Source organism: Salvia splendens, chromosome 4 (genome assembly GCF_004379255.2).
Source record: "Salvia splendens isolate huo1 chromosome 4, SspV2, whole genome shotgun sequence".
NCBI lineage: Eukaryota > Viridiplantae > Streptophyta > Magnoliopsida > Lamiales > Lamiaceae > Salvia > Salvia splendens.
Window position 1 is genome coordinate 16288512 of NC_056035.1, and position 71749 is coordinate 16360260.

The 71749-nt window shown below is 38.1% G+C and overlaps 5 protein-coding genes across 9 annotated transcripts; 4 read left to right on the forward strand and 1 right to left on the reverse strand.

Moving 5' to 3' along the window:
• The first annotated feature begins 4563 nt into the window (after positions 1-4563).
• On the forward strand, positions 4564-6553 carry LOC121798224 (GRF1-interacting factor 1-like). The gene is made up of 4 exons (XM_042197127.1): positions 4564-4942; positions 5709-5785; positions 5887-5971; positions 6036-6553. Exons 1-4 carry the CDS (start codon positions 4862-4864, stop codon positions 6393-6395), a joined length of 603 nt encoding a protein of 200 aa, XP_042053061.1. The 5' UTR covers positions 4564-4861; the 3' UTR covers positions 6396-6553.
• Positions 6554-9063: 2510 nt separating this feature from the next.
• Positions 9064-27578, forward strand: LOC121798861 (myosin-11-like). The gene is made up of 38 exons (XM_042198092.1): positions 9064-9164; positions 10483-10611; positions 11363-11506; positions 11591-11736; positions 11826-11982; positions 12128-12186; positions 12313-12472; positions 12575-12724; positions 12821-12957; positions 13035-13181; positions 13286-13387; positions 13488-13545; positions 13619-13720; positions 14167-14204; positions 14420-14546; positions 14627-14797; positions 14969-15100; positions 15212-15321; positions 15524-15584; positions 16441-16618; positions 16799-17004; positions 17078-17197; positions 17503-17601; positions 17758-17979; positions 18508-18647; positions 23321-23432; positions 23517-23561; positions 23654-23920; positions 24534-24698; positions 24963-25157; positions 25265-25408; positions 25628-25698; positions 25787-25886; positions 25963-26019; positions 26104-26160; positions 26248-26328; positions 26445-26527; positions 27128-27578. Exons 1-38 carry the CDS (start codon positions 9162-9164, stop codon positions 27252-27254), a joined length of 4602 nt encoding a protein of 1533 aa, XP_042054026.1. The 5' UTR covers positions 9064-9161; the 3' UTR covers positions 27255-27578.
• A 2357-nt stretch (positions 27579-29935) lies between these two features.
• Positions 29936-32043, forward strand: LOC121800726 (serine/threonine-protein phosphatase 7 long form homolog). The gene is made up of 5 exons (XM_042200235.1): positions 29936-30564; positions 30632-30719; positions 30798-31244; positions 31326-31633; positions 31737-32043. Exons 1-5 carry the CDS (start codon positions 29936-29938, stop codon positions 32041-32043), a joined length of 1779 nt encoding a protein of 592 aa, XP_042056169.1.
• Positions 32044-35630: 3587 nt separating this feature from the next.
• Positions 35631-38714, forward strand: LOC121798863 (probable lipid-A-disaccharide synthase, mitochondrial). The gene is made up of 8 exons (XM_042198093.1): positions 35631-35897; positions 35973-36072; positions 36144-36249; positions 36341-36561; positions 36783-36861; positions 37148-37386; positions 37787-38013; positions 38348-38714. Exons 1-8 carry the CDS (start codon positions 35665-35667, stop codon positions 38529-38531), a joined length of 1389 nt encoding a protein of 462 aa, XP_042054027.1. The 5' UTR covers positions 35631-35664; the 3' UTR covers positions 38532-38714.
• A 457-nt stretch (positions 38715-39171) lies between these two features.
• On the reverse strand, positions 39172-59194 carry LOC121798864 (ubiquitin C-terminal hydrolase 12-like). 5 transcript variants are annotated; one of them, XM_042198095.1, is made up of 32 exons: positions 59022-59194; positions 58603-58669; positions 58205-58355; positions 57958-58115; positions 52607-52872; positions 52314-52532; positions 52085-52193; positions 51894-52009; positions 51451-51549; positions 50289-50398; positions 49796-49870; positions 49395-49473; positions 49115-49261; positions 48971-49051; positions 48764-48883; positions 47468-47590; positions 46471-46548; positions 46286-46374; positions 45980-46088; positions 45634-45702; positions 45423-45533; positions 42978-43033; positions 42701-42878; positions 42490-42591; positions 42311-42382; positions 42044-42109; positions 41376-41441; positions 41094-41177; positions 40859-40975; positions 40668-40742; positions 40464-40550; positions 39172-39665 (listed from the first exon to the last, which is right to left on the reverse strand). In XM_042198095.1, the coding sequence occupies exons 1-32, from the start codon at positions 59049-59051 to the stop codon at positions 39624-39626; spliced, it is 3351 nt and encodes a 1116-aa protein (XP_042054029.1). In that variant the 5' UTR covers positions 59052-59194; the 3' UTR covers positions 39172-39623. The 5 variants fall into 5 exon arrangements, 4 of the variants coding, with proteins under 4 accessions (XP_042054029.1, XP_042054030.1, XP_042054028.1 ...); XM_042198096.1 differs by having other exon boundaries at positions 40859-40972; positions 58603-58672; XM_042198094.1 differs by having other exon boundaries at positions 58603-58672.
• Between the last annotated feature and the right edge of the window lie 12555 nt (positions 59195-71749).

The window sequence follows — 71749 nt, forward strand, 5'->3', positions numbered from 1 at the left end:
CTACTTTTGTCCCATATGAGATGTTACACTTTCCTTTTTAATATATTTCATAAAAGATGTTATATTTTCATTTTTGGAAAAAGTTTTCTTTCATATTAATATAAATATATTATTTTATCTCTCTACATTAACACATAAAACAAGATCTTATAAAACCCGGTGTCATTTTCCAAATGTGATATCACTTACTAAAAATGATAAAAACTGAAATATAATTTTTTTGTGCAACATGCGAAAATAAAAAAAATGGGATAAACTTTAACCGACGAGTGAGAATTGTTTAGAGCATCCACAATGGATGCTAGCGGATAGGCTAGTCGACCGGCTAGCCGATCATTGCGACAATTTAGACTAGCCGATCGGCGAGCTCTAGCCGATCCGCTAGTCGCCATTGCGACAATTTAGACTAGCCGATCGGTGAGCTCTAGCCGATCCGCGGGCGCTAGGCGATCCGCTAGCCGCCATTGCGGGCTTGGAATCGGCTAGCCGATTTTTTTTTAATTATGTAATTTTTTTTTATAATTTACTTTTTTTAATTTAAATAAAATTATTGCATTTTTCCATATTTGTGTCGTAAATTTAATTCCGTATTTGCGTGATTGTAATTTTTAATTATGTAATTCCGTAATTCGTGTGTGGAAGAGGAGTTTTTTTTAAATTAATGTAATTTTTTTTAATTAATGTACTTTTTTTTTAATTTTAATATTATTATTGAATTTTTCCGTATTTGTGTCGTAAATTTAATTTCGTATTTTGCGTGATTGTAATTTTTAATTATGTAATTCCATAATTCGTGTGTGGAAGAGGATTTTTTCTAAAATTAATGTGCTTTTTTAAATTTAAATAATATTATTGAATTTGTGCGTATCTGTGTCGTAAATTTAATTCCGTATTTTGTGTGATTGTCAATTATTTGTTTTATATAATTAAGAGTGATGTGGCTAGGCTATTGCTAGACTATTTGCTTGTCCTGATGATGTGGCATGAGGATTTTTAATGTTGATGATGTGGCAGGAGGAGTTTGTGGCTGAGCTATTGCTAGGCGAAAGCCACTGTGGATGCCCTTAGAGCATGAATAACCCGTCCCCAGTTCCAGCCCTATGTCCCCTCCACGTCATCATTCCTTTACAGTTGCGGCCCAGGCCCCAACTGCTCTAACCCTGCAGGCCGCAACTAATAAATGACACTATTCACAACTTCAATATATGTAACTCGTAAACGCAATTCGTTGAAAAATTGAAACCGGGAAAATGCATTGTTCATTAGAAATTAACATTACATTACTAGACGAAGCAAATTTAAAAAAATAGAAACCCTGGCCACGACTACTACTTCTTCATTTGGGCGCGAAGGTAGGAGATCATCTCACGGTGCAACTCGAGATCGAACTCCGACATCGTCGAAGTATCCCTCGATGTCAACTCCGTCAGCTGGCTCATCCTCCATGTAACACTCATCTCCTACAAAGATTCGGACATCTTATTCAGAGACGGATTGATCGGCGGTGGCACCATAGCGGAGTTGCTCGCAGTTGCCTTTCCCTTTGCTTTCCTCTTGGCCGCCTTTGTTCCCATCGGGTGGCTCTGAATGCTAGGAGAGGAGCCGAAGACGTCGTCGTCCGTCACGTTGAGGTCGATCGTCGGACCTCCTTCGCTCGAAGAGTAGTTTCCGGAGGCGGAAACTTTAGTTCTCTTCGCTGCCCGAGTTGCCGTCGGCTCGGCACCGCTGGTGTACTTCGGGCTCTTCTCGACGAGCTTCCAAACCTCGAAGTACTTGAAGGCCTTCTTCCCGTCAGTGAAGAACGCACCCTTCGCCTTCTCGATGAGGTCCGCCTCGCTGTGCCCGCTCGGTCACATCCGGACTACGTTGGCCCACTTTCCATTCCACTTGCTCATATCCGCCTAGACCCGGCCCCAATGCTTGCGCAACTTCACGTAGCTACGCTCGATCGACCCTTTAGGACGGCCAGCGTTATACTTCATGGCAATTCGCTCCCAGAAAGCCTTGTCGGTCTGCTGGTTGCCGATGATAGGATCCTCGGCGGCATCGACGTAGTTCCTCGCAAGCCACATTATCTCTTCCGGACTGTACTTCTTCGGCCCATCCTCCTCGCCAACCTTGCCCTTGCCCCGCTCTTGGGTGGCCTCCATCTCACTGAGCTCGAACTCTTCGATGTTGACCCGCGATGTTACGTCGACGTTGCTACCGACTCCCGGACTAGGCATCGGCTGCGATGGTGGCGAACCCGGTATGTACCAATTCTGCGAGTTAACGAACTCGTTCATCTGACGTTCATCGCTGTTGAACCAATCCATTGACGCCGAAACAAATGGTATAATAGAGGATTGAAATGGAATGCACGTAAGAGTGATGCACAAAAGGCTCGTATTTATAGACACAAAATTTCAAATTAAAAAAAGGTTGCGGCCCGGCCCGAACACAAATAACCCTGGGCCGGGCCGCAACGCGTCACATCCCGCGCCGTGTAACGCGGGCCCAGGCCGGGCCATGGGACGGTCACCAGGCCGGGAACTCGGCCCAGGCCGTGCCGCTTCTCCGTGTAATGCGTGGGACGGGCCGGGACTCACGATTTACGGACAGGCCGTCCCGCGCGTTGGAGGAGGAGGCGGCACGGCCTGGGCCGGTCCCCGTGCCGCGATCCCGGCCTGGTGCTCGTCCCGCGGCCCGGCCTGGGACGGCGTTATTCTGGGGACGGGCCGCATCCGCGAGTCTCGGCCCAGCGTTACACGCTTCTCGGGCCGGGCCGCAAGTCTAATTTTTTTTGATTTTGTGTCTATAAATACGAGCATTCCATTTGTGCATCAATCTTACGTGTATTCCATTTCAATCTCTACTATACCCATTATTTCGGCGTCAATGGATTGGTTCAACAGCGATGAACGTGAGATGGAGGACTTCGTTAACTCGAACAATTGGTACATACCGGGGTCGCAACCATCGCAGCTACAGCCTAGTCCGGGAGTCGGTAGCAACGTCGACGTAACATCGTCGGTCAACACCGAAGAGTTCGAGCTCAGTGAGATGGAGCCCGCTCAAGAGCGGGGCAAGGAGAAGGTCGGCGAGGAGGATGTGCCGAAGAAGTACGGTCCACAAGAGACAATGTGGCTTGCGAGGAACTACATCGACGTCGCCGAGGATCCTATCATCGGTAACCAGCAGACCGGTAAGGCTTTCTGAGAGCGGATTGCTCAGAAGTATAACGCTGGCCGTCCTAAAGGGTCGATCGAGCGTAGCTACGTGAAGCTGCGCAAGCATTGGGGCCGGGTCCAGGCGGATATGAGCAAGTGGAACGGAAAGTGGGCCAACGTAGTCCGGATGTGGCAGAGCAGGCACAGCGAGGCGGACCTCGTCGAGAAGGCGAAGGATGCATTCTTCACTGACGGGAAGAAAACCTTCAAGTACTTCGAGGTTTAAAAGCTCGTCGAGAAGAGCCCGAAGTACACCAGCGGTGCCGAGCCGGCGGCAACTGGGGCGGTGAAGAGAACCAAAGTTTCCGCCTCCGGAAACTACTCTTCGAGCGAAGGAGGTCCGACGATCGACCTCAACGTGACGGACGACGACGTCTTCGGCTCCTCTCCTAGCATTCAGAGCCGTTCGACGGGAACAAAGGCGGCCAAGAGGAAAGCAAAGGGGAAGACAACTGCGAGCAACTCCGCTATGGTGCCACCGCCGACCAATCCGTCTCTGGATAAGATGTCCGACACTTTGTCGGAGATGAGTATTACATAGCGGATGAGCCAGCTGACGGAGTTGACATCGAGGGATACATCAAAGATGTCGGACGACGAGCTCGAGTTGCACCGTGAGATGATCGCCTACCTTCGCGCCCAAATGAAGAAGTAGTAGTTGTGGCCTGGGTTTTTAGTGTTTTAAATTTGCTTCGTCTAGTAATGTAATGTTAATTTTTAATGAACAATGCATTTTCCCGGTTTCAATTGTTCAACGAATTGCGTTTACGAGTTAAATATGTTGAAGTTGTGAATATTGTCATTTATTAGTTGCGGCCTGCAGGTTAGAACAGTTGGGGCCTCGGCCGCAACTATAGAGAAATGATGACGTGGAGGGGACTTGGGGCCGGAAATGGGTACGGGGTTATTCATGCCCTAAGGAATGAAGGTGGGACGTGATGTTCTCTTTCCTTGTGTTTCTCTCTCCTGTGCGAACGAGTCTCTATCAGCATCCATCACGTGACCAACTTTTTGATCGACAGAGCAACGGCAGCAGACCAAACCCCAAAGTGAAAACTCCTCTTATTTTTTCAATTCACTCAATAATGCTGCTGCTGCTGCTGCCGCCTGCCTGCCTGCCTCGGTCCCTCCCTCTGTCCTTTGCCAGATTCTTTTCTCTCTCCTACACCTCACACACTGACAGCGACACACCACATAAACAATCCTTTATTTTTCTATTATATTTACAATTACAATCCATCTTTATTTTTAGTCACGTAGTACAAGCAAATATCCTCCGCCACTAGTACCTATGCCACTGTTCCTATTATAATATACACGTTACCCACTGTATATATAAATATATCTTACTCTTGTTAATCGTGTTTATGAGAGAGTTGGGGTTGAGTTCTTGAACTCCAAGTTACAAATATAAAAGCGGGGTTGTGAAGAGATAGAGTGATAGACCCAAAACAGGAGGGGCCATATTTCTCCTTGCAGCTCCAGTCTACCTTGTTAACACAGTCAAACTTACAGAGGGATAGAAAGAGATAGTAGGAATCTTGATATTTTTATAGAGAGAGAGAGAGAGAGAGAGAGAGAGGTCAGTCTGTTGCTGTGTGTTTCCTGTGTGTGTGTTTTTGTGTGGTAGGGTGGATATAAAAGAGAGAGGCATGCAGCAGCACCTGATGCAGATGCAGCCCATGATGGCAGCCTACTATCCCAGCAACGTCACTACTGATCATATTCAACAGGTTTCCCCCCTTCTCCTCTCTTCTCTTCTCTTCTCTTCTTCCCCACCTCCTTCTCTTTCTCTATCTCTGCTCTTATCCTGCTCTTTCTCTTTCACTTTTGTCTGCCTCAATACCTGCTTTGCTCTTGCATCTCTGCCAACTTTTCTGCTCACAAATCTTCAGATCATTGAGTTTTGCACATTATATACATATACATGTTTCTCTCCTTTTTTCGGTTGCCGATTTCTTTAATGTTTTTGATTTTATAAATACTGCGTGTGTTAAATGCCCACCCTTATCCCATTTGTTTGGTGATTTGTTGTTGGTTGTGTACATGATGACTTTCTGCTCTTCCCTTTTCACACTGATATGGATGTTTCTTTCTCATAAACTTTACAAACACCCCTTTTTATTATGCCCCTCATTTTTGAGATTCCTTCGCTTTTTATCTATTTGTTTAAAATTGCAATCTTTGTGGAGGGGTTAATTGCTTATTAATTTCTCTCCGTCTTGTTGAATATGTGCGCCTCCTTGGGGGTTGGAGATTTTTTATTTTGCTTATTTAGGGTTTCTCACTTTTGATCAGATGAATACCCTTTTTTGTCGCCGCCCTTTCTTCATGTTGATAGTGTTATTTTACTTGTTGATCCTGAAAGATGAGTAGTATTTTGTTTCTTGCACAAAGTCCATGGACTCATAAGTTTCTCACTTTTTTGTTGTGTACTTCCATCTCTATCAAGAATCCAGAATCTCAAATTGTGCTTTGATTATTTTGTACTGTGTGTAGTATCTGGATGAGAACAAATCGCTGATTCTGAAGATTGTGGAGAGCCAAAACTCGGGAAAGCTTAGTGAGTGTGCCGAGTAAGCATCTTATCTATGAAAACTCTCTTCAATAGCATGTTTTGCTTAGTAGTTGATGATTTAGGTTTTTATTAAATGGAGAGTTGATTTGGTGTTGCTAGGAACCAAGCGAGGCTTCAAAGAAACTTGATGTATCTCGCCGCCATTGCTGATTCACAGCCCCATCCACCAACCATGCATTCTCAGGTATAGTACTAGTATTAACTTTACTTGCCTTGGCTTTGTTGTATACTGACAAGAATAGGTGCAGTATGCTGCCGGGGGCGGCGGGATGATGCAGGCGGGCGGCGCGCACTACCTGCAGCAGGCACAGCAGCAGTCCCTGATGGCGGCGCGCTCCTCTATGCTGTACGGATCCCAGCCGTACCCGTCGCTGCAGCAGCAGGCCCTGCACAACCAGCTCGGCATGAGCTCTGGGGGGCTCATGCTGCAGGGCGAGCCGCACAGCGCCGCTGCCAGCTCGGGCCTTGGATTCCCGGACTTTGTGCGCGGGGGCAGCAGCGATGGGGGGATGCAGTCGAGGGGCATGGGCAAGCAGGATATGGGGAGCGAGGGCCGCGGCGACGGAGGCGAGACGCTCTACTTAAAAAGCTCCGAAGATGGGAATTGAGGTCAAAGGTAAGCGTGTTTGGGTGCAAGGAAGAGTTGCTACTTGTCAACTTGTAATCTAATTAGCGGAACAAACTTTTATTTGGTATCGGAATCACCAGGATCTTATCTAGACTACTTATGCTACTTATCATATAATGTATATTTCTAGTTTTAATCTTTTTTTTTTTTTCTTTAGTATGTGCTCTTTTATGTTTTGGTTTTCATTTTGTTGTGCTTGCAAAAATCGTCCCTATTCTTAGTTAGGCTCCTGTGTTCGTATATTTTTTTAATGTTGTGAATTTGCTCTATTTCTTGTTAGTTGAAATTCTAGATATGTTCATGAATACTCATGCCTATAATTGACTATTTAGATTCTTGCTTAGGACCAATACGGATTTGAAACTTTAGTTGTAGTCTTAATTAGTTCAATTTTTGTGTGAACAGTGAAGTGACTTTTACCAATGCTGGATGATCTCTGAGTTATTCATTAAGTTGATGCTCAAGATATCAAACAATTACTATGTGTCGCATTACATTGAAATGTTACCTGTATATGCTTTGAGTTGAATGAGATTAGGTTTTCATTTGAGAGTTTGACTGCCTAATTTTGTCACACTCATTAGTCATTATTGTCATTTGAATTGTTATTTGCAATAAAAAATTAAAATTAAATTTAAAATCTAAAATGATTTAATCTCGCATTCTACCTACTCATTTCCTCGAATTTTATTACTCTGTTCCTTTATAGTTGAGACAAAATTTTTTGGCACGGAATTTAAGAAAATGATATTGATTGTGTTAAATAAATAGATTAAAAAAAGTAAGAGAGAAAAAAATAAAGTAAAAAAAATGTTACTACTATATATGGAAGTATTCACCTATGAGAGAATTTTTAAAAATAGAAAAATGACTCAACTCACTATATAGGGAATAGAAGGAATACAATTAAATTTTGTAACCTTTTATTCTTTATTTTTCTTAAGACTTGTGTCTATAACATGCGTGATTCTTATTGTGGGACGGAGAAAGTATATTTTTATGGTAGTACTCCGTTAGAGCACCCGCAACGCGTGCAGTTGCGGTGCCTTATTTCGTTCCGGAGGAACGGAACCGCGGCGGCACGCGTTGCAGCCGCCCGTGTCGTCGCCATTCCGTGCCGGTGCCGTGTCGGGTGCCGTTCCCGCGAGACGCGGCACGACACGTTCCGCCACACTCCGAGACGACGTGGCGGCCTCCCATTCGACGCGTGACGCCCACTCGCTGCCCCGCGAGTGGGCGTCGTCACGGTGACGCAATAATTCGATTTTTTTTTTAAAATTCGAATTTAATAAAAAAAAAAAATTGCAACGGTATTGTTACAGTTTTTTTTTTGCCATTTTTTATTTATTTATTTTTTTTTAAAATTTATTTACTCTATAAATACTCCTATTTCATACTCATTTCACTCACAAACACACATCTATTCCTCTCAAATCCTCTCTATTTCCACCCCAATTTTCATCTCAAATCAACTCTGTTTTTCTTCTCCCAATTCCCCGGAAGCTCAACCGCAAGTAGTCCGCCTCGAAGTGGAGCGCATCCGTCTATACAAGAACGGTTATCTATTCGTGCAAGGACACGCGACTCTAGCGCACACACCCAACTCCAACAGGATCTAATTGAGCACATTTGGGCAAACTTTGGCGGATGAAATTATTAAAATTGTGTACTTTTATTTTTTTAGGATTTTAATTGTGTGCTTTTTATTTTTTTAAGTTTAAGTTGTAACTTTGTTTTAATGTTGTGTGTTTTTTAATAAAGTGTGTTTGTTTTAATTGAAGTGTGTTTGTTTTAATTGAATTGAGTTGGAAATAAAAATGAAATTGAATGAATAGTAATTTAAGGAACGGTTAAGGAACAAAGGGTTGCAGGTTCCGTTCTTTAGTTAAGGAAATGAGTAAAAATGTACAGTGAGGCCCGCAAATAGTAGTTTAAGGAACAGTATAGGAACAGCGTTGTGGATGACCTTAATCAATAAGAGATATAGACTAACTGCATAACGGACATCGATGTGCATGTCATGATTTATTTTTTAAATTGCAATTCGACATTCAACATTTATAACAGGTTTAAAGATTAAAGTACACATGTACATCTTGTAATCGTGTCTTGGATGATTTACAAATGCTCAACAACTCCCAAAACTTAAAAAATTGACAAGTAGGTACTACTCGTCTACTCCATCCAACATGGGAGTATTGTGATTCTACAATAAGAGTATATTTTATTTTTATAATAAATGTTAAACTTATATTTTATTATAAAACTATTAGTAAGTGAAATTCATATTTTATAAACTTATTTTAATTTATTATTATTATTTACATTATGTGACGGATAGAGTAATAATAGGAGTACTTGTTTTTTTTCCGTTTAGCAACAAAATTGCGACTTGGAAAAAAGAAAAGAAACATTGTGAAAAATTACGATAGTCGAGAAAGGAAATGGAGTAGTAGAAAGTAGAAATAGAAATGGGAAAGGGTGCGTTTTTTTGTAAGCCACTAATTTCCAAGGAAGAGCATAAGATCCGAAGTTGCAGGAGCAATGCCATGCAAAAACTATGGGGACAGAGGGAAACCCCTCCTCACTTACAGAATACTCGCATTTGCATGCTGCCTTTTCCTATTCGAAGAAACCGGCAATCTCACGGCGTATTCTTCAGCCGAATACATGCAGACGTTACTAGCGTCTCCGGGCAGTGACATCAGATGATGACAAGGCCACTGATCCGAACGAGGAATTATAAATGGTACGCCATTATGTTTTGTGAAGATTTGCGTTGAATTTCTGAGAATAGATTGCTGTAGTAGATCGTATTGATCTATTTTAATCGAGATGAGAATTAAGGAACCCCTATAGATTGATCGACTCTTCATGAATTGATTCTTGAATACGTCTTTAATTTATAGAGGTCTTTCCGTATGTGATGACTGATTTGTGGTAAGATTGATAGCACCTACCGAGAGTCATGTCAATGCACGATTTAGGCTTTAATATTATGATTTGCTTTTTCGAAATGTCAGCTTCTTGCAATTTCAACACTTGGTTGCAAGTAATCCTGCTCTTATCATGTTATCTAGGTTCTGCTACTTATTATGTCCTATTCGATCGATATAACTTCACTATTCTAAGTGACGAGGATGCTCTTTGAGAAGGTTCGGGTTGAAAAAAGTATTATTTTGGTAAACTGTTCTTTTAGAAGAAACTTGATTGAATTTTGGTCCATATTTACGAGCTTGAGCTTTAACTTGAACTTGAAACTTAACTAAACTAAAGCTCGCTGCTACCCTTGCTCATGAACCTCAAATAACATGGATTCTTGAATAGTTCCATTAGAAAGAAAGCTTCCTTGTTAGGATAGCATGATTACATTTCCTTTTCTACCATGAATAATTTTTTAGTTCCATTTTATTTTTTAATTAAAGTCATAAAAGGGCTGGCATGCTCAAGCCACTTAGCAGATGTTATAATGGGATGTAGTAACATATTATTGGTTGCTGGCTTCTCGAATTCAAAAGGTCTAATAAACTATGGATTTTGTCTGAAACATTGTAACTTTATCGCATTACATGCATCTAAATCTCTAACAAAACTGGTTATCCTCCGAGTGACGAGGCTTATTTGAAGTTTTCTCTTCTTTTTCACTTAATGTCAAATGATTTTCTCCATCTGTGACAAACTTGATCTCTTAAAAAATCCACCAACGAATTGCAATTAGGGGTTGTCCAGTAATGGTGAAGGATCAATAGTCATATGAGCGCTGATATGACTAACTTATGTAAGTTGCAATGTTAGAATATTCAGCTACAAACATTTTTATAAGATCTCTGTTATCTAGTTCAAGCAGTCTCATCTACTCAGATAACCAAACTGATGATGCCAAAATAAGGCAACTCAGTATTGATAGTAATTCTCTTCTCTAGAAGAATGTACATGTTATTTTTAGAATATAGGCTTGGTTAATCTTGTCATATACTCGGATCTATTTTTTTATGTATTAGATATTACAAGATCTTATCATTATTTAAGAATGTAACTTATCACCAGCAACGTTGAACTCCTAACAGGGTACTCCAGTGAACATAATTGTTGGATCCCATGTCTGGGCTGAAGACCCTGCAGTGGCTTGGATTGATGGGCAGGTTACCAAAATCAATGGCCAAGAAGCTGTGATCCAAAAGAGTGATGGGAAGGAGGTATATTTTCGATACCTGGTCTATTTTAAATATGCTTATGCATCCTTCTATGAGTAGTTAATGGTGCAGTATATAGAAGAAATCATATACCGCCACAAGTCATTGCAGGACGTGCAAATTTAATATCCCATTATGACATTATTCTTCATACAATAATCCTATGCAGTGCTTTTATCACATTTTTGTTCTAGACTTGTTATTCTATAACAATTCCTCATCGATCTTGCTATTAGATATGCATCTTGCCTTCAGCCTTGTCACATTAGCTTGTTTTTTATAACATGTGAACTCTTAGTTAAACTGTTGGCATTACTTGTAACTTTCAGTATGCTACTGTAATCCCTGCCACCTCATGTGGTGCATGCTTTATTCTTGAATAAGGCAAGTGTAACATTTAGAGTCCTTTGTTGAATTTGTAGTTATGAATTTAGTGCATTTCTATATATGGATAGAACATTAACTTTGCTTGCTTGCGGTGCTTGTTACAGAAAACAATTTAGGAAGTAACAATTGAATAGACATTTGATAGTTGGACTTAAATGTTGCAGTTGTATATTTAGTCTTGTTCTATCTATTCACGTAAGATTCACAACCCTGCACCTCATGCACATGTACTTTGTTGCTGGATTACAATAGAAATGTTTATTTAGCTTATTTTTCATATCCACGAAGTACGGTGATATGAACTTTAATATATAGTCCAGTTTCAATAACAGACTCATTGATAAGGACTTTCCTTGTTTTTTTACAGGTTGTTGCCAAGTTATCGAAACTTTATCCTAAAGATACGGAAGCTCCTCCTGCAGGTGTCGATGACATGACAAAGCTATCTTACCTGCATGAGCCTGGAGTGCTGGCCAATCTGAGAACTAGATATGAACTCAATGAAATTTATGTATGCTTCCTCAGTTAACCGAGCTATTGAGAACTATATAACTTTTCCCTAGTTTGGTCAAATCATTGGTAATTGTATGTGCAGACCTACACTGGAAATATTCTGATTGCTATAAATCCTTTCCAAAAATTGACTCATTTGTATAATTCACACATGATGCAACAATACAAGGGAGCTCCTTTAGGAGATCTCAGCCCTCATGTCTTTGCAATTGCTGATGTTGCATACAGGTTAAATTTATCAAACTTTGTCAACAGATGAAGCACAATTATGAAAATGTGTTGAATAAAGTACGTAATGATATTTTTACTGGAAACAGGGACATGATAAATGAAGGGAAGAGCAACTCTATTCTGGTTAGTGGTGAAAGTGGAGCGGGTAAAACCGAGACCACAAAAATGCTTATGAGGTATCTAGCCTATTTAGGAGGCCGCGCAGTTACAGAAGGACGCACTGTTGAACAACAAGTCCTTGAAGTATGATACGATACATCTATTTAGTAGTAGTAATTAAAATAGGTGTTAGACTGGTGTCAAAGTCACTTTTGGCTTGCTATATTTTGTCACTGGAGCAAACAAATGCAGCATAATTAACGCTAGGCTTACTATCATGTGAATGCAGTCGAACCCTGTTCTTGAAGCATTTGGCAATGCTAAAACTGTTAGAAATAACAATTCCAGGTGAAACCCTTTTATACTTTTGCACTTGTGGTTTTCTTATTCATCTCCTAATGAAAGTACTGAAATTTTACATAATCAATAATGAAGTCAAGTTCCCTTATGTCATATGTTGTTTACACACTGTAGCCGATTTGGGAAATTTGTGGAGATTCAGTTTGACAAGCATGGGAGAATATCTGGAGCAGCTATCAGAACCTATCTTCTAGAAAGATCTAGAGTTTGCCAAGTTTCTGATCCTGAGCGCAACTATCACTGCTTTTACCTCTTATGTGCTGCACCAAAAGAGGTATTCTAGTTCTTTGTTACTGCTTAATGCTTTTGGTAATGCTTTCCTTCACCATAATTGAAAAGAAGTTCTTATACTTACTGTAAATGCACTCCCTTCCAGGAAATTGACAAGTACAAGTTAGATCATCCTAAATCATATCACTATCTTAACCAATCAAAATGCTATGAGCTGGTTGGTGTAAGTGATGCCAGTGAGTACCTTGAGACTAGACGAGCAATGGATATTGTTGGAATAAGTAAATCGGACCAGGTATGTTGTATGTTGTTTATGTCCATAACCTCCAGCGAAATACTATAAGTATCTATCATCTCACTCACGCACTCATTCCCCTTCTCCCGGTCTTAGGAAGCAATATTCAGGGTGGTTGCTGCTATTCTTCACATTGGTAATATTGAATTTGGAAAGGGAAAAGAAGTCGACTCATCAATCCCTAAAGATGACAAAGCCAAGTTTCACCTGAAAACAACTGCCGAACTTCTAATGTATGTTAGCCTCTAATTTTCATGTTAATCCTCCCATATAGCATTCTAGATGGTGAAATTTTACTACTCTGTCTTAGGTGTGACCCTCTTGCATTGGAAGATGCACTTTGTAAACGTGTGATGATCACTCCTGAAGAGGTTATCAAGAGAAGCCTTGATCTTCTTAGTGCTACATTTAGCAGGGATGGATTAGCTAAGACTTTATATTGTAGACTGTTTGACTGGTATTCAGCTTCTTTGCTTGTCAATTCTTTTCTAATAGTAGATTATGATCTAAAATGAAGTTAATGAAATGCTAAAAATATTTCTTATGGTGATTCATGTGTAGGCTGGTGAATAAGATCAATAACTCAATTGGGCAAGATAAAAACTCAAAATATCTGATTGGGGTCCTTGACATTTATGGTTTCGAGAGCTTCAAACACAACAGGTAGGAACTTTATCTGATCTAGCACTGGTTCCCCTTTGTTGACTACCATAATAACCCAGAACTGCACTGATTTCTTATAACAAAAGCATATCCTATGCAGTTTTGAACAGTTCTGCATCAACTTTACAAATGAGAAGCTGCAGCAACATTTTAATCAGGTAATATTGTTATCAGCTGGTTGTATAGCTATCTCTCCATTATATGCTTGCTAAGTCAGTTATCTACTTGCAGCATGTCTTTAAAATGGAACAAGAAGAATACACGAAGGAGGAAATTGATTGGAGCTACATTGAGTTTGTTGACAACCAAGATGTGTTAGATCTAATTGAAAAGGTACTTCCCAGTGTGATAGGTGTGCACAACATTGAAATATTAATCTGCTAAAGAGAATTTTGTTAGATTTTCCATGTTACTCAGTCCCACTCTAGGTGAACCATTTTCCTTTCCGGGATGTCCCACTCTAAATGACACATTTCTAAAAATAGAAACATCACTCTCTGTACTTTTTCCCTATCTCTTACTTTATATTCTCCACTTAACTCACAAAACAACACTACATAAAATCTCGTGCCGTAATAGAAATGCTCCACTTATAGTGGGACGGAGGGAGTAATATTTAATGTCATTGACAACTTGTTTTCCGAAGAAGACCTTTTCTTTTTTTATGCATATTGTCGCCAGTTCGCACACTGACTTTCTATAATATTAATTTTCTCTCGTTACCTACCCATCTTGATCTTAGCCTATGATCTCCAGAACTAAGAGTAATTGTTTTGCAGAAACCTGGTGGCATTATTGCTCTCCTCGATGAAGCTTGGTAATGCTTTTTAGTTATCCTGCAGTTCTTTTTTCTCCTTCATTATTTTGGCAAGATATTCCTCTCACATTATTTTCCTAGTAAGCACCACAAATCAACTAGACCTTAGATTAAGTTCTTTTTCAATTTGGTTTCATTTATTTCTTTGAACAACTTGTAGGCCTATGAATAATTTTACATTCCATTTTCTAATGTAATATCTTTAACTTTTGCAGTATGTTCCCTAAATCAACTCATGAGACATTCTGTAATAAGCTCTATCAGACTTTTAAAGTTCATAAGCGCTTCATCAAGCCAAAATTATCACGTACCGATTTTACTATTGGACATTATGCTGGGGAGGCATGTTATGTTACACTCACTCTTTACCTCTTTGTGCTTAAAAGCCAAGGCTTTCAATTCCGACATCATATAATTTTCAGGTTCAATACCAGTCTGACCATTTCTTGGACAAAAATAAGGACTACGTTGTACCTGAGCATCAAGATCTTTTAGGTGCTTCCAAATGTCCTTTTGTAGCAGGGCTTTTCCCTCCAATAGCTGAAGAGAGCTCAAAATCCTCGAAGTTTTCTTCTATTGGTTCCCGTTTTAAGGTTAAGGCGCTCATGATTAATTCTAGATGGAATTTTACTTTTATGTGTGTGCACCAACACATAAAAAAGATAGTAGTAAAATTTTGTTTAAGATATATCTCTCATTGTTATGCTCTGGGACAATGAGACATGCAAAAACTATTTTTTTGAATTCATTATCTCATTATGCAGTTGCAACTACAACAATTGATGGAGACTCTAAGTGCTACTGAACCTCACTACGTTAGATGTGTAAAGCCAAATAATCTTCTTAAACCAGCTGTATTTGAGAATCAGAACATTTTGCAGCAGCTACGTTGCGGTGTAAGTTATTTAGAATTTTATTCTATTCTGATCTTATCCTTCCCATTGGCTGCATTAGAACAATCTGGTTGTCGGGTTGTTTATATGTTTGATTACAAACTATTGATTCAGGGTGTTTTAGAGGCAATCAGGATCAGCTGTGCTGGATATCCGACACGCCGTCCTTTTTTTGAATTCTTGAACAGATTCGGGCTTCTTGCAACTGAAGCTTTGCAAGGCAGGTATAGCTTAATGAATCCGAGGCTCTAATCTGTACACAGTTACATACTTAAACAAACGGCTCATTTACTGTCGTTTTATTGCTGATATGAGAAAAGCTATACACCTTTGTTATCTATCCTGGTGCTGAATTGCTGTTATATATAATAGCTTTTTTTCTTGGAAGAATCATATTGTAAAAGCAAAGTTCTTTCTCATGCACAGTTATGACGAAAAATTGGCATGCAAGAAGATTTTGGAAAAGAAAGGGATTAAAGGTTTCCAGGTATAAGGATAATTTTTACAGAAAATATTCCTTGTACTAGTATCCACTGTTTGAGTGTAATGGCTCCTCTGTGTGTGTGTGTATCTATCTCTCACCCAATTAAAAGTAAACCACTAAATGTGTTGCCCTCACCTTACAAACATTTTAAAACAAGGTGTGCATTGATGTTTCTGTGGCATAGAGAGGTTTCTTTCGGATTTAAACTGTATTGCACTGCGAAGTCCAGAATATCCTTGAAAACCATCATCTCTTGAGCTCCCCTCCGCTTCATTACCTCTGCACTACTCTCCCATCTCCCTCTGTGGTCAACCTTCCTTCAATTTGCTCTTACCCCTCATTTCTCTGCTTCATTCAGTCAGACTACTCGTTGCAGTCTCTTTGCTCACCGCCGAATCCTATGTCATTACCACCGACCATTGTGCCTGCATTTCTCCTCCATCTTTGCCATGGTCTTGGAGTTTAAAATGGAAAAACTGATGGTTACACCAGGATAGAATGAATTGATTAATTAAGAAACAAAGAGAGCCACATTTTTTTATTAAGACCTGCTACTTGTGTTTCTAAAATATTATGTGCTTAAAACATGGTCAATAAATTTGAACAAGTTAATTTAGAAACACAGTATTGGTTGTTAGAATGTCCATAAAATTAAACTCAATACCCCCTCCCATTGTATTAAACACCATAAAACCATTTTTACCTTCACAGACATACTGGCTCTCTATATAGGCTAACTGGCACCCCTTGGTATATTACACACCCAATATCAGCTCTACTTCGTGGTAATTCCATGCATTGTGTACTTCTTTTAATGGTACAGGGCATTTTAACTCAATATCTTTGAATCACCATACAGGTAGGAAAAACAAAGGTCTTCCTAAGAGCAGGTCAAATGGCTGAACTGGATGCTCGTCGAACAGAAGTTCTTAGTTCTGCAGCAATAATTATACAACAGCGTAGACGAACACATATTGCTCGTAAAAGATTTATAGCCGTGAGAGAGGCTTCCATACGGCTGCAATCATTTTGCAGAGGTGACACCTAGAACTTTTGAGCTTTTGATAAGTATTATGCATGTAGTAAAAATCTCTTTAAATTACTTTGTATTTTAGAGATGTACATTTGGTGTTTTGCAACTGTATCGCCCCTCCCTTTTTTCTGCTCATTTACTAGTTTGTCTGCTTTGGAATTTTTATGCTGTTCTACTCTTTCAGGCAGATTAGCGTGCGATCGTTTTGTGGGCATGAAAACAGAAGCAGCTGCATTGAAAGTTCAACGGAACACACTCAAATTCCTAGCTAGAAAAGCTTATAACGCACTCCAAAGATCTGTTCTTGTTATACAAACAGGTTTACGTAGTATGGACGCACATAAAAAATTTAGATATCTGAAGCGAACTAAAGCCGCGACTATTATTCAGGTACCAACATATTTTTATGTCACAGAAAATTTTGGTGTGTCCTATGAAACTTCAGCTTACGGCCTTTTTTTAGACTCAATGCCGAAGTCATAGAGCTTCATCTTACTATAAAAAGCTAAAGAAGGGAGCCATAGTTGGACAATGTCAATGGAGAGGAAGAGTAGCCAAAAGAGAACTGCGGAAGCTTAAAATGGTAGGCGTGAAATAGTAATCCTCCTCTTACTTGTATATCTGAAGCATGATATATTGTTGAAACTGCCTTCATAGTCAATCGAAAGCTGATTTTTAATGTTTATAACAGCATTAGCACTAACCTTGGCTTTCATATTTATCGGAAGAACGTCTCATACACAGTCCTGCAATTTTGTCCTTGGGCATAAGAAAAATGCTTTTAATATATTATTCTGTAAGTTATGACTGGTATGGAAAATATGATTTTGATTATATGATATTTTGTTTCATTCCAGCTTATATAACACTTCTTGCAATCCTCTGCAGGCTGCAAGGGATACAGGTGCACTCAAAGAGGCTAAAGATAAACTAGAAAAACAGTTAGAGGACCTCACGTGGCGTTTACAGCTTGAAAAACGATTGAAGGTATGCTATTTTCTTGTGCAATGATTGCCTTCTGGATGTGTGTGTTTGTATAGCATCCATTGCATGACAACTGAAAGAAGCAAACAATGAATACAGCTTGAAAATTGATCGAGGGTATGCTATGTTTACTTTCATATCATTGCATTCATCATGCAGGTTGACTTGGAAGAGGCAAAAAATCACGAGATAGCGAAGTTGCATAGTTCTATGGAAGAATTGCAGAAGAAAGTTGATGAAGCGAATGCTCTGGTTATCAAGGAACGGGAAGCTGCCAAAAAGGCAATTGAAGAAGCACCTCCTGTTATCAAGGAAACCCCAGTTTATGTTGAAGATACTGAGAAAGTTGAATCTTTAAAGGGTGAACTTGACAACATAAAGGTGAGACACTGGTATATATAACTCATATTTACATGCAGATTGGTTGATTCCATATCCTTCCAAGTTTTTTGTTTTGGGATCTACCTGCCATAGCATGCATGTGATTTTTCCAGATCATAGCAATTTATTCTTGCCATTTGCTCAAGTCTCCATCCGAGACCTCTAATAATACATGTAACATCACTCTACTAGAAGCTCCATTTAATCTCACAAACATCTTGATCAGGCTTCACCAGTATGTGCTAAATAACGGAAAATATATTACTGAACCGCATATGTACACTTAGACTTCTAGTCAATACTAGTCTCTTGTAAATGAGTATCTGCTTGAAGTAGTTACCCGTGAATGATCTGCTTACACAGGGATTATGCCAATTTGAATGGATCAAGGAATTAATCTAATTCAAAGGTCGTACTGAATGCATCCTTTTCTAACCTGAGTTAGGATATGCTAGAAAAGCAGCTAAAGATTCAATAGTCTTCTCCCACGGGCTCAAAATATTTATGGTTAAACTATTCTCTTGGCAGGTTTCTTTGCAACATGAACAGGAAACTTCTGAAGAATTGCGAAAGAACTATGCTTTGGAACAGGAATCTAGTGAGGAGAGGCGTGCAAAATTAGAGGAGGCAGAAGAGAAAATTCAACAACTACAGGAGTCATTGAAAGGGTAATCAAATGACAAATAAGTGTTTCCCATTTGTGCTTACATTAGAAGAGCATATTTCATCTTTATTCGCTATTATAATCTATAATCACTCCCCACGGTTTAAAGCTAGAAATAGTCCATTAAACTGGTTATATGGCAAAACAGTGAATTATCTTCGAATAGTATTAGTCGGGGGGAGAGGAATGAGGCATTCACTATTGTATCATGGACATGTGAAGTTCAGCTTTATTTGGATATTCCATGTGCTTTATTCGCTTCCCACTAAATAATAAGGTAATTTACCAGATTTACAATGTGGAATAATCTATCCACCCGTACCATCATCCTCCACTTTTCTGCCATGCCCTTGGCTACCTTATCTTCTGTTGCTTTCTCCTAATTTATTTTCAACCCATTGCAATGGAATGAACCCTCTTCTGTTGTTTGCATCGTCTATCCATCTGTTAGGATTTACGCACACAAGGCTTTCACACACTCAAGAAGATCACACACACACACTCAGTGTTGTATGAGATCACACAATGCAGAAACACACACACTCACACTTTGAGTATTGAAGATGATAATCTTGGAGAGAAACTGGAAAACTCTTTATTGATTAAACTCTACTCTAAACTACATACACGGTGAGCTATTTAAAGCTCTATAATCAAGTAGCAACTGCTACTAACTAACTACAAGAAGAATCAAGAAAGCAAGAAGGATAACCGCTACATCTCAGCTAACTAACTGCTGCTCCAACGGCTAGGTTGCTTCTACCTTCTCGGCTCAAGACCGAACTCCCTTCTCGGCTCAATACCGAACTCCTTCTTCTCGGCTTACAACCGAACTCCTTCTCGGCTTACAACCGAACTCTTCCTTCTCGGCTCATTCCAGCTCAACGCCGAGCTTCCTTACCGAGCTTCCATACCGCTGAGCTTACCGACTTCTGCCTTCTTCTTCTCGGCTAGTTCCAGGCTAGTTCCAGCTCGGTAAGCCGAGCTTACCGAACTCCTTTCTAGCCGAGCTTCTTCCAACTGAAATGAGCACTCCATTATTACAATTCTCCACCTGAGGGCTCATCTCAGTTCTTGCACAAACATTGATCAATTTCTTGCAATGATCAAACTTGTCTCTACCTAGAGACTTTGTTAGCATGTCAGCCGGATTGTGCAAGGTGTTAATCTTAATCACCTTCACTCTCCCCTTTTCAATCTCATTCAGCTTGGATTTGTCCACCAAAATCCAAGTTTTGTTCTTGAGTAAAGACTCTATTTCCTCATTCATGGCTTCAATCCATCTTTCTCTATCTTTACTCTGCATAGCTTCTTTATATGTGAGTGGATCTGCACCATCAATACCTTCAGCTGCACACAGAGCATAATACACAACATCAGAGAACTTTGTTGGTGGCCTTGTTTCTCTTCTAACTCTGTCCCTTGCAAGCTGATAGTCTCTGATAGAGTCTGATATAGACTCACCAGCCTGGTTGCCCTGAGTTGGAGCCTCTTCTTTATCTGAATCAGACTCACTCCCTGAGTCAATAACTCCACCTGCTCCTAGGCCAACCCCCACAGGCTCCACCTTGAAGAAATCACCCTCATCTTCACTGGAGTCCAGCTTATCTTTCAGGTATGGCATCTGATCCTCCAAGAACACCACATCCCTACTCACCAAGACCTTCTGCTTACCGGGCTCAATACACCAGAGCCTATACCCCTTAACACCCCTCTGATACCCCAACATAATACATTTCAGAGCCCTAGCTTCAAGCTTGCTTTGCCTAGCATGAGCATAGGCCACACACCCAAACACCTTGTACTTTGAGTAGTCACTATGAGCTCCATTCCACATGTAATCAGGAGTTTCAGATTTCAGGGCAGTAGATGGGCATTTATTGATGAGATAGGCTGCTGTATACACAGCCTCACCCCAGAATCTGCTGCTCAAACCAGACCCAAGAAGTAGGCACCTCACCCTCTCTAGGATTGTCCTATTCATCCTTTCCACAACACCATTTTGCTGAGGATTACCAGGAACAGTCCTATGCCTCTTCATACCCTTCTCTTTACAAAACAGATCAAACTCCGCAGACAAGAACTCTAGGCCATTGTCTGTTCTTAAGCATTTAACACTTCTACCCTTCTCTAGCTCAACCTCCTTACACCATATCTTGAACTTTGTGAGTGTTTCAGATTTTTCTTTAAGAATATATACCCACAACTTCCTTGTATAGTCATCAATGATAGCTAGATAATACTTTCCTCCACCAATTGAACACACCGGTGAAGGCCCCCAAAGATCACTATGTATGTAGTCTAAAGGGGCTGTAGAAGAGTGAATACCTGTAGGATAGGGTGCCTTCTTAGCTTTTCCAAGTATACACTGCTCACAGGGGTTCATCTTGTTGAAATCTCCCGAGATCAGACCCTTCTTGATGAGTTCTTTCAAGCTTCCTTCAGCTGGGTGGCCCAATCTCTTGTGCCATAGCATTATGGAATCATCTGACACTGCATTGCTTTCTCCATCAACAGCCTTAGCCTTCAGATAATAGAGAATATGCTCTCTGTCAGCCTCCATCATCACTGCATCTCCAGATTTAACAAACAATTTTCCTTGACTCATCAATATGGTGAACCCTTTCTGCTCCAGCATTCCCAATGAGATGAGATTCCTCTTCACTTCTGGAATATACCTCACCCCAGTTAGGATCTTTATAGAGCCATCTTGTAGGCTTAGCTTTACCTTCCCTATTCCTCTGATCTGACAAATGTGATTATTACCCAGCACCACAGTGCCGGCTGCTTCTTGAAGGTCATGAAACCAGCTCCTATTTGGGCACATATGGAAGCTGCACCCTGAGTCCATAATCCACCTATGACTGACCCCACTGTCACTAATATTCATGAGTTGAGCCGGGGGATCAGCACTCTCCACACAATCAGATTGGTTGTGTCCCTCAGAGGCTATCTTTCTCTTCCATGCATGACAATCTTTCTTCAAATGTCCAGGTTTCTTGCACCAATAGCAAGCTCTGGTTTCCTTCTGAGCATCAGAACTTGAGGGTTTAGAGCCCTCAAACTTCTTCTTGAAGTTCTGCTTCTTGAACTTCTTCACATTCAAGGCCTCTGCAGCTTGAACATTGGAGCTTGCAGAGTCTCTGTTGGCTGTCTTCTGGAGTTCTTTGGCCATCAAGGCTGAATAGACTTCTGCATAAGTGATAGGTTTATCTCTTCCATAGATAATTGCATCATTTAGCTGGTCATACGAGCTAGGCAAGGCATTCAATGTGAGAATGACCTTATCCTCATCTGAAATCTTGACATCAACAGATCCCAGGTCATCAATGATCTTGTTGAACTCCTCTAGCTGCTCAATGATGGACCTATCTCCAGAAAAACTATAGGCATACAGCCTCTTCTTGAGATACAGCCGGTTAGCCAAGGATTTGGCCAAGTAAACTTCATCTAACTTGTCCAAGATCTCCACCGCAGTCTTGGCTTCTTGAACTTCCCTCAAGACCTTATCTCCAAGGCACAGAATCACTGCAGAATGTGCCTTGAGCTGCATCTCCTCCATCTTTGCCTGAGCTTTTTCATCAAGCACTGGAGCCTTTCCTTTCTCCTCTGGTTTTGCAAGAACTACCGCCAAGCCTTGTTGAATTAAAACCGCCTTCATCTTCATCTTCCACAGGCCATAATCATTCTTGCCTGTGAACTTTTCTGCATCAAGCCTTGCTGCCATCTCTGAAACCGTTTGATCCTCTGCAAATCAGCTTCAATATCCCTTCCCACAGACGGCGCCACTTGTTAGGATTTACGCACACAAGGCTTTCACACACTCAAGAAGATCACACACACACACTCAGTGTTGTATGAGATCACACAATGCAGAAACACACACACTCACACTTTGAGTATTGAAGATGATAATCTTGGAGAGAAACTGGAAAACTCTTTATTGATTAAACTCTACTCTAAACTACATACACGGTGAGCTATTTAAAGCTCTATAATCAAGTAGCAACTGCTACTAACTAACTACAAGAAGAATCAAGAAAGCAAGAAGAATAACCGCTACATCTCAGCTAACTAACTGCTGCTCCAACGGCTAGTTCGGCTAGGTTGCTTCTACCTTCTCGGCTCAAGACCGAACTCCCTTCTCGGCTCAATACCGAACTCCTTCTTCTCGGCTTACAACCGAACTCCTTCTCGGCTTACAACCGAACTCTTCCTTCTCGGCTCATTCCAGCTCAACGCCGAGCTTCCTTACCGAGCTTCCATACCGCTGAGCTTACCGACTTCTGCCTTCTTCTTATCGGCTAGTTCCAGGCTAGTTCCAGCTCGGTAAGCCGAGCTTACCGAACTCCTTTCTAGCCGAGCTTCTTCCAACTGAAATGAGCACTCCATTATTACACCATCTGTCTCTACATTTTCCTCGGAAGCTGTCTTTCGTTTTATGTAAACGTCACCATGAACGAATCAACAAGGACTAGTTATGATCACGACTTTCAGAATTTTTTATCACCTATTGAGCAGTTGGAATGACCTACAGCATTCTTCGAGGGCAGTGCAATCTAAATTGCTCTTTCTAGGAAGCAATAGGAGAGTAATGGCTACAGGCTTGGCAACCATTTATAGTATCAGTAGCAAATATGACAAATGCTGAAAGCTAAACAATCTTCTCTCTCGCAGGGTGGAAGAGAAGCTGACTAATGTGGAGTCAGAGAATAAAGTTCTTCGTCAACAGGCTGTGTCTATGGCGCCAAATAAGTTTATATCTGGACGCACTAGATCAATCATGCAGGTATTTGCACGACTCCCTTGCGGTTTGTTGGGGACCTTTTGACTATGCAGATATATGAAAGCTAATGGCATTTGCAAATCACAGAGGACTGATAGTAGCCATGGGTTTGGGGATGTTAAGCTGCATGTGGTAATCAATGTTCCTCCATTAAAATTTTTTTCCTTGAAAATGCTACCTTTTTAACTATGCCTTTAACTTTCATGTAATTAAAATTGTATTAGGAGGTACACAGCCCCCGTAGCCCAACATACCCCCGTAGCCCAACATTTTCTGAAGCTGATGACAGACCTCAGAAATCACTTAATGAGAAGCAACAGGAAAATCAGGAGCTGCTCATTCGCTGTATATCCCAGCCCTTGGGCTTTTCTGGAAACAGGCCGATAGCAGCTTGCATCATTTACAAGTGTCTTCTACAATGGAGGTCATTTGAAGTTGAACGGACAAGTGTGTTTGACCGTATCATCCAGACAATAGGTCGTGCTATTGAGGTTTAACCATTCTATCCTTGTTTATACTAACCATATGACTGATATTTCTTGGTTCATTCATTTCCAATTTTCCACTTATAATCTTCATACTGGCTGTTACCTAAGTGTTTTGAATGACTAGGGAATTGGTAGAGATCAATTCTTGAGTGTTTCCATGTGGAATGTGGAGATTTCTATCCCTACTTTTCGTTTTGATCCTTATCTTGTGTTTTCTATTAGAAATTGGCCACTCACCCCTTAGAAGGCCTCATAAGGGGGAGGGTTATCCACACTTATATAGAAGAGATAGGATCATCACCAAGTCGATGTGGGACAGAATTTAGAGAATTTAACATTTTCCTTAATTGAAAAATTTATGTGGAGCTACACTAAAAAGGGTTGGAGCTAAAAGATTTGTTCTTGTGGAAGAATTATATAATTGAATTAGTAGATATGCTGGAATTAAGATCCTGGGGACTCGTGTTTTTCTTCTTTCAGCATCATTTGCTTGGGATTCATGATTGGTTATTGTTACTTCTGTTATCAGTGATCAAGTGAGATTTTTTCTTTCTATTGCCTTTAATACCTTTCACTATATCAAAATTCTTAAACATGCTGCTTTCTCCAATTTCAGAAAATCCAGGACAACAATGATATGTTGTCCTATTGGTTATCAAATGCTTCTACCCTACTATTTCTCCTCCAGAGTACACTGAAAGCGAGTGGTGCAGCTGGAATGGCTCCTCTACGTCGTCGGTCATCCTCAGCTACTCTATTTGGCAGGATGTCAACGTCAAATGTATGGATTCCTTTCCCTTTTTGATTATATTGAAAGGGTGGACCAGGGGCGGATCTAACATGGTTGAAGGTGGGGCAAATGCCCCTCCTCACTCCTTCTTCACCTTTATACATTTATTGCAAATTTTTGAATATATATATAAAATTATACCAATTGCCCCTCTTCAAATATATAAAAATATCCTATATTATAATTTTGCCCCTCTTACAATGAAATCCTGGCTTCACCCTGGGGTGGACAACTTTTATCTGTCTCTTCTTTCAGAGCTTCCGAGGAACTCCGCCAGGAGTAAATCTTTCTGGCCTACCTGGTGGAGTAGATACCTTACGCCAGGTGGAAGCCAAATATCCTGCTTTGCTGTTCAAGCAGCAACTTACAGCATATGTTGAGAAAATCTACGGAATGATACGAGATAATCTAAAGAAGGAGATATCTCCATTGCTTGGTTTATGTATTCAGGTACTGAAATTGATCATCTACCTACTCCAAAGGTACCACTTGTCGAAAAGAAGTCAATGCAGTCCTTTTCTAATCACATTCTACACATTACACATGTCCATTAACAGGCACCAAGAACTTCTAGAGCGAGCATAGTTAAGGGTTCATCTCGTTCAGTTGCAAACACAGCAGCACAGCAAGCTTTGATTGCTCACTGGCAGGGAATAGTGAACAGCCTCGGGAACTTTTTGAACACTTTGAAAGAGAATCATGTCAGTAAAAACTTTTTCTCCTATAAACCATCTTTCTTGTTTAATCTGGATTATTCTTGGATTTTATTTTTATGGTCAAACTGAGCTGGTTTTGCAGGTGCCATTCTTTAAAATTTTCTATGATATTTACTTCATCTGAAAGCCACCTGTTTATTGTCAATATATTCCTTTTACCAGTTTTATTTATTCTCACTTGTCAAATCGTCTTCATCCTGTCAGGTGCCACCTATGTTAGTCCGCAAGGTGTTCACGCAGATATTTGCTTTTATCAATGTTCAACTATTCAACAGGTTTACTACATGTTTGCTTTTCCCTTTCAAGATCTTGAGTGTGCACATTTTATTTAAATGTCTTCCATTAAACTGTTCATGACTGCAGTCTTCTATTAAGACGAGAATGTTGCTCATTTAGCAATGGGGAATATGTTAAAGCTGGACTTGCTGAATTAGAGCAGTGGTGTAGCAAGGCAACTGAAAAGGTCCGTCCAAATATCTTCTAGTTTTTCTTTCAGTCTAGCAAATCCTAAGAGATTAATATCTTTAGACATAATGCAGTATGCAGGTGTAGCTTGGGATGAGCTCAAACATATTAGACAGGCCATTGGATTTCTGGTAATGTAATTAGTATTTTTCCAGATCTGATAAGCATTATTAACTTCCCCTCAGACACCATATAAAATCAATTTTGAACTCCAGGTTGTACACCTAAAACCGAAGAAAACATTGGATGAGATAAGTCATGAACTTTGCCCGGTGAGTAGGATGTTGCATGCTGAAACTCAATGAGAGTTTCATAGTACATTCATTACTTTTGAACATATTCTTCTTATGAATGAACAGGTTCTGAGCATTCAACAATTGTACCGGATCAGTACGATGTATTGGGATGATAAGTATGGCACACATAGTGTGTCTTCAGAAGTAAGTTTCTTTTGATACCAAATTAGGTTTAAATCCACCATGCCGAGAGAGGGACTATGTAAACGTGCATCTTGGTTGCATTAATTAAAAAACAATTTTTTTGGTACTTCAATTAGGTTATATCCAATATGAGAGTGTTGATGACGGAAGATTCAAATAATGCAGTAAGCAGTTCCTTTTTGTTGGATGACGATTCCAGGTTAGCACCAACCATCTGGTATTCTGCATATACTTCAATGAATACAATAAGATCGAAAACATATTTAACTGAACTGAGATGTAAAACTTCAAAGATGTCTTGAGGTTCTTGATTCAAAAGGTGGTATGAGTTTTAAGACTGGAGAGAAGAAGTTTTACGGAGACTGGTGGCATTTGTAATATACTTTAAAGGGAGAATGGAAAAGAATAAAGAACTATGGAGAGATTGAATAACCGTAGACATTGTAGCTTGAATAAATTGGAGCAAAGAACACTCTTCTTCTCTCTTCTATCAATAGAGTATTTAAGTCCAGACGTACCAGCCTTTTACTTGTATTTATGCTCTTTTACGTGGAATTTAAGAGCAAGAATGAGATACTTACAAAATTGAATATATATATAAGAATTCTAAAATCGGTGGTTCGACTCTCCAAATATGACTCGGGGCAAAGAAAACCCAGGTAGATAAACTGAAACTTAAAATCCTAATCTTTGACTCAGGGCAAGATGATATAAATGTATGCTCTATCTTGCTCTTTTGTGATTTCAGTATTATCTTATCTTCTTTCGTTCCATGGCAACTTTTGATGGTGAATTGCAGCATACCTTTCTCCGTGGATGAAATATCAAAGTCAATGGATCAGATAGACATCGCTGATATAGATCCTCCTCCTCAAATGGGTGACAACTCCGGCTTCAGCTTTCTGCTACCACGCATTCGTGAGTAGGATGCTAAACAACATAAATTCTTGGCCTTCTCACAGATGGCTGAATTCCAGTTATAATTGTAATTTAGTGTGTAGCACAACTTGTTTTAGGATCCCATTTTCGAGTAAGAACTAGGATAGTGAGATTTAGTCCAGGGAAAAGCTGTATAACTGCTGAGGTTATAGGTGATCATGTTATTTTTTGTTTTTTAGCACTATATTTTTGTAACACACCGTTCACAGATATTTATTACGGATTAATTCAATTTAATCCGTTATGGTGTCCAGTTTCAACAAATAGATCATCTCCATGCTGTTCACTGCCTAGGAGATTAGTTTGCCATATATTTTATCCATTTCTTTTCTTTTTTAATAAAATACGCATGCATATGCTGTTTTTAATACTTCCAGTTGAACTCTTACTTAGTTCATCTATACTTGAGATGTGCCAATCTTAATAATAATATTGATAATAACTAATAAGTAACAGAGAGGCAATGCCCGTCAGGATCTAGGATTGCAAAATGGAGTCACAAAAACATGCTCCAAATTAATACAAAAAATAATGTCATTTTTTTGATGTACTATATTTTCTTATTTGAGTATCATGCTTATCATAGAAAACAATATTGCTTCAATTATTAAATATCATTAGTGGATAGCGACATAGCGTTTGGTGTAAATATGACATGCTTGACAGATACACTTTCTCCTTATATCGATCAAACACATTTAGGGAAAGAGAGATGTATTAAAGTCGATTACAATTTTTAACCAAATATCTCTAAAATCTATTATTATATTTTTGTATATTGTTTTCCAAAATCATAACCTTTTTTATTAACTGAAGACTCTTAGCTGCATGCATGATAGTATTACTTAAATTTTACCACTATAGTTACAAATATTCATATTATAACTCAAAATTGATTTTAAATATAGTATAAATCTGATTTTAATATGGTAAATTATAATTTAGTTAGAAAAAATGAAGAGAATGTATCACATTTCCCATTTTCTAAACTAAGTTATATAAAATAATTAGAATTAAATAAAAATAAAATGGCATTTCCCACAACGCGACCCTATACTTGACGGTGTGTGATCAAATATGTCTTTGTGTTGATATTTAAATTTAAATATTGTATTGATATAATTATGTCTTTGTGTTGATCATTTTAATACACAAAATTGAAAGTTATTCATTATTACTGTAAATTAGTACTCTCTTCGTCCACAAAAAATAGAACACATTTGTCATTTTTTGTTGTCCAAGAAAAATAGAGTACATTTAAAAAATGAAAGTTTTCAACAACTTCTCTCTTACTTTTTTTCCTTCTTTCTTACTAATAATATGAACTTCACATTCCACTAACACTACTTCTCTCTTACTTTTTTTCCCTTCTCTCTTACTTTACCAATTTCACATTAAAACCCGTGTCATTCACAATGTGTCCTATTTTTTATGGACCGAGGGAGTATTACCCTAACGCGACCCTATACTTACGGTATAAAAATGTGGGATCTAAATGACATTTTGTAATTGAATGGAACATTAAGGCTAAAAATCTAGTTTACCCTTGACAATTCCTACTACATTTGCTGATACATAAATACTCCCTCCGTCCCAAGGTAGTTGAAACCTTTCTTTTGAATATTGAGATTTAAGAATTGATGTGTTAAAGATTAAAATAGAAATAATAAAATAAAAAATAAATAAAAAAGTAAAATAAAAAAAAAGATAAAACTTTGGCAAAAAAATAAAATGACTCAATGAAATAATCCAAAAATGATTAAGTATAAAATAGTCGCATGGATACTCTTTGGAATTCCGAGTGGACATTATTTCTGTCATTCTCTCTCTCTTCTCAAATTCTGGTTTCAACATTTATTTATTTTATTTATTTATTGCTATTTCTCTCTTTTTCGATAGTTATACATTATTATTAAAATTATTATCTATAATAATATCTATGTTGATATAATAATATAATATTGATATTAATAATTATTATTAAAATTTTAATAATATTGATATAATAATTTTAATAATAATATAAATTTTAATAATAATATAAATTATTTAATAATTATTATCAAAATTATTATTATATCAATATTATGAGTAGTATCTATAATTATTATTAAAATTATTTATGTTGATATTAATAACTGTAATAACAATAATAATGAGAGTAATACTTTAAAAATTACGTTAATAATAATAAAAGTGTATTTAGGTTAATAATTCAGTAAAAATTATTTTTATCACCAAATTTATGGAATTGTTTAAAAATATGTCAGCTTCATTCATGCCTATAATGCCAAGAAGGGGTTTTTTCTTCTTTTGTACTAGACAAGAGATCATTCCTCGTTTGTAGTGGAGTTTTTTTTTGTTCCGGGTTTAGGAGAGACGCATTACCCTTATGCGTCTCATTTTAATGAGACGCATGACGATTATGCGTCTTTTATAGAGACGCATGAGGGTCATGCGTCTCTCTTTTTTTTCCGTTTTATTTTAACGACGCATGAGGGTCATGCGTCTTAGAGAGAGACGCATCTCCCTCATGCGTCTTTTATATTTTTTAAATTTCACGGACGACGCATGAGCGTTATGCGTCTTAGGGAGAGACGCATGAGGCTCATGCGTCTCTAACTTGCTTAAATCAGTGCCCCAGGCAGTGATCGATTGTGGGAGGCCCATGAAGGTCGACAATGAGCTGATCACGGCGTTGATTGAGCGTTGGAGGCCGGAGACACACACTTTCCATCTACCAATCGGTGAGACGACGATCACCTTGGAAGATGTGCAAGCCATTTGGGGCTTGAGGGCGGATGGTCACGTTTTCACAGGGCGTGACTATCATGACAACTTTTCAGATTGGACCAGCAAGTGCCGCGATCTGTTGGGATGGATACCAGATACTTCCACAGAGACAAAGCAAGGCGGTTTGCTAATGACCGCGCTGATCAACAAGACAAGGATGCCTCTGGGTGATGACCTACCTACGTACGTATACATCCAAAGGGCCCATATCCATGCCCTAATTTTATTAGGAGGTCTCATTCTACTGGACACAACGGGGTGTAAGGTGCCATTTATGTGGTTGAATGGGCTTGGGGATCCGGAAGAGGTGAAGAATATTAGTTGGGGAAGTGCGGCATTGGCGTACCTTTATCATTATCTGTGCGAGGCTTCCATGGATAAGAGAAAAGAGTTGGGCGGACCTATGATCCCTCCGCAGATATGGGCGTGGGAAAGAATGCCCACATTGAGGCTTGCGTTCATAGGACCAGTTGTGCACGAGCCATATACACCATGTGGCGCCAGGTATATATCTAAATATTTATTTATTAATGCGTATTGGGTTATTTTCTTACATCAATTTTATGTATAGGTGGAAAGGAACAACGCAGATAGGAAATGCTCCTAGACACTCGGTTGAGCATTACCGTGACCAAATATATCTGATTAGACCTGGCCAGGTGAATATTATTTCGGTTTAGACTTCATTTATGAACTTATTATGAAATTAATTTGGCATTTGCATTGCTGTTTTATAGTTTATCTGGACGCCATATGCACCTTGCATACTGCCTGACTACTGCAATGATGTGACTGGATGCTCTTTGTGCGAAACCTACTTGGTATGTTGGGCCTATGTCGAGGCCCATGAGCCTGGAAGAGTGCGCCGACAGTTCAATCGGTATCAGGATATACCTCAGTATGTAGACAGGATGCTAAGGAACGCCGATCATTTGGGCAAAAATGATCGGCGTGGTAAGAAGGGCAACAACTGGGCAAACACGCATCAGTTCTACATTGGGGAGTGGGACATGAGGTACGAAAGGTTCCAAGCTGCCGAATACGCCGCACCGATGTCCATGAATATTCCCATGAACCCGGGGTATATGGCGTGGTATAACAGGATTACCGTGACGTACATGACTCAGCCTGGGACATGGGCCACTGCTGGGATGAACGAGTCGGCTGCTTCGATGAGACTATTTGTAAGTTTGTTATATTAAACTATATGGTTTCATGTGATATAGATTGTTTAGTATTGATATGTGTATCATTTTTTTGTCTAGGTTGAGGGTTTTCAACAGGTTTTCCATTTAACTACGGAAGACGAAATGGACCCACGAGTGCGCCAGATTCGAGAAATTGTTAAGAATGTCCTCGAATCTACGAACAATGCTGATGTCAAGGAGTACCCCGCTTCTCAACATCAGGATGTGGTCATGCCTTATGAACCAGAAGTAGTTCCACGGCGTCGTGGAGTGCATGGTGTTCGGACTGGGGGACACGGCTATACAAAGCAGTTTAGGATGTCCCAGTCGTTGCCCGATTATGTAGCACCAGAGCCGCAGTATCAAGAGCATGACCCACCCCAGTGGTATTCATACCCGGCGCATGAGTCTCAGTCACAGTGGGAGCGTCCCCAGTATTCTACTAGCCAGCCTGAGCCCCGATTGGACTCGTCGACCATATTCACAAAGCCAAGACGTGCAGAAATGGAGTGGAGCCCGAGCGTCGGTCGATTCATTCTTCCAGAATTATCAGGTCGTGCCTCCTGTACAAGCTGAAGAAGAGGATGATGAAGGAGAAGAAGAAACTGACAACGTAGGGGAGGAAAATGAGGAGGAAGACGTTGTTCAAAGCATCCATGTCCAACCTCGACCAGATATGGAGGGTTCATCACGCGGCGGGGTTGGGAAGCTCATGAGTAAAGTTTACAAAAGACTGTCAACGAGGAAGAATAAGGGGATTGAACAGTCTAAATACACTCCGTCGTCGTATAAGTAGCAACTGTTATCCTAAATAGAAGTTACAATTACTGATGGCGAAACTTGGATGATTTGTTGGAGATTGCAATATTTTTGGTGATTTTAGTGTATGATTAAGCTCTGGTATTGAGTAGATTGTTTTGTTCTTTTAATTTATTTTGATTGCAAACTCAATTCACTGAATTTTGACATGTTTCATAAAACTCGCACAAAAATGCCCGACCGGGCGTTTTGAAAAATAAATTCGCTCGGTCGGGCGAATTGTCTGGAGTACGCAAACTTTGTAAAATCACCCATTGAGAGACGCATGACCCTCATGCGTCTTTTTTGGAGAAGCATTACAATTTTTGTCCAACTCTGTCTTCACGAAATTAGAATATAGAATCGCCCGACCGGGCGAACTCTCTGGGGAGGATCCTACATAACACGACCGACTGTGCAATTTCTACGGTCATGCCCCTCTACGCCGCAATTCCTGCACTTGCAGGGAGCTCTCGGTTCATCTTCCCCGCGGACATCCATTTGATTAGGAATCCTCCTTGTCCTGCCTCGTCCGCGCTTTCGAGGAAGCAACTGCTCAGGGGTGATACGCAATTTCCATCCAGGATTTGCCCAATAGTCTTCGTGTCTTGGTGCTTGAAATGAGACACCATAGTACTGTGCTTCCCATGTAGCTTTGTGGTTGTGTTTATCAATGAGTTCAAACATGGAGTTACCTCGATCTCTGGCAACGGTGCAAGCATGGGAACAAGAAACTCTCCACATCTGCCACTTCCCACAACTTCACTTTGAATCCATGAACTCGACGTCTTGTCTATTATTGCCCTTTGCCTGTCCCTTTTCAACACGTGGACGACTTCGAATTTGGTAATGACCTATTTCTCGGTCCAGTACTGAACAGTAATGCATTTGCCCCTTCGCATCATTCGCAGCAAGTTTGTCCCTCGCCCACGGGGTCAACCGACCTTCGGTATGTTGTATTTCCGTCTTTCTATCTGCCCACCATTCCACTGTTCTCCAAAATGTCAGATCAACCAAAGCTCTAATTGGAAGCTCTCTTATACCTCTCAACACGTTGTTGTAGCTCTCTGACATGTTTGTTGAGGGCACCCCCCATCTCAGTTCATCATCGTAACAAAGAGACCAATTCTCTTTTTTGGCTTTGTTGAGATCGTGTATCGCAACAAGACTTTCCTCCCGTAGTGCACGTCGCCTCCGCATGTACTTGCGTACTTGAGTTGTGACACCCAATGCCCATATCATGCCTTTTGCTTTAGCGCCCTTACCCTTAAGTTTTGTCAATATATTTTTCCTCACATGGATCAAACAAAATTTGTGGTGACATATCGGCGCCTTTTTTCATTCATCAGAACGCATAGCCTTAAGGATTCCTTTATGTCTATCCGAAATGATGCACACCTCCCTTTCGTACCTCACCACATGAATTCTGACATGATCCAAAACCACTCCCAGCTGTCGCCAGTTTCTTCATCAACAACAGCATATGCAATAGGCAGACATTTCTTGTTAGCATCAACACCACAAGCAACAAGCAGCTTACCTTTAAATCTTCCTCGAAGGTGAGTCCCGTCTATTGTTAAAACTGGTTGGCACTCCTAGAAAGCATGTATAGCACGCCCAAGTGCCTAGAACACGTAATAAAAGACTTTAGTACGGCCCTGGCTCAACAACTCGTTATGCCTCCACTCAACGATTGTGCCTGGATTCCTATACTGCAGTTCAAGCATGTAGCTTGGCAAATCCCTAAATGACTCCTCCCATCCACCAAATACAATCTCTAAAGCCCTTTTCCGTGCATACCATGCCTTCTTATAACTGATTACCACATGAAATTTGTCATGAACAAAATTTCTTACGGCTGCGGCACTGAACTCGGCATTTTTTAGCAACTGATGGCGAATACACAAAGCAATCATTGGTGATGAAAAGTTAGCATGTCCTCTATCATTACGATGGCCTTCACAACTATGGCGTCCCCGCCACTTCCTAATCTCCCACATATCATCATGGGCCATGTGTGTAACTGAAACTTCCCACCGACATTCATTCGCTTTTTCAGCGTCGGTCTCGCTGATAATAGCTGTCCCATCTTCTGTCCTCCCTGCTGGATATTTGCACACGGCATGCCACCTTCTTAATTTGCTCTCAACCACCCTAAATTGCCGGTGTTGCCTCAGACTCCACATAGTAATAGCAGTCTTCACATGCAGCTTGCTATCAAATTTTGTTCCCGCATTAATCCGATATGGGTGTTCTTCAACCCAGTACATGGTACTGTGTTCATTACCAACTTCCGGTGCCAAACAAGGACCACTCGGCAGTCTGCGAAAATATTTCAACCCAGTGTGAACGTATTCTGGAAGTGGTTGTTCACCTTGCACGACGGGTTTATACACTACCTCCTCATCACTAGAGTCAGCACCGGAATCATCACTTAAAATATCATCAGACGATGATGACGACAATTCCGGATCATCAAGGTCTCCTCGTACAACATGAACATCAGCATGCTCTTGTACATTCTCTTGAGTATTCAATCCAACATCAGCAACATCTGCAACATCTGTTTGCTCATTCATACCGCAATCAATGCTCATAGATTCAAACCTCGTAGATGATCCAACACCATGATCAACAATTGGTGTGATGAAGGTATTTCCAACAGACGAATACTCAACAAATAATTCAATATGCCGAGTAGAATTTAGAGCCGCATTGAACATAAAAAACACACTTTCATCACTGTCAACCCCAGCACATACGTAACTCGTACCGGTACCCAAGAAACAATGCCTCCAAGATATTTCGATGAAGTGTTGGTTTGAATCTATTCTTATCTTAGCACATATCATTGCAATTAATTCAGATAATGAAACACATGAATCCAATACGATGGAAGCTCTCGCACGAGGAGGATCATAGCAAATGCCCACTTAAGGAAGTTGATATATTCTACCACCCCAATATAAACTCACGAATACTTGCTTGATTTCAGCAAAAATATATATACAAACCAACAACAATTAAAGACAATTTTTTTCAAAAAACCCTAATTTAGTAAGTTTACAATAAATTTATCAAAAACCCTAATAATATGCAAATAAACAACAAATAAGGGAGCAATGTTGAAAGATTGAAGGAAACTTACCGAAATATGAAGGGAATCGCCACGAAATCGCCAAGTTTTGTCTTCCTCTCTTTCTCTCGCGGATTCTGTCTATTCTGCCTGGGGCACTGATTTAAGCAAGTTTGAGACGCATGAGCCTCATGCGTCTCTCCCTAAGACGCATGACGCTCATGCGTCGTCCGTGAAATTTTAAAAATATAAAAGGCGCATGAGGGAGATGCGTCTCTTTCTAAGACGCATGACCCTCATGCGTCGTTAAAAAAACGAAAAAAAAAGAGAGACGCATGACCCTCATGATGAAAGACGCATAATCGTCATGCGTCTCCTTTTAATGAGACGCATGAGGGTCATGCGTCTCTCCCAAATCTGGAACAAAAAAAGTCCAGTCAAACGAGGAATGATAACTCTATTCTAGAACAAAAATAGAAAAAACCCTGCCAAGAAGGTTTTTTTTTTTTAATCTCCTTTTCTTTTTTCTGAAGCAGAGAAGCTATGTTTCTGAAAACTGCGACGAATGCGAAGATTGGATTGAAGTTTTTGTGCGTAGGGAAAAGGTTCCTGTCAGTTTTAGGCAGAGAAAGTGTGCGAGATTTGGCTTCCAAAGATGGAGAGCTGAGGGTTTTCATCGTCGCTGGGGAGGTTTCTGGCGACATTATCGCGTCTCGTTTCATGAATTCTTTAAGAAAGCTCTCCCCTTTTCCTGTCCGTTTCACCGGCGTCGGAGGGTAAGAAATTACTCTGTTTTGCTTCACTCAAATAAATTTAAAGCTGATTTGATTAAAATATGTGAATACCTTTAGGTTGATGATGTCGCGGCAAGGGTTAAATACCTTGTTTCCTATGGAGGATATTTCTGTCATGGGCATTTGGGAATTATTGCCGCATCTTACCAAGTTTAGGGTAATTCTAACTTTGAAATTTCCAATGCCTTTTACTTTTACTTAGTAGTATTCACTTATCTTTAATTCCAGCTCAGGCTAAACCAGACGGTTGAATCGGCGCTAACTTTTCAGCCACATGTTGTGCTCACAGTTGACTCCAAGGGCTTTTCCTTCCGCTTTCTCAAGCATTTGCGAGGTGCTTTTGCTATAATTGCCCTTTGCTTTTTTCAAAGGATGCCTTATGTAAATAGAAATGTGTAGGAACATGGGAAAAATGCTTTTTGCAGCTAGATATGGTCCACAGGGACTTGCTACTCCTCAACACTTTCACTATGTAGCTCCATCATTTTGGGCGTGGAGAGGAGGTGAATCTAGACTTAAGGGACTTGTGGGGTTTGTCGATCATTTTTTCTGTATCCTTCCATTTGAGGCACAAATCTGTAGATCGTATGGACTCCATGCTACATTTGTCGGCCATCCAGCATTAGAAGATGTTTTCGACCTCAAGGTGAACTCTCTTGTATGATGCTCAACCGTTGATGGCCATTAATGACCATTGATGCTCGTTTTCTTCCCTGTTCCATTTTAACTAAATAAGAACCGATGCCTCATTTCCGAGTCTGACTGATGGCCTCACGGTGCTCTAATTCAGAAGAAAAGGATTGTTTACTTCAAATTTGTAGGTTTTTCCTGTCTCTTTTTGTTCTAGTTAAATGTTTTTCTTCGCAGAATAACAAATGCGTGGACAGGGAGTGGAAGGTTCAAGGTGATGGTGAGGAATTTAGGAAGAAATATGGGGTGCCCTCAGGTACATTAAGTAATTTAATCTCTAGGTATTATATCTACATTGGTTGGTTGTATTCTTTTGTTTAAAGAATGTATTAATAGTTAGCTTTATAGATTGTTAGTTGTTAGACCTCACTAGCTGCCATTTCTCATGTTATAATGTCAAAACTAGTATTACATCAGGTAGGAAAGCAGTAGTCAATCTTGAAGTGAGTTGATCTGTGTAAAAAATGATAAAAACATAGGGGAGTGGCAGTGGTTATGTGCTCATTAAGCTGCAAACTGATCATTTACTTTCTTTTATTAAGGATCAAAAATCATTTCTGTGCTGCCCGGAAGCCGATTGCAAGAGGTCACCCGCATGCTTCCAATATATGCACGCACTCTGGAACTAATCAAAGATTCCTTCTCGGAGCTGACAGTAGTAATCCATGTGGCACCTAATAAGCATGTGCAAGACTATATAAGTGACACTGTTCACAAGTGGCCTGTACCTGTTGTATTGGTTCCAGGTGGATCGACATGCACGAAGTACAATGCATACAGTGTAAGGGTTCACAGTATTCTCTCTGCATGCTCGATAATGAAAGGTCCCTTCTTCATGTCAAGAAGACCTGATTGATTAAGCATGATTGTAAATTCATTTGTGGTGGCGACACTTTTCAGTATATGTTTGTATTAATAATTTAATAGTCCAATGAACTCTACAAATTTTGTTTGTCCGATATAGTTTCGCCATTTAATAGACCAATGAACTCTACAAATTCTGTTTGTCCAATATAGTTTCGCCATTTATTTGCTCGCTGCTGACGTAGCTTCAGAACTGATTTTCTGAATATGCTTTCCTTATTGCACTTTGCTAGCTGTACATCTCGCCCCCTAGTATATCATACATATAGTAATGGATTCACTCTGAATACTTGCAACTGACTTCAAAAATTGCGCAGGCAAGTCAAATAGCACTATGCACGTCTGGGACCGTGGCAGTGGAAATGCAGCTTGCTCGTTTACCTTGTGTTGTTGCATATCGAGCACATATCCTGACTGAATGGTTCATACGATACAAAGCTAAAATACCTTACATCTCACTTCCAAATATTGTCCTAGATTCACCTATAATCCCTGAAACTCTTTTTGAAGCGTGCACTCCTCCACAGTTAGCACCGGTGCTCCTGTAAGTCCCACTTCCTCTAATTTTACTCGTTTTCATGCTTTCATCCTTTTTCTTGTTAGGGTGTGTTCTATTTGACGGAAAAGTATGGAATACATATATTTTCACTCTTTTAACATGATAGATAGGTATACCCAGGTAGGATGATAAAATTTCTCAGGGACTCCCTTTTCCCTCATTCACTCTTCTTTTCTCTTTTACATAATCTGAAAATTTCAAGAAAGATGGGCAGAGTACCTCTAGATTGATCTTACAACTGAGCAAAACCTAAACACAAAGGGGAAATTTCGATATTTTGTGTGAAGTGAGTAGTGCTTAAAGAGTTGTTATAACGCAGGGAGTTGATGCACGATGAGAGCCTTCGCCAGCAACAGATTACTGCTGCCAATAAGTTTCTGAGTTTGCTGGATCCTCGACAAAAAGTAGATGCCGACTCGATACGTAATCCGTCTTTTGAGTACTCACCAAGTGCAGTGGCTGCATCAGCAGTATTAAGTTCTATGATGGGCACTTCAGTGTAGAGATTATTTTCTTAACAGTGATATGTCTGAATAATTCCCTTCTGAGTTTCTTACATGATGTGATTGTTTTGCTTACTATGAAAATTCTGGGGAAAATATTCACTTCACTTCTGGTAAGATGTAGTACTCCAGAACACAATCTTCAATATTTTGCTATTAAAATTTTCCAATTTTGTTGGCAAACTACTAGCTCAAAGTTTAAAATCTCAGCCTAGTAAGATGTAGTACTCCAGAACACTTTCTCCAATCGCCCTCCTTGATTTCTCAAAGCCTCTTCATGCTCACTTCGTGTAGAAAATCGTTTTGCACTAAAACATAGAGATGAAGGATCTCATGAAAATGGATTAAGATGCATTAAGGGAACTTTGGTGTCAACTCCATGGTGTGTTGTTGGGCAGGGCAGGATGGGGTTAAGACTCGAGAGTCATAGTGTCTAAATCTCTGTTGCTTCTGGCAACAAACTTATTCATCAAAATACAGTCTTGCTCCAATGAAGTAGGGGTCTAGAAGTATAAGTAATTTTGTTCACAAGCAGAATACAAAATAATTTCTAGCTCAGAAGGTAGAATGTCGAATCTTTATTAGTAAAAAAAAGGTGACGAGACAACGAAGGATGTAAATGTGATCATACTGAAATCAGTTGAGAAAAGAAGCGCCACTCCACATCTAATTGAGTGACTTGAACAATTAGTTTCCATGTAAAATCATACATATCTCCAATCAATACTTGTTTCTTCTAGGGTCTACTCAAAATCATATGGTTATAGAACAAACAGGAAATACAAGGGCAAAAATGGAAAAAAAACACAGCTCTATACATCTCCGCTAAAAATCTTACGCATTTCTAATTACAATAAAATCTTTAAGATGGAAATATACCAAGGTAACTCGTAAAACTATGTATAGGTATGGAGGAAGAACCTTGATAGACTGAGGCTATATCAGCTTGTTTCCATAAAACCACAATTTTTTCACTGCTTGTACTTGTGAGTGACGCGCATATAGACATGATATGCCTTTGATCAGCTTGAATTCTATCCCCTCTCCAAGTTCACTCCTTTACACATCCAATGCACAGTTTTTGGGTATGTACTAATTGTAGATTCTGACGGGTTTCTCAAACGTGTGCCGATTCTGCAATGGCAAGGCAAAACAGATTAGGACCAAATATACATGTATCACCAAGGATGGAGAATGCAAGGTTAAATAACATTGTTGATTGAATTCTCTTCACCAAATATTCCTGAATAAAAGCAACTAGTTGACTGTCTAACTTGGCAGAATCTAACAGTTCTCCAACTTGCATCAGAAGCTAGCCATGATGTTGCAATACCACTAGTATATTAAAACAACATAGTGATTTAGGCATATTTTCCTTGTATTGAAAGGGCAATTTTGTCTACAGTACTAGAGAATCATCTTTCGATATACTGACTTACCATACAAAGGGAATATAAAAGGAGGTGGCAAAAGGATGAGTTGCATACCATTTTAAAATGACTGTTTCATTAAGTAATACTCGTACTTAGTAATACTTAGTCTAGAAGTAAAGGAAAGTTTGCCGCATTAAAGTACCAATATGAAACTGCAGTGCAGTGAAAGAATTTTAGCTGCCAAGAAAATCCCTAATAAAAGACACATGCTTTTACAAACGAAATCCATGGCATGTACCACCTAAGAGCAGGAGCTACTTATAAATTGAAAGGATTGAGGTGCCAAGAAAGTATTGAGCTACCACCAGTCATCTTTAAAAAAATTCTAATTCAATGACTGGAAGCAATAAGAAAGTAATCAAGATAATTGTATGGTTTCATTAATATACAGAGAAAGAAGGAAAATTATAGTAGTAATTCCCAACTATACATCTATTTTGAATTAAGAGGACCGAATAATATAAAGTGAAGTGTGAAACAGCTTCAAATAAGTACTAACCTGGTTGGCTGCATATGACCGCCTTGGAGTATTGTCAGAGTGCTCTAGTCCAAGGTATTGTTCCCAAGCACCGTAAACATCTCTTCTCTGCAACACGTAAGTGAAATAAAGGTGAGAAAAACACACACACACACACACACACACACATATATATATATATATATATATGAGGAAAGAATCTTAAAGCAATAAGGAAATCATTACCTGAAAACGACTGGACACGATGTCCGAATCTTGAAGATATTCAGGCCGACCCAAAGATAAAAATGCAAACTTCCACTGGGATGTTCCAAAATTATCAGCACAAAAATAATATCCAAAAAAAGGGAGAAAAAAAACATCACCATTCCACAGGTTTTCTATATTGGGACATTTCAAAAGAGAGATCAACATACCTTGGAGAACTCCTCATCAGGAACATGCAATTTTTTTTGTATGCGCATTTTAATCTCACCCAAAGTCTCGTTATCATTAATGGCCAAGAAAAAGGGGTCTCCAAAATTGTGGATCTGCTGTAAGGAGAACACGAGAAGCAACTTCAATATCAATTTGAAGAAGTAACATTTCACTATGCAGGAATACAAATGTGCATGTCAGACCACATTTTCAGGCATCTAACTTAATTACAACCTGATTTTGAGCAGTATCTTTCATAAAATGGTATACATGGATCAAGCGATAATTAGGACCAAGGTTTTTCTCCTCCTCGGGTATCTGCATCACAAAGATAAATATGAATATTTTCAAGCTCATGTTTAAAAATTATATTCATGATATCATGCGAACAATATTTCCTTGTTTTGTATGTTTCTGAATTCAACGACAGACCCATTAATAGGGAAAAGAGTTACATTAGGTGCACAGGTACACCTTCTCCTAAAGAAACAAGGGCCAGGGACAGAGAGAGAGTACCTCCTCAGCACGCAACGTCCAGTATTGATCATTTATATTTTCAATCTTTTCTTGGAGCGGGAATATCTGAAGACAAACAACAGAAATAATGTTTTTATAATGGAACTGCATTAGGACCTTAGAACATCATAAATTTAGTGGACTGCAAAAAATCAATTGTAATAAACATGCAAAGTTAGTTAAAGCACTTACAAGGATGCAAGTACGTGTGCTAAACTATAGCCAATATTTTTTAACTATGGGTTTTAGCAGCAACTCTGCAACCATAGGGTTAACAAGAGCAAATATAGAGACTCCATTTACATGTATTTGGCGCCTCCAAAAAGTTTGGACCTAAAAAATGTTAAAGAAAACCCAGTACACAAAAAAGCTAGTAACAGCAGGAAAAAAATGTACTCGCATGAAAAAAAGACGGAAAATACGCTAAAAGCAGCTATGTAACACCATGAACAATCATTTATGGATTTAGAACAGAAAACTAAAAGTCAATAATGTAGGATAATATGACTATGTAATACTACTTGAATAAGCTCACTCATTTATCAAATAAGATAAGTAACTATGCAGTTGCATGGACAAGAGATTGTCCGACAAACATGTCTCAAGTCTTGCTGCTAACTGCTATACTATGATAGTAATTAATATAATAAGCAAGCAGAATCAAGTACCTTATAAATCTTATGATAGAAAACCTCCAGCAATCTCAGTTCTGCATCTGGATGAGACAGCTCAACCTGAAATAGGAGTGCAATAAATTAATGTGGGATTCATGCTACTAGAAATCTTTAAAAATTATCTAAACATGACTAGGAGCATGCATTTACTAAAACGACTTTGAATTAATATGTGGAGTAAGTTTAACACATAAATACTTTTATCTTTTACTGATTTACTCTATACATGCATTTTGCAGCAGGATGATTTCCAGGTCTTACCGTGCTCTTGAGATCATTAATGACGTCCCCCACACTACTCTGTTTTGGTAGTCTGATAGTGTGAATAACAACCTGAATTGATTTGGAAATGACATTGAAAGATCCAGGGAAACATTGTACACCCATAAAAAGAACAAGACAAATAAAAAAATCAGAGGACTGGTCCTTGAAGCACTCACTTCATCCTTAGTGGCATGATGGAAAGCAACTTTCAAAGTTTTTAAGCCTTGCAGTTCAGGCAAAGGGATATCCAGCACTTCATAGTATAATATATCTGAAATCTATATATTCAACAGACATAGAAGGGAAAGCTGTTGTCAACAGACAAACTCGGACCAAACAAAAATCAACTGAGAAAGCTACAAGTGTAATATCACAATCATATACCACCTGGTTATAATGAATAAGCATGTCCGTAAGTCGTTCAGCACCTCGATATTTGATCGGTTGTGGCTTTGGTTGCTGTGAATAACAGTTATGGGACGTAAGCCTAATTTTAGATGCATCATCTAAGCCAAGACGCCGGGCCACATATTCAACAACTTCATCATAATTGTTTTGTTTTGACCTGGAATTAATACTTATGTCAAGAAGATAATCCCTTGGAAACAGATAAATGGAACAGCTCAGCCACAAGAATAAACCATTTATAAACCAAGATTCTCACAATTCCAGACAAAATTCATCTTCCTTGGGCTTCTCCAATGAGCGAAAGCGAACCACCTATCAACCATCAAATAAGCTACATAAAACAACGTCCAAAAAATAACTCAATGACATAAGGTTTCAAATGTAAAGCATGAACAGAAATAATACTCCCTCCGTCCATGATTAAATGTCCCATATCTGACTGGTACGGGTTTTAAGAAATTGTTTGACTTTATAGAGTAAAGTGGATAGAAAGTCGGTAGAATGTGGGGCCTACTTTTATATATTGGTTTTATAAGAAAATGTGAGTGGACTGTAGGGTCCACTTACCACATAGTAAAAGTGAAATGTGATATTTATTGGCAGACGGACGAAAAAGGAAAAATGAGACATTTAATGGTGGACGGAGGGAGCAACAGATACTAGGTAAGAAACTTATACTCCATCCGTCCCATAAAAATATGTGCACTCTCCATTTTCGTCCGTCCCACAAAAATATGTGCATTCCATTTTTGGAAAGTTATATCAATTTAATAATGTAGGTCCCACTATCCACTAACTCTACTTTAACTATCATTCTCCTCCTCTCTCTTACCTTACCAACTTTGTCTTAATTCTCGTGCTATCTCATCCGCCCATATTTTTATGGGACGAAGGGAGTATGAGTTATTTCCTAAAGTATAGACAAATTAGATAGCATAATTCCATCCTTCAGTTTTGCACCTAAGGTTAAGCTATATCATCTATAAGTCAAGGTGAATGAGAATCGCAAGGATTGAGTACATACTTCAATGCATTATGTCCTTGAAAATACACGCTCAACTTTATCTTGACAAATAAGCAAAGAAATAACTGAGTGACTCATAAACTGACCACAGATTTATCTTTACCACATACTTCTATTCTAGCATTTCGGTCATTTGAATCAACAAATGACTCTGCTGACTTCAGACAAGAGACAAAGTCAAATAAGTGGAAGAAAGAAACAGTGTCCTCGGGGTTTTTTCTTTTTTTGTTCTAGGCTACGATTATCATTCCTCGAGTGTACTAGGCTTTTTTTAAATTCCGGCTTTGGGAGAGACGCATGACCCTCATGCGTCACCCGTTAATGAAACGCATGACTGTGATGCGTCTATGGTTAAGACGTATGAGGGTCATGCGTTTTTCAATTTTTTCTATTTTAATTGAAAGACGCATGAGGGTCATGCGTCTTAGGGTAAAACGCATGACACTCATGCGTCTCTCTTACAAACATAAATTCGCTCCGTAGCTTAGTGGTAAGAATTATGTGTTGTCATTGTGGAGACCCGGGTTCGAATCCCAGCTGCAACATTGCAATTTTTTTTATTACTAGTACAAAATACTATTTAAAAATTGTAATTAGTAACAATTCAAATTGCAATTTTTTTTATTACTAGTACAAAATACTATTTAAAAATTGTAATTAGTAACAATTCAAAACGGTTACTAAATAAATTATTGGAACTTTTAATTAACATAAATATCTTACATAATTATGTGCTAGAAATTGACATAAAATACTCCTTTTAATTAACTTTTAAATAATTATGTACTAGAAATTAATCAAAAAAATTTTAATTACTAGTACAAAATACTATTTAAAAATTATAATTAGTAACAATTCAAAACGGTTATCAAATAAATTATTGAAACTTTTAATTAACATAAATATGTTAAATAATTATGTACTAGAAATTGACATAAAATACTCCTTTTAATTAACTTTTAAATAAATATGTACTAGAAATTTCCCAAAAAAATTGCAATGTGGCCGCTGGGATTCGAACCCAGGTCTCCACAATGACAACACATAATTCTTACCACTAAGCTAAGGAGCGAATTTATGTTTATAGGAGAGACGCATGAGTGTCATGCGTTTTACCCTAAGACGCATGACCCTCATGCGTCTTTCAATTAAAATAAAAAAAAAATTGAAAAACGCATGACCCTCATGCGTCTTACCCATAGACGCATCACGGTCATGCGTTTCATTAACGGGTGACGCATGAGGGTCATGCGTCTCTCCCAAAGCCGGAATTTAAAAAAAGCCTAGTACACTCGAGGAATGATAATCGTAGTCTAGAACAAAAAAAGAAAAAACCCGTGTCCTCGTGCATGTGCTTTAGAGTATTATTATAGAATATCAGTGCTTTCAGATGAGACAATTACTTAAAGTCTTGCCACAAATACAAATGAGAGTGATCCTATTGTTACGACATAATACCTGCGTCATTTCATTTGATAAAACATATTTCAAAACATAGTTCAAGGCTTCAAGCACCAGAAATGAAGTTTCTGGATGAAAATATGACTGCTTAGTGTTTAAAATACTCTATATTTCTTAATCACAGCTTGTCGACATAAAAGAACAACTAGAATGAACTATGAAGAGTACCAAACAGGTGAAACCACTAAGGAAATGGTTAAGCCATCAAAGAGATACCTGGCGATTGTGCACATAAATCAGAAAAGCAGAGAAAGTAGGATAATTGCATTCTTCACTGCTCAGACCTTGAGGAGACTTTTGGAAGCAAATTATGTCACCATCTTCTAGCTGAGTACAGCAAAGAGAAAAAGGACATCATGTGACACATGGCTTGAGAAATATAGAATTTTTTGGTTTGCCAAATTCAATGAATTTACAATTGATAAACCTGACTGCTACGAAAGCTGAGCTTCTTATCAATGTGCTCACACATGACATTAGGTTCGTACTTGATTTCCTACATAAATCCAATGTAAGGTAAATAAGAAAACTTAAAGCTTAAAGATTTAGAATGATGCAAACTCTGAAATACTCCCTCCGTCCCACTAAATATGAAACATTTTCTTTTTGGCATGGGATTTTATGTAGTGTTCTTTTTTGAGTGGAGAGAGAAAAAGTAGAGATGATGGTATCCATTTTAGGAAATGTGTCATTTTTACTGTGACAACCCAAAAAGGAAAACGTTTCATTTTTAATGGGACAAAGGGAGTAGAACATAGATGAGAAGCTTCGACCTCAAAGAGTTCAATTTCTTCATCAGGAGCAAAGCCAGCCATTTCATTAAGCTTTTTCAATATATCCATTGGCTTGCCATTTCCTTTCACAAACAGCCTTCCGACATATCTAATCACAACAAATAAAAATACACATATCTAATCACCACTAAATATGACCCCAGATGCTAGTGCCAACTTCCAAGAAATTGTCAAGAGATCAATCTATCTAATGCAATTTAGCTATAATGAGAAGAAAATGGACAGCACGACATACTATGAGGTGCCAATATATTTGATGCAAAATTGGCACAAGATGAGACATACCTGAGCTCCTCTTTGATTGGATCATAAAGTTTGAAAAACAAAATAATATCCTCCTTAGTCTTCTCAGGTGGAGGAAGAGGTTGCATATCCTGTATAAATGGTAATGGGGCACAAAAAATAGACATAAAAGTCAGGAGCATAAATAATCATTTAGCATTAGCAAAAAAAGCAAAAAAAAATTTTACCAGACCGACTGCTACTTCCAGAAATAATTTTAGCTCGGCATTATTTGCCTTGTTGGATACTTCTCTTAACTGGCCTACCTAAGGAAAACAATAAGCAGAATGTCATAAATGCATGTAAAAGAAGAGATCCCAATACACAATGCAGAATAACTGAAAAATCTGATTAAAAAAAACTTGAGCAGGTGAATGTCATTGGACTAGCAGTTTCCAACAACAAAGACCGTATTCTTCTTGCTCTCAAATGCCAATCCTAGATTGAAGGTTCATCCCAGTTTAAGCAGTAGAAGAGGGAATCAAGGAATGCCATATCAATCAAGGCCACCATATCAGAAGCAACATGTAAACTACTAACTATCATTGCTTTGCCCCACCTTTCAAATTTCTTCCTTTTAACTAGAATGCTTTCTCTTATTGGATCCACCACATGGTTATTCTACTTAGCTTGAGGTTATTTTCCCCTTTAATATAATTTCTTCTAAGTAGTTTAATACTCCAATTTCTTTTCTCATCAGTCATCACCACACCTAGCATCAAGCTAAACCCTCTACAAGTAGGCATCCAGGATATTGAAGGACAATTGCTTAGAGCCCTTTACGAATTGTTTATGATGGAGCAGGAAGTAAATGAAATGTTAAGATCTTAGCCAGTACTATGACAGAAATTAATTATGATCCAACAATAGTTCCACAATGGCCACTGAACTCTTTTAAAACCAAGCATGCATCCATTGGAAAACCCCAATATTCTATGGTATCAATTATCATGCCTCGATAGACAAAAATCATAGTATTACATTTTATAAGCTATTATAGACATGTAAAAACTTGACCTAATTTTAGGAGTGAGCTTCTAGCCAAATGGATATTTAGCAACAACCAATGTCAACAGGAACATAAGAATTAGGGTGTCGAGCATTTACAGAGAGATGATGTTAACTTGGTTCAACAATACCTACATCAACAATGTCAGCAAAACATAAACAAATAAAAGTACTTACAGATTGAGTTTCCTCTTGAGGTGTGAGTGGGCGGTTTGGGCGGTATGTATGATTTTGGCGTTTGGCCCATAACCAGAAACGTTGAAATTGCACTGGTATCCCAAACTCCTTCGCAACTTCTTCCTGAGAATTGACATGATAATGAGATAAGGTGCCACATTGTAGATAAGTATCTTAAGACCACCAAATCCCCCACCTAGGGAAATCAATATTCAGCTTATAGTGGTAAAGCTATAAATCAAGTTCAAAAAATTAATCTTTGAGAAATTCTGCTACAGACAATGCTCAAGTTGAGAGAAGCCTAATCTTCATCTTGTATTTTGATAATAAATGGAATCGCTAATTTTAAGAGCCAACTCATGCCAAGGTACAATAGTTACAAGCCTTGATGCACCAAGCCTTTCAGTATCCCCAAGAACAATTGAGTTAGGTAATTGGCCCTCAAAAGGTCAACCACCAGTTATTATGGTGTAGGTTGGACAATGATATAGGTTGGAGATGGATTTCATTTCACCTAGTATTCTTTACACATTAATGGAAGGAAGGAATTAAGACGGATTCGACTGATTCTGCGATTATCCTAACCTTGGTCTCTATGATACTCCCTGCATCCCAACTAAGTTGGGGCAAACCTTTTGGACACGGAGATTAAGAAATTGTGAAATAAAATAGGACTATAGGAGAGAGGAATAAAGTAGGTGAGATAAGAGAGAGTAAAGTAGTTAATGATATAAAGTAAGAGTGGTTAGATTTTTTTGTCAAAAAAGAAAACGATTCAACTTAGTTGGGACATCCAAAAAGGAATACGACTCAACTCAACTTAGTTGGGACGGAGGGAGTATCATGTTTCAGACAAGACCAATCAGCCACATCCGTGACCTTAAAATTGATGTAAAGTGATCAACCCAATAGCAGTAACTCAAAACTCCAGTCTAATGTATACATGCAAGTTGTTCAACTCTTTCTACATTTTGTGTGTGTGAGTCCAGAAGCACACATACATTGCATACATAATGCATAGAGGAGAGGACTTCCATCACTCGCACAAACATTTTTTGAGTTTCCTTGGTAGATTTTGATACATAAGCAGTATATCAGTTCCAAAATGATCTTGATGCATAAATACAAATATAACATAATGACAAACATATGTGAAATATTGTTTGAATATGCAATAATATCAAAATACATTAATGCTAAATCAAATAAGATGGAACATTAAGAGGTTCAAGAATATGTAAAGGTGCCTTGAAAGAATAAAAGCTGTCTACGAGATGCAAGAATATGTAAAGGTACCTTGAAAGAATTAAAAGTTAGCTGTTTCTGAATACGGAATTGCCGAACTTTATCATGATCCACAAGATCAAAATATATATCCTTTCCAATCTGATGAACTAGATCCTCATCTTGAGCAACCTACAAAAGCAATAGATAACAGTTGAGAACAACCTTCCATGTAAAACATGTGAAAATGGAGAAGAATAACTACAGAAAATATTAGACCTTAATAATTGTGTAGAGGTGAGCCTCAGCCTTTTCCTTTCTCTTTTGCTCTTTTTCTTCCTGCTCTTTCTTCAAACGTATCTGCAGATAGATCCGATGAAATCAGAGTAATGTACGACTAAGAGCCAAAACTCATAGACTTACCCGTAGATGTTCTGCTATGTCTTTCTCATCCACATTGCAAATGATTTTATCCGTGTCGCTTTCACGTATATAAACAAGCATGTAAGCGTTTGAATATTTGGTGAATTTGAATGGTGAGTTATTAAATCCAGGATTCGTCTGTGGTAGCTGTGTCAGGGAAGAGAAACTGTAATTTGTGGAACATGACCAAAATGCAACCAGCATACAGGTAAACGCCAAAATTAATGCCTTTAAGTAATTCACTAGTAAAAGGAAGCTAGTGTACAGTAAATTGATCTACCTCTTCTTCACCTCCATATTGCTCTTCTAAGGCACGCTTCATGTCTTCTTTGGTCACACGCTCATCATCAAATTTGAACCTAGAAAAACATAGTCTAGGAAATTCATCAACATAAACCAACAACCTAATTTACATAATGACACGGGAGTGGTGATCCCAAACACAATTTGCAGCGATATCAGATTGCTATTAAGGAAGCAGAGCCAAAGAAAAGCTCCATAGCAGTATTGCATAATAATCCTTGGAAAGACAGTGTCTCCAGTAACACATTGATATAATGAATTTCAGCAAGTACTATTACAGCATACCATGAATAAATAATCTCAAAATTAAATTCAGAAAAACAGGGGAAAAGGAAGGAAAGTGAGTGAAGACAATCCAGGATGCATAACATGGCATACCACTGATCAGAAAGTGTTGGCCGTATATAAGCATAATAGTGTCCACCATGCACTCCCCCACTGTGAACCAGGACACTGCAAACAAGGACATTATTCAGTACTCCATCCATCCCACCCTAAGTGGAGCATTTCCTTTTCGGCACGGGATTTTATGTAGTGTTGTGTTGTGAGTTAAGTGGAGAGAGGATAAAGTAAGAGTGAGAAAAGATAGAGAGTGTGATATTTCTATTTTAAGAAATTTGTCATTTAGGGTGGGACATCCCAAAAAGGAATATGTTTTAGGGTGGGATGGAGGGAGTATTAAGAATCAATAATATTAATCTCTGCTAGAAGTTATAAAGGTGCTGATAAGTTGGAGGAAGATGTAGAAGCAGACATGAAAATCATCTCAAGATAAATCAATAGGAGGACATTCACCAACTTGGAAACATTGAAGTGAAGCAGGTGACAGAAACTACACGGCTGTTTAAAAAGCATGCATTGATAGGATTACCTGTGAAGGGTGTATAGGTTGCGGACACTGCTATCTGCCTCAGGAGATAAATATTTTCTGTTCTCTCTATCAAGGTCAAGTTGCAAAGGGAACTCATAACGATCATTTATCTGCTTGGTCATACAAAAGAAAGGTTACAGTTCTAAGCAGCTATTTAAATCAGAAACTTAGATCATGTAATGTTCTAGTACAATGTAATTTATGATGACTCGTGACTGGATTGATCTAATTCCCTGGTTGAAGATGGGACATAATTAATCAAATAATACAGCAAACTATGTAACAAATACTGACAGTCCACAGAGATACTAATGAAGTAATTATGACATGAGGGATCTCCACCATGAAGAACATATGTTTTCCAGAGAGAGTTATAATGTTTTTCAGAGAGAGTTATACTGGAACGAGGAGGTTAGTCCATCCAGAGGCATCAAATTAGTTGAGGATTCAAGTTTCAGGCATTTAATTAGATTTTTGCAAGATACAGCTTTCAGAATTGCATTGGCAGTCTAGGCCAGAGTTTTTTACTTGCAGACTCAACTGATTATTTAGAAACAATGTTGTCAGTTGATCTTAACGTGTAAGTAATCATGTCGAATTAAACTAAATCACCTACGTAAAAACTGTATAATGTCACGAGCACAGATAGGCATGCATTCATATTCTTAAAGACTTAAACTACTAAGTCCAATTTTGCCATTTTGCCATTTTGGGATGTCCACAAAAACTAGTCCCATTTCTAAAAAAAGGAAAGTTTTTCTAAATACTTTATCCACTTTTTCTCCCTATCTCTCTTACTTTACCTACTGTTTCTCCTTCTTTCTTACTTTACCAATTTCTCATTAAAACCCGTGTCATCCACAAATGGGACTATTTTTTTAGGACAGAGGGAGTATAATATTATAGTTTACTCTAGAGGAACAGAATTGCAAATATGACCCACAGCTGACTGCACATAGTGGGATGACAACATAGTTGTGGTAGTTTTGCTTCAAGGAAACAACTGCTAAACTAATCTCTTCCCAAAGCAAATAAGCATTAGCAAATATCTTTGAGACTAAAGGGTAAAAAAGAGAAAACATAAGAAAGGAAAATATGAATCACTAGCAACCTACAAAGTAAGCAGTCAAATGCCAACAGGGGATATTAAGTAAGAATTTACCTTGACCATAGTATCACGAACAAAATCGTACTCGAATCTTTTTAACTGAAGCTGAAGAACAGGAGGGAAATCAATGAAAAGGACACCTTTCCTAGCATCCTGCACAGTAAGCAGTCGCTTAGACATGAAACCAGGGGGGTGAAGGCACATAAATTTTGTTTAGAGGTACATTGTCATTTTATTTTTCAAGAGAGAGAATTCTAAAGCAAAGGTAACGTCTCAAAAGATTAAAAGTTATAATTTTCACATAAGCTTCAGAGATTTTCTCAACAGTTATATTTTCTATTCTCCATTTCCTGTCCTTTGTTTTTCCTTCGCCAATTGTAGGGTGTTATTACCTCTTGACAAATATATCCAGTGAAGTAGCCAAGTTATTTATGCATCAAAGTAGCCTCTCAACATCCTCCTAAATAAAAAGTAAATGATGAATAGAAGAGGCCAACCTGCAATCCATACTGCTCAGCATGATATTTGTTATCACCTTCAAGGCGTTCTACTTCCACATATTTGTCAAAAGAAGCATAAATATCTTTACAACCTTTAACATCAAGCTGCAGATCTGGCACCACAAGTGTAAGTAACATTAGCTATAAATAACAGCTCCAAGTCATTCTAGTCAAACCCTAAGGCATACCATAGAAAGATTCCTTTCTTGTTGATTTGTACTCCACATTAATACATTCTATGTAATTCATATGGTGCCCCTCAAATAACTGCTGTATTGTGCCCTCCACTACAGTTCCCTGAAATAAACATAAATAACAAAATAAGCATCTTATATTAGCAGCATACCTCTAATAGGATGTTTCAATTCTCTTTTCATCAATTCAGCAACCATAAACTCTGAAGTATCGTCATATTACTTTCATTTTGTCTTCAAGTTTTTCACAGAGAACCCTGTTCAATTCTTGTACATCATGCTGCATAAAAGAATCATATGTATCCCAACCAAAAGACTTCGTCAACTCCTTGGTTGCAACACTTGTATCACTGTACTGCAACTTATAGAACAAGCTCTGAAGGGCCAGTGGGATGCTTCCAGATGGGTTATCATTTTCTGTTGTTGGCATGTGGTATACAGCCTGTAGCAGAATCTCAAGTAAGTTCCTTCCCACGTAAAGTTAAAAAAAAAAGACAGCACAACTGAAGATCAAACCTTTCTAAAATAAGGAATATGATACAGTGTCTGGAGAAGAGAGTTCATATAGCAAGTAGCACCCTGATTCTTCAGCCCTACATAACCTGTTTCTTTCTTTGAGTCATGGGACCAGTAATCAACAACTTTACGAACAGCAACATCAGCCTCAATTATACACGTATCATTCACAAGGTAACCACGACCAGGGTCATAAAGGTCACTGAGTGGCATGAATGAGGTGAATCCCCAATCACTTTCTCTGGAATTGAATTGGTGTTGTGTATCTGCAAAATTAGTTAATAATCATCCAGCCAGAAATTATAGCAAATGAGTTATAAAGAACCTGTTAAGAATATTAGTATTATGTCCCACATCGGTGATGTGACATAGCCTAGCTTAGTCTCTTGTACTATATATATGTGGGCTGTGTTGAGTAATAAGATACACCAAATACACTACTACTTTCTCCACTATGTCTATTTACTTTTCCGCTTATATCTATATTTTACTATTCTACATGGTATCAGAGCGGATTCGAATCCGTCTCTAGAAAATTAGGGTTTTCAAAAAAAATAAAAAAATAATAAAAAATAGGGTTTCTGCCGCTGCCCGCTCTACTATCCCCACTCTGCTCTTCTGTCACTACTCTACTCTACCCGAAATTATGTTTTGTTCTGCTCTACTGCGCTATTATGCCCAAACTAGGGTTTACGGTGTTGCTGCTCTACTCTGCCCAAATTTGGGTTTCTACCACTACTATATTGCACAACTGCTCTTCTCTGCCCAAACTAGGGTTTCTGACGTTGCTGCATTCTGCACTATTATGGTTCTGCTATACCACTCTTTCCGAAATTACATTATTATTCTACTCCTACAGTTGTCCTCCTGCTATATGTCACATCACCGATGTGGGACAAAATACTAATATTCTTAACAGAACCTAATCAAAATCCTGAAGAAAGAGCATGCCAGCAGGAAGCTAAAAAGTTCCAAGCATAAGAATCATACATGCACCTGAAGACTAAATTATATTGATAAAGTGACTGCTTTGGATTATTTGCAGTATTAAGAGACTTGCAAAGGCATATTTCGTCAATGCATGTGTAACAGTGTAAAAAACACAGCAAATTGCAGCAATAAAGAGTACAATGTGACATAGTCGTATGAAGCAACTGAAAAGTATTAATAAAAAACAAGAACTATGACCAGGTTTCAGGCATATTTGCCTACTCCCTTTCATATTTTCATGACTAGAACACTTACAATGTCCCTATCTACAGTTCAGTAATTCCTTATATTGATTGCTGAGCACAGAAAATGATCCCTATGATCACCATCCATATAAAGATATTATCCATGTAGGAAATTTAACCTCTGCGTGTACATACAACTTTTTTTTTACAACGAGCAAGACAGGCATTAACCCAAGTGAATTTCTTGTTCAAAGAGTGTTTTGCCAAGCTAGCTTAGCCAGTCAAAGAAAATTTTATAGCACCTAGCCTTATAACATGTTTTTTAGTTTCTAATATGTTAACAAATAAGTTGTTGGTTGACAAAGTTGGGACAAATAAGTAAGATATTTTTTATAAATAAAATTGGAATCCCCTTACTTCTCCAGAACAACTTACAACCTCCCACCATCTTATTTTGGAAGCATATGTATTTCTTTGCATAAGAAACATGAGAGTTTCATTGAAGTTATGGAAATTGTACAAGATAAAAGTTACCTACAGACTAGTAAGAATATAAGTTTTACAAAAACCTGGTAAGTTGTTTTAGAAGCTTAAAAACTTAGTCAAGCAACCTTTAGATCTTATTCAGGAAATCTAAAAACTGTCCAGACAAACTAAACTAACAACCAGAGCGCAAGAGAGAAATTAAATTGGCATCAACCATTTTCTGTTGACACACATAAAATATCAATAGAAGATACTTGGTATACATGATAACTCTCATTATTGTATTTTCTATAAGAGAATTTTAACTACTAATAACTCATTTGACTTATTCGAGATTATGGAACTTATAAGGTTTCTTATTTTCTTATGAATGAACAGATAATTTAAATATCATGTCACAATGGAGTGGAATCGAACCTGAGGCCAAAACCTTTGGCCTCGGGCATTAACCACACTACCACTAGACCCAACACACGCACATGGCAATTGTGAGGTTTAAGTCTTCATTATATACAATTATTCCACCGGTGGGATATATCCCATATAAATAAACAAAATGCCAAGACAACTCTCATTTCCCAAGCCACACATAGCAGTATCATATATGTTCTTGGCCAGTTTGCATGGGCACATCTATCCATTTTTATAGGATTCAAGGGATCTTATCATTGAGAAAAATAAAATTACAGAGGGGATGAGAATCCCCAAATAAATAAATAAATGGTTAGCAAACTAAATGACACTGTTCAAATGTCCAATAGTAGCAAGTACAAGGAATGCTATGAAATCTATGTGGTTTGAAACTGACCAGCCAACCCCTAAATTTAATGCTCTCCCAAACTCATTGATGGATTTCCTCCGAAATTCCAAAATTCCTCCTATTCCTTTCTAACCAAATAGACCATCAGAGCACTGACAAGTATCTGTATATACAAAAAGAAAGAAGATAATTGAGTCTGATAGGCTACAAAGATTCCCCATTACCAAAGAAACAAGGCATTACATCAGCACTTAAGACAACAAGTGGAAATCAAACTCCATAACCTGATGTCAAAAAGATACCTCCAAATAGAAACAAGGAAAAGTAGCATCTTAAACCCCCATATAATGAATCTGACAGCTGAAACTACAGTAAAAAGAATGTAGAAATGTAGTTAAGAAGCCCTTCTAGCAAACACAACCAACAATGCCAGTAAATGAGCATCATTCAGCTGCATGTGTCCAGCAAGACAGGATGCCTAATAACAAAAATGGAGACTCGATCACTAACAATAAAATAAAATACAAGCTTTTTGACTGGTATATAATATAGTCCTTAGAACTTAATACTGAAAAGAGAGGTTGTGATCGATTCTATCATTCAGGGCTAGGCAGCGGCAGGATTTGTACTGCTGATACTAAAGAAAAGTGAAACATAAGAACATCAGCATTGTTCTACATGCACTAGAGGTGAACAGTGAGACTAGAAACTGAAGAGGGGAAGCCAGGAATCAGAAATGAACAGTAAGCATCTGATATGACAAGATGCCTGCAATTTGCTTAAGGTTGTGTGAGGAGTGAGGACTGCTGGAACTAGATGCGAACTCAGGGAGTTTATTTGAAATCCATACTTCCATAGTTAGGTACATTCAACTTATGCAGCAAAAATCTTAAAGCTCAATGAATTTATATAGTTTAAATCACTGAAACTTAGTTCATTCTGGATTAATTTAAAATGTTTGTACTAAAACCTAGTTAATTTATATCCCTCACCACCTCTCACACACTAAAGTCACAAAGTTACCAACACAATCACACACAGAGTTGTGGGAGAGGGCACGCATTCCAGTGTTGTCAAAATGTCGTTCGGGTCGCTCGGGTCGCCCGGGTCGCCTGGGTCGAGACCATCACCGCCCCAACATGGGTGGGTTGATCGAGATACAGGGTCGTCATTGGGTCGAGTGGGTCGCATGGGTCGAGTGGGTCGCATGGGTCGCCCTAAACATATGCTATCTCTGATTTTCTCAAATCTCTCACATGTTTTCTGACTCTCTGATTCACAATTCTCTATATATATGCATGCACCACATCAAACATTTCAAACCTACTTTCTACATTTTAGAATTCGGCCTCTTCACTCCTAAACAAATAAACAATTCAAAGATCTTTTGCTGCCACCCTTCATATATTCCTTTGTTTTGATATTTTTAGACAATGGTATCAATTATTTATTGTGTTATGACTTATGAATTGTTTTGATATTTTGATCATTTCTATTTTCTACTTTATCTCTATTCACATGAATTGCGTCTACATTTATATTATTTGATATATTATAAACATTAGAGCAATATATTTATTTTATTTAATATTAAAAGGCAAAACAATTAGCCTAGATTTGTGGGTCTCTCGACCCAGTCGACTCGTCGACCCGCGACCCGAATTTTTACCTCATCGACCCGATGCGCCCCGCGACCCTAACAACACTGGCGCATTCACACTTCAGCAGACACGCTACAATAAGTATTCTATAATACTATTCGAAATATTATAATAGAAGTTCAATATCACTAGCATATAAATTCACATCAAATTAAGTTCTCCCTGGTTGTGTATTACTCCCTTCGTTCCATGTTAATAGGGTCATTTTTCTATTTTGGGTATTTTGGGAAGTTTCAAGTTAATTGAGTCATTTCTACTTTTCGCAAAAAATAATTCTCCTTTTTACTTTATTCTCTCTTCATCTCTCTTACTTTATTCTCTCTTATTTTTTCCACCATCCATTTAATACACTATTCTTAAACTCCGTGCCGAAAAGAAATGCCTCTATTAACAAGGAACGGAGGGAGTATATAACAACCAAAAAAATGCTTGATCAAACTTGGTGTAAACAATTGATTGTGGATTAGAATTTCTCTAAGCAAATCCACCCTAAACAAATGCTTGGTGAAAACAGAGGATTTTTCCCATTTTCCCACTCCAACTGAGAGCAAACAAGCATGATGTCACATCTTAGAGAGAAGCAAATGGCATCAAAATACCATTATTTCCCCCCTTCAGCATTATTTTTTTTATAATAATATCCGATAAGAATGACTGTGTGATATGTCTAAAGTGTTCGGTTCTCCACTAAAAATGCATCACCAGAGCTTGCACTCATCCTATACTAGTAATTCTTAGAATATCTTTCTATTATGTAGTAAATACTAATTAGTAGGAAGCCATAGGCCGAAGGGGCTAAAGTGGCAGGAGAACGGAATATCCTACAGACTTTTTACTCATATTTAAACTAAAATACTTCTACATAAGGGAGGGTATATTAAAAGTTGCGAAAGTGCTGAAGTTTGTAAACATATGAATATCAAAATGAGAGAAAAAAAAGCTTATTTTTAAGATCATAAATGCTTTCAACTTGGCAGAGAAGATCTAAGATTAATAATTTAGAAAACCACTTTAATTGACTCTCTAGCGAGATCTGGCATCAGAGAGCATTTCAGATGCAGCATAATGATTTAGGGTAGTACCCAGTGCTGAAGCAATACTAAAGTTTTTCTGGAAAAGTTTAGACAGTTGTACTTGTGTTGAATTAGTAAAACTAAGAATGCCAAGAAAATCAGAGAATTTTTCTTTCGCCGCACTACCAAATTATTCCCACATTCTACAATATTTTCGAACTGAATATTCCTAAAGCATCTGCCAATTAATTCTTACCTTTCCTTATTGTGAATTTGCTGTGAATTTGATTAATCACAGACAGGCCAAATTGAGCATATCTGCTCCAACCATAGGGTAAAGCAGAAGAGTCCGCAACATCAAGATACATAGACAGATGATCAACATTGTTCCCTTTTGGGAATGTAAGAATCCGCCTGACCACCAAAAAGTAGCTTGTATCAGCTTGAACATAATACCATCAAACCCAAAAGACATAATATGTGGAAAACACAATGTAAAATACCATTTGAAACCTCCAACGTGAAAAACTTCAGAATACTGTTTCTTCATGTTCACCTTTGAGAAATTCTCGATTTTCCAAGTAAATCGTGCAGATGGTGGTTCATCTATCGCTTGTGCTTCCGCAGCATTTGTTGTTGCTTCAGTAGAAGCAACTAGACAATAGGGTACAACAACCCAATAAGTAGAAGAAAAAACAAATGAAAAACCAGCCAAACCTCCCGAGCACCAACAACCAATGCATGACAATAGATGCCAATTGCTAAATTATGAAAGACTAACCCAACTCAAAGAATCAGAAGTGCGACTGCTGGGATTCCATGATGGTGACAGAATCACAACTAAAGCAGTGGCTAGTCGAAATTAAAACATAATGACACCTTTAATACACAAAGGAAATACCTTCCATAGGTTGAGGGCCTTCTGGAGCAAAATCAGCATGTGGCACAAGCATCTGCTCGCCTTCTGCCTGCTAAATAAATAGACCAAAGCCACATGTCACGAATATGGATCTAATAGACCTACTGTTGTACTCTTAGCCCCGACCCAAACCCTAAAATTTGAGCACTAAGCATAATACGCCACAACAATCTTCAATCTCAATCAATACAAAACTCGTAATTTCCACTCCTCAAAAAACACGCCATCAACAGGAAAATGCCATCTTACTGCTGAATTCGACACAAAAGTGAAAGAAAACTAAAACAATACAAAGCCATTAAGTAAGGCAATCAGGCAAACACGGGTATCTACGCCCACGAACTGCTATTAAAAACATCAAAAAGAAGAAAGAAAAAAAAACGAAAAGATAAGTCACTTACGTCGATTGGGGGAGTTGTTAGGAGAGTCATGGGACAAAACTGGGGGTGCGCGATCGATTGATCGGGATTATTTTGCAGAAATTTCAAGTTTTTGTGTGAAAAGAATAGCAGCAGTGATCGATCTAGAGAAGAATGACTAGGGAGATTGGAGTGGTTCGAATTCCGAGGGTAGTTTCGGGATTCCATTTGCTGGGATTCCCTTTTATTGTGTTGATTTTATAATCGTTAGTAGGCAGCCACTGGTGAGCATTCGGATCTTGCTTCGGTTTTTGCCTAAATTAAATTAAAATTGAAAAATCGATTTTACTCATTTGGTTCAAAATTCAAATAGAACTGAACCCGAGAAACTGAAAATCGAAAATGAAATATCGAAAATCGAACTAAACCGAAAAAATGAAATTATATGAAATAATCAAAAAACCAAAAAAAATATCTAGATTTAAATACAGAAACGCATAATAAAATCGTACGTAGAGCATTTTTAGGTCATTGTTAATCTATTTTAACGTCATTCTAACAAAGCATGACCTAAAATGATCTTTAACATGACATCAAGAACGAATTTTATAATATGACCTAAAACTGATTAATAATGACCCTCCGTGTTTTTTGCTAAGACCAAAATTTGGGCTGCATTTCTGGATTTGTATGCATTCTTGTTTAGATTATTTCCCTATATATAGTATTCTCTCACTCCGCCATTAGGAGTCTCATTCCTTGGTGGCATAGGTTTTAAGAAAGTTAAAAAAAGTGGGTGGAAAAAAATTAGTGGAATATGGGTCTTATTTGTATATATTAGTTTTAATTGAAATGTGAGTGGAATGAGTTAGTGGAATGTGAGACCCTATTACCATTTGTGGTAAAAGTGAACTGAGACTCCTATTCGCATACGGACTAAAATGTAAAAACGGGACTCCTATTCACGGATGGAGGGAGTATTATATTATAGGGATATATTCAGATTCATTAGTTAAATAGTGTACAAAATCAAAACACGTATAGTCCATTGGATCTTGTGATCTAACGTAATGGCACGTGTCATTTAATAATGTAGATTATTAGTTTGATAATATAGTTTTGCTAATAATGTATAGTAAAATAATGTAGCATTTTAGTCTAATAATGTAACATCTTAATCTAATAATGTAACTTATCTCAACCATCCAATTTAATGATCCAAGGGCTGAGATTTGTTTTAAATTTTTAAAGAATTTCACTTACAAACCATAGTGCTCTGATTTCGTATCGCAAATTTCTTAGAACCATATGCCGAGTTGCTTGCATATGTATCACAGATTGCATGTTACGTTGTGTTGTTAAGTTGTCACTTTAAGACTGGAGGCATCCTAATGCACCTCAGTTCCTCAATGTAATAGCATATCCACAATTATCACTCACATTTGTGTGCAATAGAATTTTAACAGTAACACAAATAATATGCCTTTGCATGGATGCACTATGGTCAATAAGAGAAATTCTGTCAAAAATCAAAGCAAATCGCAGCCTCAAGATCCTTAGATTGGATGATTGTGATAATAAAAATTTGAGCTACATTATTAGACTAAAAAGCGTTAAATTATTAGTCGAGCTACATTATATGCAATCCACATTATTAAACCAAAACGGGTTACATTATTAGTCGAGCTATATTATTAGACTACACAATCTACATTATTAGATGACACGTGATATTAATCTAACAGTTACATCACAAGATCCAATGACTGAGATTTGCTTTGATTTTTGACAAAATTTCACTTATTAATTTGATCAGGTACCTTCCCTTTCAGTTCAAAATTGTCAAGATGTGTGTACTTTATTGATTTGATCACGTACCTTCCTTTTCAGTTCAAAATTGTCAAGATGTGTGTACTCAAATGTTAGGACTCTTACTCACGTAAGAACATATTTTATTTACTTAGTATAAATTATAGAATACTTGTAATTCAAAGTATCCTCCGTATATTTATTTTGGAATAAAAATTCTACTCTAATTATATAATTAATTTCAGCTGTACATAGGATCGCACATTCGCAACCACAACAACCTTACACATAATTGAACAAACAAGGTACGATTCGGAAATACCATATGATCGAAGTAATTAAACATCTTAGGATTACTTGTTCAAAAAAGTCACACTAATTACAATATTGCAAAAGATGGGTCGTTACAATATTCCTCTTTATATGTTAACAAAAATGAAATAACATCTTACAAACAAAATAATTTTTAGTTATGAAAGGATATTAACATTCTGTTAGTGAAGTTATGAATATATCGATATATAGTAACTACAATAACATAATTTGGTCCAAAACAAACGATAGCAATTTCCAAATTTGACTTTATATGTTGGGGTGTATTTCCACATTTTCCATTTTACATGCACCCCTCGTCCCTGAAAAGTATGAACATTTGGTTCGACATGAATTTTCATGTATAACTGGTAAAGTAATAGAGGTGGATAAAGTTAAGTAAGAGAGATAGACAAAGGGTAGTGTAAGTAGTATTAGTGCATAATGAGCTCCACATTATTAGTAGTGTAGTGTGTTGATATAAGTTATAAATAAAATGATGTGTAAGGGTAATGTGTTGTTTAACTATTCCAAAATTAGAAAAGGGATGCTTTTCAGGTATGAACTAATAAGGAAACAGTTCATATTTTTAAGGATATGAGAGTATAACGGATTCAAAGTGAATTTTCAATGTTACAACTAGATCAATACATGATCAAATAAACATTTATTTTGTAGTAATAAAGTATGTGCGCAAAAAATAATCATCATAATAAGTCGTTCATTTCATTTTATTCAATTTTCATTAGAAAAGATAAAATTCATTGGGTAGCTTCCCAGTAATACATCCTAGACAAGCCCATCCTGTCTAGCAACCCAATTACAAGTCCCGTCACATAAACTATCGATATTAGAAGTAAATGCATCAAATGCCTTTTGAAATGTATTGCCCCACCATAAATGACAGAAGAAAAGAGTAGTTTCCTAGGAATTTTGGCAGAAACTCCAATGTAAATCATCATGCGTGTGAAGAATATGAAATCCAATATCATCATCACTAATGCACCCGCAGTGGACGAGAGGAGTTCGGAGCACGAGTGTTTGAACGAAGATCATTAATAACATGAATTCTATATTTCGCAGTGATACAACTAAAACTAGTATGACAAATACCAAGATTCAAAATAAGGACCATTTTCATCTTGGTGTATTCCATTAATGCTTAAAATAATGAATAACTAGTATGACTTTGCTATAATTTATCTTGTTAATTTCAGAGGCTTTATAGAGGTTAGGATTTGCATAGATGGTCATGATTTGATGGGATGATTAAATACCGATATAAGTTGATCATAGTATTAAATTATTTCCTCCTTTGTGTAATATGCTACTATATAGATCTTATACGTATTTTCTTGTTTATGTAATATGCTATATAAAATCTGAGGGCAGTGATAGAATGCAAACTGCATCTACCCTATAAACTCTAAACCATGATCTAGACCGTTAGAATTCAAGATTTGATGTCAACAGATGACAAATAATGCTCAACAGAAAATGTCAACACAACGACAAAATTTAGGGTGGGACCCATTTTCCACTTACACTCAATTTTAGGAAAGTTCATTTCTCATTTAATTTACTAATTTTGCATTAAAACTCGCGTCGTTCCAAAAGTTTCTATTTTTAGGAACGACTGGAATACTATGAATTTATAAAATGTTTATGATTATCTCAATTTTATGAAAGATTCAATAGAATTCTACTCTTATGATATGTGATTTATAAGAAGAATATTAGTATAAAATTTATAATATATTTGTGATTGTTGCTATTTTATAAACATGATAACATATGATTCAAGAAAAATATGTCAACTTGCGCATAATATGTTTTTTTGTTAATGGACAAATTGACAATAACTTTGTACTACTGCTAAATTTATTTCTATACACCTCATGCAACTTCAATATACACAACATGCAAACTTAAGAAGAAAGACAAGAAGCAATATATCATGTACATATCTTCTTCGTATTTCTCAGGTCGGTCTTTATTATCATAACCACTATTATCTTCTAACTGCCTGACTACTTTTCATCAACCTCCTCCAGGTCTCTTGTTGTCTTCTGTTTGCTCCCAATTATAACTATAGATCATTTCATATTCATTGAACAGTTACAGTCAGCACTATGAAAACAAATATGTAATTTTTATATACAAATCAATAACTATATGTAACACCCGTAAAAAAAAAAAAAGAAAAAAAAATCAAATAAATCTAATTAAATATTTTCCTAGTTGACTTGGTCAAATATATTTCTCTAAACCATATCACCTAACGATTTCCCCATATCTATACTCCCTAAAATCTCTCCAACCACCAAATCCATCAATATCTATCAGTTTTGCATATATATCCAATCAATCCCACGATCTTTCTACACATAAATTCAATACCAAGAAAAACCAGGAACTAAAATTTAGAGAAAGAACCGAGTTGGAGAAGAGAGTTTTCTGCCGCCTAAGAAGGTAATCACCGATCAATTCCCAGCCTTGATTTCCTTGCATTCATTTAGGAAAACTCGAATTTTGGAGCATGAAATCTGTAGTATTCGGACAGTAGGTTCCGACGCATGTTTGACTGACCAAACGAACTCCTTTTTATACGATTCTTTTTTCTGAGTAAACCTTAAGGTGTCTTCTGTGCGGTGTGTGAATTTCAACCTATTTGGACGAAAGATGTATTTTTGGTGAATTTTTGAAGTTGACTGCGCAGTTCTGCCAGAAATTATTTTTCTCGACCAGGGAGTTACGTTTTCGATTTGACCAACCTAAAAAGATTATTTTGATGTAAAATTTTAATTGAATGATATTTTATGTGTCTACTGTATTGTGGAAAAGTTTCAGCCCCAACGGAGACCGGATGAATTTTAAATGATTTTTACAAACCAACCGCGCAATTCTGCCAGTTTTGTTGTTAGGTGAAAATATCACTTGTTGCTAAGTTTTAATGAATTATATGATGCATGTATGATTTAAGAAGGTATCCTATGGCATGATTATGTGTAACACGTTGAGAAGTATTATGGCATGTGTTTCCTTATGTTGATGAACGTTCGGGAATGGGCAATCTAAGAAAACGATGAAAGGAACGATAGGACATGCATGATAATTGTAATAATGGAAAACCTGATTGTGTGGTGATATTGACAAGGGTTGTTGCACGTACGAGGGTACCAAGAGTAAAAGGTTGCGTAAAGTCGTGATTGTGCGGTATAAGCAAGCGAGGTGGGCTTTCTTTTTAAATAAGGGCAATGCCCAAAGTATATTTTTATGTGAAAATGATATGAATATTTGTCATGCCGTGTTTTGTTTTATTCTATGGAACCTATCTGATGTGGCTTTTGCCATCAATGGATAATCGAATTCGGGTCTGTCTAGGGAGTGAGTCCCTATTCAGGCTAGTGTACACCTATGGAGATCGTGAGCCGTCTTTTGGGTCGGCCGGTCTAGTGACTTGGAATGTGGCCACGTTCCTTGTCATCAATGGATCAGATATGGGAGATAGCTATGGGAAAATGGTTGATCAACCGAATTTTACAATGGAAATGATTTTAGTGTCTCGGGCATTTTCAAAGTTAAACCCGAGGTCACTCAATGGTGGCATGATAAATACTTTTTATAAAATGATTTCGGCATGAGTCCACTGAGTGCATCAAGTACTCAGCCCTGCTTTTCTTTTAAAAAATTGCAGGTTGAGCGTGACGGGTGCGGTGGGTGTTGAGCAAGACCGTTGAAGAAATTAAGTGTTTAGAATGTGTCATGTCTTCACACGTGGCATATTCCTTCTCTCAAATGCTTCCGCTAAGTAGTTGTCTTTCTTTTGAGTTCTCGTATCGTTGAGGTAATATTCATTTTTGAGTTGTTGAAAGTTGATTGTTGAGATACTCTGATTTTATTCGAGTTATTCCCATTTGTTTCGAGCTATGGTCGAGTTGTGTTGTTTTTTCCCTTTCTTCCCCGCTTCTTTAATCCTCCCCTAGTCGCGATCAACCGTGTTTTCTATCCTTAGAAAATGCGGGCGTGACACTATATAAATTGTACAACCAAGATTGAATCAGGAAAATCATAAAACAACAAAATGCAATCACTAACACACTAACCAGCTTCTGATTATTATAAATACAAGTAATAAATCATTACTCAATCACTACAATGCTCAATGTACAACAATCAAATCATACCCAATATTGAATCAAGCAAATTGTATGGCAAAAAATGCAATATGTATCACATTAATAATCTTGAATGTCCATTAAAATCGATTTATAGCTGATGCAACAAAATAGTCTATGTTAACAACAACTAAACTGGCGATTATACTAGCACAAACTCAGGAATAAGCAAGGCACACCTCTAGCACAAAAATGCAAGCAAAAATCGTAACAAATCGACTCCAAAACAAGACATTAATAATCGTTACCAAATAATATCATCTAACAAAAAATGCAATCAATTGACCTGCAGAATGTTGCGACAAAAAACTGCACAAACCAATTCCTTAAGAAGCAAATAATCGAGAGCAACAATACAATAAATTAACCCTAATAATGCAACCGGAAATGTAACAAACCGATTGAACCTATATCATGAATAATCAACACAACAAACTATTATCAAATACAAATTGCAATCAAATAAACTGCACAAAATTTCAACAAAAAAGCACAAAAGAATTCCTTCTCAAGCAAATAATCGATAAAAAAATGCAATCAATTAAACCAAAAATGATGTACGTTGTCAACTTAAAGTACCCATGATATGCAATACATTGTACATGAGCATGCAATTCGAACTCTATTTTTTAAATCCAATCTCATGCGTCCATATAGAGATCGGACGTTCCAAAATGGTGGAATGTTGTCAACTTAAAGTATGTGGCGGTGGCGCCATAGTGCTCCCAATGCATAACTAAGACCAATCCTACACCACTAGATGTTAAATGAGTGGATGCGGTTAAATCTCATGAACTTCAATAAATACTAGTAGACAAAATATCAATAAAGGGCTAAGATCATCAATTTGTTAAGATATGATAATATTCATGGTTTTTCTAATATCAACACGATGTAGTAAAAATATCAACACAATAACATGCATTTCAACATAAGAAAATGAAATATCAACACAATTTTATTGATATTGTATATGCATTATATTGAATTTTTTTTGATGCATTTGTTGATATAAAACTGCTTATCAACATTTACGGAAATGGACATAAAAATTACAAAAGTTTATCATCTGACCATCATCAGAACATATGCAGATCTCGTTGTAATCCTTATAAAATTACCTTTATTTGGTAAATGTATTGCGAAAAAATAATTTTAATCGAAAGATTTATATAAATTTAAAATTTTGAGATAATTCTGAAGGGGGAGGAAGTGGTTAATTTTAACTACTACGTAATAATTAACATTATTATTATTTTATTTAATTTAATTTTCTATCATTTAATATAATTTGAGTTATGGGTACTAGGCCCCATTGTCAACTGAAAAGATTTTTTGTTTCAATATTTATTGGTAGAAATTTGACAACCAAAACCCCCCGTATCGGCGGACGTCCCGGCAGACGTCGGATCGTCATGCCCGGATGTCCGCGCTGGACGTCCGCCATTAGGCGTGGGAGGGACGGATGCGGACGTCCAGCGCAGATCCGCGGCTTTCCGACGACGTCCGTCATGACGTCCGCCATTGCGGGTTCCCGACGGACGTCCCAATTTTTAAATTTTTTTGTTTTTTTAAAAAACTCTATATATACGGCTCGTTGAACTTCATTTCATTCGCACTACTTATTTTAACGAGTTTTTCTCTCTCTCTCTACGTTTCTTTTATATATCCAAAATGGCTAGTGGTAGTGATAGTGGTGCGGGTGCTGATGACGTACGCCGACGAATTAAAGAACAATTGCGGGCCGTTACGTCCAGGGAGTTAAATTGCGCGATACAAGCGGCCTTGCAGCAGCCGGCGGTACCTCGACCCATCCATCGTCGAACTATAGTACCCCGGGACCACATCGCTGCACACCGTCGGTTGTATGAGGACTACTTCGCTCTGGAGTCGCGGTTTGGGGAGAACATGTTCCGGTCACGTTTTAGGATGCATCATCCACTATTTCTGCATATCATGGGCTCTTTAGAGCATCGATACGAGTATTTCAGGATGAGGGAGGATGCGGTTGGTAAACCCGGCCACACGCACATACAGAAGTGCACTGCCGCAATCAGGCAGCTGGCATACGGAGGTGCGGCCGGCATGTTCAATGAGTACCTCCACATCTGCGAGACGACTGCCCGCGAATGTCTGAAGTATTTTTGTGAGGGCGTTAGGGAGATATTCGGGGATAGAGGTATCTTCGGAAGCCTACACCCGAAGATTGCCAGGCTTTGATGGATATGCACGAGAGTCAACACGGGTTTCCGAAAATGTTGGGCAGCATAGATTTTATGTATTGGGAGTGGAAGAACTGCCCTGCCGCCTGGAAAGGGGTGTTCACTACCGGTTTCAAGGGCAAGAATCCCACGACGATCCTTGAAGTGGTAGCTGACTATCGGCTGTGGATTTGACATGCGTATTTTGGAGTAGCCGGGTCGAACAACGACATCAACGTCCTCCAGTCGTCGCCCTTTTTCAACGACCAGTGCATGGGCGTTGGTCCGACCGTCAGTTTCGTCGCCAACGGCAACCAATACAATATGAGCTATTATTTGGCGGATGAGATATACCCTATGTGGCCCGTCTCTGTGAAGACGATCAAATGCGCAACAGACGAAAAGAAGATCTATTTTGCGGGTCGTTAGGAGGCAGCGCGCAAGGATGTGGAGCGGGCATTTAGTGTGCTCCAGGCTCGATGGGCGGTAGTGAATGGTCCATCACGGCTGTGGTATATTGACAGCACCACTGATATCATGTACGCATGTATTATCATGCACAACATGATTGTCGAAGATGAAGGTCCAGCACTGACTGATTGGGCCAATGATGATGTTGATGCTGCCGGTCCAAGCCACGGTGTGGCCACCGCCAATGTACGTATGGGGATACCTGAAGAGAGGATTTTTGCACGTGTGTCGTGTGTACGTGTTCCCCCTTTCAACAAGATTTATAATTTTTCCACTAATGCAACGAATATTACTAAGTATAAGCGGCAAGAGGGGGTCGAACCACAGAGACTAGAGACCTACTCGAGATTGTTTCTACGACACAATCGGAAAAGAGGTCGGCTGCTGCCACGCATTCATTAAGTGGGTTAAGACTCTAATCTACTTGACCTGGCGGAGTTAAACTGGACTCTATCTATCAGACCTAGCGGATTTTTGACAATTTTTACTCATTTTCTGCTCATTTTGCATCTGCTCGGTCAATTTGCAGCATCTACTTGACCCAGCAAATATCTGCACACTTAATCTCAAATTTACGCATTATCTCCCAAAAAAAAACATGTAATATCACCAAAAACCAATGCATGAAACGAGCCTTATCAAACTGCTCACACTTAAACCATATTTGTCCTTGAGTATGAAAGACAAAATAAAATACATAAGGCAAGTTTCAATGCATGGTTATCAACTGACCGACTCTAAAACGAGAAACAAAAGACTCCTAGACCTAGACGCAAAAAGGACTTGGACAAAAAAACAGACACGAACACACATACAAAGACAAAACACATTAACGCATAAACGGGTATTTTTCCTAGCAGCCATTCCCACAAGCTTAAGGTCAATCCAAGTATTTACAGCCTCAGATTCTTCCCCCTCCCTTCTTCTATCTAGTCAAGTTGTCAGTTCGTCAAGATAGCCTCAATTCTTACCATCTGTTGGATTCACTCGATCACGCATTCCTTACCAGGGATGTTAGGATCATTCACTCTTTATTTTGTCATACCACTGATGCCTTAAGATCGGATGTCACAGAATAGTTCCTTAAGGTCTTTCATCGGGTTATAATGGGGCTAGGAGATTACAGTGTATATCGGTGAGAATCCTAGGGGGCTAAGTTAAAAAAGTAATAGTAAAAACATGATGCGGGCATGTGAACTTAGGGACAAAACTTGGTAACAACCTTCCCTCGTAAAATTTCATCTTTCCTAGTATCTGGAGATGTTCCCTGGCTAATTAGCCCCTTTTTTTCCTGCTTTATCTCACCGGGCCATATAATTTTCCTGCCCTTCTCTTTTTTTCCTCTTTTTTTATTATATTTTTTTTCTTGGGTCAGGTGACAACTGTTCCTGCCCAATTTTTTCTTTTCTATTTTTTTTTCTTTTTCCTGGGCCTGATAACATGTATATATATTTTTTCTGCCCATATTCTAACCATTTTTCTCGGGTCAAGTTACAACTTTCCTTGCCCGTTTATTTTTTCCTTACTTTTTCTCATTTTTTCCCTTGTTTCTCAATCTATCTTCTACCCCTACCATCGAGCTACTCCATCCCTGCCCCCTTGTTCACATGGCATGAAGGCTAATGGTTCCAAAAAAAGGAAATTTCAGTATAGGCCCAAAGTGTTCACTAGGGGGTGCCCTTCCAATGAGGCAGGTTCAGCAAGTTCGAAAGAATTGAGCTCAAATGGTTATCCCTATTGCCTTTAGTCCTTACTACCTGTGTCACTTTTTTCTTAGCATCAATGGCAGTCACTCTATTCTTTTATTGTGTTTAGTAGAAAGTATTCTACTCTACGCTTATAACTCCCTTTTTGAGAGGGCTTCACAGTTAGTTTCAAATTAAGGCTTTCTCTATCGTTCTTACTTCATCCAACTGACTTGATTTATTAAGGAAAAGAGTTTCACAAATTGACATGTATTCTCTCTTCAATTATTCTCCCTAAAGGGCTTTTGCTATTTATTTAACCAGTTATGCAAAAACACAGAATCTAAAAAAAACTACAGACTCTTAGACCTAACAGAATACTTACATGCTTGACACTAACTGCTCTCCCCCTCCCACTTCATTCATGCTTGTCCCCAAGCAATTCCGATGAGGTGGAAAACATGGAAGTTAGTGGACACAAAAACAGACAGCAACAATCACAAGAAAAACACAAACTTCTCACACTTAGACCATGAATTGGGCTAAGTGGGAGAAGACACAAACATCAACTAACAGAACGTATATACACAACAATCTTCTCACACTTAGGCCAAGCAATGGGCTAAGTGGGAGAAGATATATACAGAACACACAAATACCAAACACATGCTATATTAACAAAAACTTCTCCCACTTAGACCAAGAATTGGGCTAAGTGGGAGAAGGCACACAAAACATACATATATACAGACACAACGAAGCATGCACGATAACAGAAACACAACATGCATAGCAGACATCTAACAAAATAAAACAAAAACTGAAAATAAAAATTACTTGGTCATTTGGGGTGGGGTCACTTATTCTCCTAGCTCCTTTTGGAGTCAGCCTTCCTGGGGGTGCTGGTGGTGCTGGTGGTGCTGGTAGTGCTTGCCTTCATAGTCCTCTTGCTGGTCATGGGGGTGGCATTCACACTTGCCGGTACATCAACATCGACAGTTCTGGAGTTTGTAGAGCAGGTTTGGCCAACCCCTGCTGGGCGGAATCCTTTGTTTCCCCTGTTTCTGACTTGCCATTGTGCTGGGTCAGGTAGTCGCCTTCCTTATTTCCTGAATTGGGAGCTTCATCATTGGAATTCCTTGTCGGTCCCTTGTACTCTCTTCCTGACCTACGAAACTAAAACTTGAAATTCTTAAGCAAACTGGTCAAGTGGATGTAAGATCCAAATGATTTTTTTTCATTTATAAACTTATTTTCCAGATTTACTTAGAATTTCAAAAATCTTTTTGGGATTAAATTTTTTCTTTGTTTGGATTTTAATAAGGAATTTCAGAAAAGACATATTCACACTATGTACAACTTTTGCTCAAGTATTCTTGGGAGTATACTGATTGAGTCCAAAAATTTTCAAATTCCTTCCTATCTACCTGACCCGGCAGATTCCCAAAGAGTACTTAGCAAACTGACCAGCTAGGTAATAAATTTTTTTCTTCAATTTGGATTTTTTATAGGAAAAATCAAAGAAACATATTCACATTATCTACAAATTCGTGCTTAAGTATTCTTGGGAGTATGCTGGTTCAGTCCACAGATTTTAAAACTTCTTTCCTATCTACCTGACCTAGCAGATTCCCAAAGAGTACTTAGCAAACTAAAAAGGAGGTATTTACAAAAACTTAAAATCTTTTTGTAGTTTCCAAATTTCAAATGTTTTTTTTATGGATTTTCTAAGAGTCCTTTTTTCTTTTTCTTCTTTTATTTATAATAATAATAATAATAATAATAATAATAATTATTATTATTTTTTGTTTAAAAAGAAATTTTTTTGAAATAAACTTAATTAGAAAAAGGGATTTAAAAAAAAACTAAAAATCTTTTTGCAATTTTCTATTTTTTTAAATGTTTTTGGATTTTTCTAAGAAAACTATTTACAAGAATTAAAAGTCGACTAAAAGTATTTACAAAATGAGCTTCTAAAGTATCCAAGGATCATATATGCAACCAATAATCATAAAATTGAAAGAACAAGAAAACTCCCTGGCCCCATAGGCATTCTTTCAGCCACATGTAATCGGAGAGCTTTCATTCTCCACTTCAGCCTTGATTTTTTTTTT

Bases quoted from the DNA above. Each gene is read 5' to 3' on its own strand.
- LOC121798224 (XM_042197127.1), top strand. From the start codon at position 4,862: ATGCAGCAGCACCTGATGCAGATGCAGCCCATGATGGCAGCCTACTAT. The intron at 4,943-5,708 runs GTTTCCCCCCTT...TACTGTGTGTAG, and splicing joins CTACTGATCATATTCAACAG to TATCTGGATGAGAACAAATC. The intron at 5,972-6,035 runs GTATAGTACTAG...GAATAGGTGCAG, and splicing joins CACCAACCATGCATTCTCAG to TATGCTGCCGGGGGCGGCGG.
- LOC121798861 (XM_042198092.1), top strand. The intron at 11,737-11,825 runs GTTAAATTTATC...TACTGGAAACAG, and splicing joins ATTGCTGATGTTGCATACAG to GGACATGATAAATGAAGGGA. The intron at 26,528-27,127 runs GTTAGCACCAAC...GGTGAATTGCAG, and splicing joins TTGTTGGATGACGATTCCAG to CATACCTTTCTCCGTGGATG.
- LOC121800726 (XM_042200235.1), top strand. From the start codon at position 29,936: ATGAAGGTCGACAATGAGCTGATCACGGCGTTGATTGAGCGTTGGAGG. The intron at 31,245-31,325 runs GTAAGTTTGTTA...TTTTTTGTCTAG, and splicing joins CTGCTTCGATGAGACTATTT to GTTGAGGGTTTTCAACAGGT. The intron at 31,634-31,736 runs GTATTCATACCC...ATATTCACAAAG, and splicing joins GAGCATGACCCACCCCAGTG to CCAAGACGTGCAGAAATGGA.
- LOC121798863 (XM_042198093.1), top strand. From the start codon at position 35,665: ATGTTTCTGAAAACTGCGACGAATGCGAAGATTGGATTGAAGTTTTTG. The intron at 35,898-35,972 runs GTAAGAAATTAC...GAATACCTTTAG, and splicing joins CGTTTCACCGGCGTCGGAGG to GTTGATGATGTCGCGGCAAG. The intron at 36,862-37,147 runs GTACATTAAGTA...TCTTTTATTAAG, and splicing joins GAAATATGGGGTGCCCTCAG to GATCAAAAATCATTTCTGTG.
- LOC121798864 (XM_042198094.1), bottom strand. From the start codon at position 59,051: ATGACTCTCCTAACAACTCCCCCAATCGAC. The intron at 58,356-58,602 runs GTATTTCCTTTG...CCTATTGTCTAG, and splicing joins AGGCCCTCAACCTATGGAAG to TTGCTTCTACTGAAGCAACA. The intron at 49,871-50,288 runs GTAATCCTATCA...CCTTGTTTGCAG, and splicing joins AACCTATACACCCTTCACAG to TGTCCTGGTTCACAGTGGGG.